This window comes from Lithobates pipiens, unplaced genomic scaffold (genome assembly GCF_037356315.1).
Source record: "Lithobates pipiens isolate NorthernLeopardFrog02 unplaced genomic scaffold, aLitPip1_a1.2 Scaffold_157, whole genome shotgun sequence".
Classification (NCBI taxonomy): domain Eukaryota; kingdom Metazoa; phylum Chordata; class Amphibia; order Anura; family Ranidae; genus Lithobates; species Lithobates pipiens.
In genome coordinates, this window is record NW_027507746.1 from 951,795 (window position 1) to 1,023,529 (window position 71,735).

Below are 71,735 nucleotides of genomic sequence, written 5' to 3' on the forward strand. Positions count from 1 at the left end.
TCCCTTTTCAAATGCAGGCCCACATTAACCTTAAGCTCTCTATGACAAATTACCATGCCCCCTTGCCTAGCCAAAAACCTCCCCACCACCTTATTGACCCATATACATGCATTGTTATTCTGTTCCACGGACCTTGCCATGCGCCGGGTCGTTCTTGCAACAATATCTGACCATAACAGGACTGTATTCGGGAAAGCCGTGCGAAGGTACATAATATCAGCCTTAACGTCTGAGATCAGGACCCTGACAGTACCTACCCCCAAATTATTGCCTCCAGCGTGAATGACCAACACATCCAGCGGTCTATCCAACCACACAAACCTTTTCCCCTCCTGAATCACCCTGCCCCACATCCTTCCTGGTCTTCCCAACCATTTTATGCATGCCTCTTTCCTTGAGATGCCCAACTGCCTCCCCTCTGGCCTCGCATCCCCTCTCCTGGCCCCCCAACAGAAATACGAGTGCCCAAGTATCCAGACGAGGCGTTTAGACCCTTCATCTGAAACGAAAAAACAACAAGGCACAGGTTTTTTTTGTTTGTTTTTTTTAGAGTTTTTATTCCATTACCAGTTGTGGACGAATGTAGGAGCAGAATCTCTTTAAATTCCATCTCCCTATCTTACGCACTGCTGCCTCATCCAACCCGCACCGGCGGCTTCTGTAGCTGCCCCAATGAGGAAGGAGTGTGAAGCGTATGCCGTTCCTCCAACCCGATTTCTTTCAAACATTTTCTGAACACAGCCACAATTTGAAACGTGGATAAGTGTGACCCGTTAGCGTGCCTCAGAAATGACCCATTTCCCCCCGGTCGCACACTCCGAAATTCTTTCACGGCTTTGATGGGACAAACTTTGACACCTGGCAACCCGAACAGCCAAACCTCCACCCCTTTTCCTTTTTGATGTCATCGTAAACCTGCACAACATCCCGCCTTCCTCACGCCTAGATGGGCTAACCAATTCCCCAATACGGAAGGCCCCAAAAAAAAAGCCAGTGAAAACGCGGCCGTGAACAGAAAGCACTCGTAACTCGAGGTACACACTGCCCTTGGTTTTAATGGGCTTACCGTTACCTTCTTCACCTCGGTTTGCGTCTAGGGTTTTCCCATGGTAGATGGCCCAAGAACTATAGAGATTGATGACAGATCCGCTTAAATGGATTTTTATTTGCAAAAACGTAGTTAACAAACAGTCTTTCAGTACAGGATCAGAGAGTTTAGGTGAAAAGTCAAGGTACTCTTAATGTCAAAGACAGTATAGAAGAACGCTCTTACTTTGAATAAATCCAGAGAATAGCCATTCACATTATAAAAGAAATAGTGCAGCGCAAAAAAGTCCTTATAACATTCCTCAACATATGGGAGACGAAATAAAAGTCTTATAGAAAGGAAGCTTGAATAGCAGCGGTAGTAGTGATGGAATCCTCTGTGTTAGTAAAAGCACGCGTGGATATCTTTATAGATATTTATATCTCCACCCTTAACTATGATCCTAGCCCTCCACCCTTAACTATGACCCTAATCCTCCACCCTTAACCATGACCCTAACCCTCTACCCTTAACTATGACCCTAATCCTCCACTCTTAATTATGCCCTAACCCTCCACCCTTAACTAACTCTAACGAACTAACCCAAACTATGACCCTAACCCTCTACCCTTAACCCTCTACCCATAACTATGACCCTAACCATCTACCCTTAGACATGACCCTAACCCTCCACCCTTAACCATGACCCTAATCCTCTGCCCTTAACTATAACCCTAACCCTCCACCCTTAACCACGACCCTAACCCTCCACCTTTAACCATGACCCTAAATTTCTAGCCTTAACTATGACCCTAACCATCTACCCTTAACTATGACCCTAACGCTCCACCCTTAACTATGATCCTAGCCCTCCACCCTTAACTATGACCCTAATCCTCCACCCTTAACCATGACCCTAACCCTCTACCCTTAACTATGACCCTAATCCTCCACCCTTAACTATGACCCTAACCTTCTACCCTTAACTATAACCCTAACCCTCCACCCTTAACCATGACCCTAACCCTCCATGCTTAACCATGACCCTAACCCTCTACCCTTAACTATGACACTAACCCTCCACTCTTAACTATGCCCTAACCCTCCACCCTTAACTATAACCCTAACCAGCTAACCCAAACTATGACCCTAACCCTCTACCCTTAACCCTCTACCCATAACTATGACCCTAACCATCTACCCTTAGACATGACCCTAACCCTCCACCCTTAACCATGACCCTAATCCTCTGCCCTTAACTATAACCCTAGCCCTCCACCCTTAACTATGACCCTAACCCTCTACCCTTAACTATGACGCTAACTCTCCACCCTTAACTATGACCTTAAGCCTCTACCGTTAACTATGACCCTAACCCTACACCCTTAACTATGACCCTAACCCTCCTCCCTTAACCATGACCCTAATCCTCCACCCTTGACCATGACCTTAACTTTCCATCCTTAACCATGACCCTAACCCTCCACTTTTAACCTTGACCCTAACCCTCCACCCTTAACTATGACCCTAACTCTCCACCATTAACTATGATCCTAACCCTCCACCCTTAACTATGACCCTAACCCTCCACCCTTAACTATGACCCTAACCATCTACCCCTAACTATGACCCTAACCCTCCACCCTTAACCATGACCCTAACCCTCCCCCCTTAACCATGACCCTAACCCTCAACCCTTAACTATGACCCTAACCCTCCACCCTTAACCATGACTCTAACCCTCTACCCTTAACTATGACCCTAATCCTACACCCTTAACTATGACCCTAACCTTTTATCCTTAACTATGACCCTAACCCTCCACCCTTAACCATGACCCTAACCCTCCACGCTTAACCATGACCCTAACCCTATACCCTTAATTAAGACCCTAATCCTCCCCCCTTAACTATGCCCTAACCCACCACCCTTAACTATAACCCTAACCAGCTAACCCAAACTATGACCCCAAACCTCTACCCTTAACCCTCTACCCTTAACTATGACCCTAACAATCTACCCTTAACCATGACCCTAATCCTCTGCCCTTAACTATGACGCTAACTCTCCACCCTTAACTATGACCCTAACCGTCTACCGTTAACTATGACCCTAACCCTCCACCCTTATCTATGACCCTAACTCTCCACCCTTAACTATGATCCTAACCCTCCACCCTTAACTATAACTCTAACCTTCCACCCTTGACCATGACCCTAACTCTCCACCTTTAACCATGACCCTAAACCTCCAACCTTAACTATGACCCTAATCCTCCACCCTTAACTATGAGCCTAACCATCTACCCTTAACTATGACCCTAACCATCTACCCTTAACTATGACCCTAACTCCACCCTTAACCGTGACCCTAACCCTCTACCCTTAACTATGACCCTAATCATCCACCCTTAACTATGACCCTAACCCTCCACCCTTAACCATGACCCTAACCCTCCACGCTTAACCATGGCCCTAACCCTCTACCCTTAACTATGACCCTAATCCTCCACCCTTAACTATGCCCTAACCCTCCACCCTTAACTATAACCCTAACCAGCTAAACCAAACTATGACCCTAACCCTCCACCCTTAACCCTCTACCCTTAACCATGACCCTAATCCTCTACCTTTATCTATGACCCTAAGCCTCCACCCCTAACTATGACCCTAACCCTCCACCCTTGTCTATGATGCTAACTCTCCATCCTTAGCTATGACCCTAACCCTCTACCGTTAACTATGACCCTAACCCTACACCATTAACTATGACCCTAACCCTCCACCCTTAACCATGACCCTAACCCTCTACCCTTAACCATGACCCTAATCCTCCACCCTTAACTATGACCCTAACCCTCTACCCTTAACTATGACCCTAACCCTCTACCCTTAACTATGACCCTAACCATCCACCCTTAACCATGACCCTAACCCTCCACCCTTAAGTATGACACTAACCCTTCACCCTTAACTATGACCCTAACACTCCACCCTTAACTATGACCCTAACCCTCCACCCTTAACTATGACCCTAACCCTCCACCCGTAACTATGACCCTAACCCTCCTCCCTTAACCATGACCCTAACTCTCCACCCTTGACCATGACCCTAACCCTCCACCCTTAACCACGACCCTAACCCTCCACCTTTAACCACGACCCTAACTTTCTAGCCTTAACTATGACCCTAACCATCTACCCTTAACTATGACCCTAACGCTCCACCCTTAACTATGATCCTAGCCGTCCACCCTTAACTATGACCCTAATCCTCCACCCTTAACCATGACCCTAACCCTCTACCCTTAACTATGACCCTAATCCTCCACCCTTAACTATGACCCTAACCCTCCTCCCTTAACCATGACCCTAACCCTCCATCCTTAACCATGACCCTAACCCTCCACCTTTTACCATGACCCTAACCCTCTACCCTTAACTATGACCCTAACCATCCACCCTTAACCATGACCCTAACCCTCCACCCTTAAGTATGACACTAACCCTTCACCCTTAACTATGACCCTAACACTCCACCCTTAACTATGACCCTAACCCTCCACCCTTAACTATGACCCTAACCCTCCACCCGTAACTATGACCCTAACCCTCCTCCCTTAACCATGACCCTAACTCTCCACCCTTGACCATGACCCTAACCCTCCACCCTTAACCACGACCCTAACCCTCCACCTTTAACCACGACCCTAACTTTCTAGCCTTAACTATGACCCTAACCATCTACCCTTAACTATGACCCTAACGCTCCACCCTTAACTATGATCCTAGCCGTCCACCCTTAACTATGACCCTAATCCTCCACCCTTAACCATGACCCTAACCCTCTACCCTTAACTATGACCCTAATCCTCCACCCTTAACTATGACCCTAACCCTCCTCCCTTAACCATGACCCTAACCCTCCATCCTTAACCATGACCCTAACCCTCCACCTTTTACCATGACCCTAACCCTCTACCCACAACTATGACCCTAGCCCTCCACCCTTAACTATGACCCTAACCCTCCACCCTTGACCATGACCCTAACCCTCCACCTTTAACCATGACCATAACCCTCCACCCTTAACTATGAACCTAGCCATCTACCCTTAACTATGACCCTAACCATCTACCCTTAACTATGACCCTAACTCCACCCTTAACCGTGACCCTAACCCTCTACCCTTAACTATGACCCTAATCATCCACCCTTAACTATGACCCTAACCCTCCACCCTTAACTATGACTCTAACCCTCTACCCTTATCTATGACCCTAATCCTCCACCCTTAACTATGACCCTAACCTTCTCCCCTTAACCATGACCCTATCCCTCCATGCTTAACCATGGCCCTAACCCTCTACCCTTAACTATGACCCTAATCCTCCACCCTTAACTATGCCCTAACCCTCCACCCTTAACTATAACCCTAACCAGCTAAACCAAACTATGACCCTAACCCTCCACCCTTAACCCTCTACCCTTAACTATGACCCTAACCATCTACCCTTAAACATGACCCTAACCCTCCACCCTTAACCATGACCCTAATCCTCTACCCTTAACTATGACCCTAACCCTCCACCCCTAACTATGACCCTAACCCTCCACCCTTGTCTATGACGCTAACTCTCCATCCTTAGCTATGACCCTAACCCTCTACCGTTAACTATGACCCTAACCCTACACCCTTAACTATGACCCTAACCCTCCACCCTTAACCATGACCCTAACCCTTAACCATGACCCTAACCCTCCACCCTTAACTATGACCCTAACTCTCCACCCTTAACTATGACCCTAACCCTCTACCCTTAACCATGACCCTAACCCTCTACCCTTAACTTTGACTGTGACTCTCCACCCTTAACTATGACCCTAACCCTCTACCCTTAACTATGACCCTAACCATCCACCCTTAACCATGACCCTAACCCTCCACCCTTAAGTATGACACTAACCCTCCTCCCTTAACCATGACCCTAACTCTCCACCCTTGACCATGACCCTAACCCTCCACCCTTAACCACGACCCTAACCCTCCACCTTTAACCATGACCCTAACTTTCTAGCCTTAACTATGACCCTAACCATCTACCCTTAACTATGACCCTAACGCTCCACCCTTAACTATGATCCTAACCCTCCACCCTTAACTATGATCCTAATCTTCCACCCTTAACCATGACCCTAACCCTCTACCCTTAACTATGACCCTAATCCTCCACCCTTAACTATGACCCTAACCCTCCTCCCTTAACCATGACCCTAACCCTCCACCTTTAACCATGACCCTAACCCTCTACCCACAACTATGACCCTAACCCTCCACCCTTAACTAAGACCCTAACCCTCCACCCTTGACCATGACCCTAACCCTCCACCTTTAACCATGACCATAACCCTCCACCCTTAACTATGACCCTAACCATCTACCCTTAACTATGACCCTAACCCTCCACCCTTAACCGTGATCCTAACCCCCTACCCTTAACTATGACCCTATCTTTCCACCCTTAACTATGACCCTAACCCTCCACCTGTAACTATGACTCTAATCCTCCACCCTTAGCTATGCCCCTAACGCTCCACACTTAACTATAACCCTAACCATCTACCCTTAGCTATAAACCTAACTATATAACCCTAACTCTGACTATACCCATCCAACCCTAACTCCTACCCCCTACCCTTAACCATATCCCTAACCAGCTAACCCAGACTATGACCCTAACCCTCTACCCTTAACTATGACCCTAACCATCTACCCTTAACCATTACCCTAACCCTCCGCCCTTAACCATGACCCTAATCCTCCACCCTTAACCATAACCCTAATCCTCCACCCTTAACCATGACCCTAACCCTCCACCCTTAACCATAACCCTATTCCTCCACCCTTAACCATGACCCTAACCCTCTGCCCTTAACTATGATCCTAACCCTCCACACTTAACTATGACCCTAACCATCTACCCTTAACTATTACCCTAACTCTCCACCCTTAACTATGACCCTAACCCTCCACCCTTAACTATGACCCTAACCCTCTACCCTTAACCATGACCCTAACCCTCTACCCTTAACTATGACCCTAACCCCCCATCATTAACTATAAACCTAACTCTATAACCCTAACTCTGACTATACCCATCCAACCCTAACCCTAACCTCCTACCCTTTACTATAACCATAACCATCTAACCCAAACTATGACCCTAAACCCCTATTCTTAAACCTACCCCCCTACCCTTAACTATGACCCTAACACTCTTCCCTTAACTATGAACCTAACTCTCTAACCCTAACTCCATGACCATAATCATCCAACCCTATCCCTAATTAGGGATGGCTAAACTGTTCGCCCGGCGGTCGTTTCGTGGCAAATTTTGCGTGTTAGCGATTTGCGTGATCGGCGGACTATTGCCGCTGTTCACCCGGCGGACATATGTGTTTACAGTGTGAAAGAGCTTTGAACCATGATGACACATCCATCACGGGGTACATTATCAGTGTAGGGACTGAAGTACAGTCTGCAAATCACTAGCTACTTGGTCCACAAAGGTCCTTGTAAGGACTGGTATAGGTGTACAATATATAGGGTTGTGGTGCACTGCTGCAGATTACTGCCCTATTCTGCAGTAGTCCTTTATCAGTGTAGGGACTGAAGTACAGTCTGCAAATCACTAGCTACTTGGTCCAAAAAGGTCCTTGTAAGGACTGGTATAGGTGTACAATATATAGGTTGCTGGTGTCAGTGCTCTATATCACAGTGCTGGTGTCAGTGCACTCTATCACAGTGCTGGTGTCAGTGCTCTATATCACAGTGATGGTGTCAGTGCTCTATATCACAGTGCTGGTGTCAGTGCACTCTATCACGGTGCTGGTGTCAGTGCTCTCTATCATGGTGCTGGTGTCAGTGCTCTCTATCACGGTGCTGGTGTCAGTGCTCTATAACACGGTGCTGGTGATCATCTCCTGCACCCTCTTCATAGCCTACCCTGACCTTTCCTCTCCTCCATTGCCTTCATGCGCTCCTGAGTCCTGAATTGTCAAAATTTCACATATCAAAAAAGAATGCTTGTCGTGGTCGATCCCAGATTCACTTCATACATGTGTTATGTCAGTGGCCATGTTGTGGGACTATGTGTGCACAGCTAGTAAGTATTTTGTGGCTGGAAATATGACCTGTAGGTTTTTAAACTTCGCCTGCCATTGAAGTCAATGGGGCCTGCCGCAAGCTTTGCGGTTTGCAAACTTTCGGCCATATTAGCGGTTCGCGTTCGCGAAACGTCCCGTCGGAAGTTTGTCCATCTCTATCCCTAATCCCCTACCCTTATCTGTGACCCTAACCATCTAACCCAAACCATGACCCTAAACCTCTACCCTTAACTATAACCATAACCCCCTACCCTTAAAGAGGAACTGCAATCTGCTCACACAATTTAAATATAAAAACATCTTTGCCATTCTGAAGCTTCCCTCCAACCACTTTGCATATTATTTTATATATATACTGTGATTCTGTACTTGCCAAATATGCTGCGGAAATCTCCCTCCACTCAGTCTGGCTGCGGCCATTTTAACTCTGGGCAGCCGAAGCTGTGAAGGTAAGGAATAAGGGCAGCATCGCCGTGTGAAACGCGTCTACCTGCACCTGTTTGCCTGTCCTGTGGTGTTATTCATGTTACGGGTTTTACAATACAGAGATTCATCACCACCTCGGTGTGCAGTCATCCATTCCTTTTATCCTGAAGCTGCTGCCTGTTCACTTTCTGGATTTAGACAGACACACAGAGCTCTGCAGCTCTCATTGGTCCTCTTCCTGGCAAACTCTCACGAGAGTGATAGAGAGAGCTGTGTATGATATCATAAGCCTAGGCCAGTGAAGGTGAACCTTGGCACTCCAGATGTTTTGGAACTACATTTCCCATGATGCCCAACTACACTGCAGAGTGCATGAGCATCATGGGAAATGTAGTTCCAAAAAACATCTGGGGTGCCAAGGTTCTCCATCACTGGTCTAGGCTAATAAACCGGACAAGAAACAGGAGATGGAATGTATAAGGGATTTACTGGCAGAAAAAAAAAATATGTTTTACTATCCAAAGATAAAACAACAACAAGAGCAGAAGATTTAATAGATGGAAAAATGAAAAAACTGAAGTTCTGCTTTAACTATAAACTCAACCCTAACCTTCCACCTTTATCACCCTTCCCTTAACCTTGCCCCTTACTGTCAGTGCCTGGACTTGGATCCTGGGACCTCTGCTGTGTCTGGCAATGACTCTTCTCGCTGAGTTACCTGAGATGCTGGACAGCACCCTGTCTGATCCCTTGGACAACCTTGCCTTGTGCTTTGACTTCTGCGGAACCTTGAACTCTTTACTCCTCCCGTGAACTTCCTGATTTAAGCCATGTCTCTGCACTTCCTGTTGACCAGATTATTATGCTCCAGACATTATCCCACCCACTGCCTGAAACTACCTCTATGTCTATAGACCCTGGCTTGTGATCCCCAACTAATAAACTCTTCTTCTGCACCGACCTTGGCTTGTGATCCCCAACTAATAAACTCTTCTTCTGCACCGACCATGGCTTGTGACTTCAACACAATCATCTGTCCAGTGGTTCAGACCATTCGACCTCTTAAGAACTGAGAAATGTGCTTAGCCTGATGTTTTTGGCCATTGGTCTCCACTCACTACAGGTATTCTCCTATCACTAACCCCCTACCTATAACTATGACTCTAACCCCCTACTCCTAACCATAAACCAAACCCCCTTCCCTTAACTATGACCCTAACCCTCTACTGTTATCTATGATCCTAATCCTCTACCCTTAACTATGACCATAACCATATTCCCTTAACTATGACCCAAACCCTACCCTTGACTATGACCCTAACCCTTGACTATGACCCTAACTACCAACCATTAACAATGACCATAACCCTTGACTATGACCCAAACCCCTAGCCTGACTATGACCCTAACCCTCTACCCTTGACTATGATCCTAACCCTTGACTATGACCCTAACCCCCTACCATTAACAATGACCATAACCCTTGACTATGTCCCTAACCCCCTACCCTGACTATGACCCAAACCCCTACCCTTGACTATGATCCTAACCCTTGAATATGACCCTAACCCCCTACCATTAACAATGACCATAACCCTTGACTATGACCCAAACCCCTACCCTTGACTATGATCCTAACCCCTGACTATGACCCTAACCCCCTACCATTAACAATGACCATAACCCTTGACTATGACCCAAACCCCTACCCTGACTATGACCCTAACCCCCTACCCTTGACTATGACCCAAACCCCTACCCTGACTATGACCCTAACCCCCTACCCTTGACTATGACCCAAACCCCTACTCTTGACTATGACCCTAACCCTTGACTACGACCCTAACGCCCTACCATTATCAATGACCATAACCCTTGATTATGACCCAAACCCCTACCCTGACTATGACCCTAAACCCCCTACCCTTGACCATGACCCTAACCCTTGACTAGGACCCTAACCCCCTACCATTAACAATGACCATAACCCTTGACTATGACCCAAACCCCCTACTCTTTCATGTGAACCTAACCCCCTACCATCTTGAGTCAGGGGACAGGGCAGAGTATCAGAATCCATGATGAATGTTAAACTTCAGCTGTGGGTTTTCCACTGGTGACTACTCAGCAAGGGCAAGCAAAAAAGAACATCAACATGCACTTCATCTCCCTTGCTGTGTCTCTGCCCTGCGGTTGGATTTTGTTCTTGCAGAACCGGTTCCCTCTTCTTCAGAAATCAGTGGCATGTTGATGTGATAAGTCAGAATGCGTCCCCCGCCTAGAGGGAGATCTGAGAGGAGGGGCCACATATTTTACTTTACTGGATTCACTATTCGCACCGTGTACAAAGAAAAAAAAAACATCTCTGTAATATACCTAATATAAATAAATCTAATAGAGAAATGTATTAAAAAATATATAATATAGTAATATACAAATAAATATAATATAAATATATATATATAAATATAATATAAATATATATATATATATATATATATATATATATATATATATATATATATATATATATATATATATATACACATACATATATACATATAATATAAAAATAAATGTATTTTTATTTTTTATGTTTGAAAAGGGATAGGGTGTATGAGTATGATAGGGAAAGATAATTAAAAGGGTTACAGATTTAATAAAAGAATAATAAATGGAATCAGGATAATACTGGGTATGGAAGTGTAAACAATATCTAAGTGAAAATAGATTGTAATCCGACAGTATTGTGAAATAGAGAATGTATCGGTAAATGTCAGATGAGAAAAATTGTGAAAAAATGTTTCGTTAGATAAAGATTATAAAAAAATAATAATATAGAAATATATAAATACATATAATATAAAAATATAAAAATACATTTAATATAGAAAAATATAAATACATATAATATAGAAATATAGAAATAAACATAATATAGAAATAAATATAATATGGAAATATCAAAATACATAAAATATAGTAATATAGTGTCAGCTCCACATCCTAAAAAGTCCTATTTTATGGGGTTTTTCCCTTTTTACACATTTTTAGAGATCGGGATGTGGGTGTAGTAGCTGCCCCTAGAACTGGTAACATTGTTCTACTGTCATAGAAATATATAAATAAATATAATATAGTAATATATAAATAAATTTAATATAGAAAATATAAATAAATATATTATAGAAAAAAATATATAATATACAAATATATAAATAAATATACAAAAATATAAATACATATGATATAGACATATATACTCTGTACTGTATATATATATATATATATATATATATATATATATCTAGATAGATAGATAATATTTTTTTTTTTTACTGTATTAGATGTAGGAAATCTTTTTTTTTTTTTTTTGTCCTATTGGGGATATTTCCCTTCACTTCCTGTCCTGGGGACACAAAAGTAAAAAGAAGTAAAACTCTTCAAATATATATATATATATATATATATAAATATATATATATATTTTTGTATCTTTGAATATCTCTAAATATTTCGGGAAAATTAGAAGACGATGTATCAAATATACTATTGCTGATACTGTGTAGAATAGTGATTTGACCTTGGTCAATGTTAGTTTGTTTTTGTTTTGTTTTTTTCCTGCTTTTGCTGTTGTTTATTTGTTATAAAAATCAAAAAAAATCAAATCTGAATTAAAAAAATGAAATTAATCCCTGTTAATTGGAGCCGGTGAAAAAAAAAAAAATCTGAATTAAAAAGTGAAATACATCCCTGTTAATTGGAGCCAGACAAATTGTGTCAGCAATGAGTTCTAAATGATCTCCAGTCCTGATAGGGGATCGCTCTGATGTGAAATCACAGGGAAGACGGAAAACATAAAGACAACGTGTTTCAGGAGATGAATCCCGTCCCTTTCATTTTCAGACTGGATAGTAAGTTAAGCTGGGAGTTTTTTTGTTTTTTTTGTTTTTTTTGTTTAATATGTTATAACACTGCAGTTTAGGTTTTGAATCAGAATACTTTATTAATCCCAAAGGTAAATTATTTATATAGTTTATATAATTGTTTAGTTAGTTACATTCGACAAAGACAGCACAAGATCACAATAACAAATGGAACAAGACACAATAAAATGACCAATAACAGAAATTAGTACCAAATAAAACGAAATGAAAACTATACTCTTATAAGCCATCAATACTATTAAAATACGGCATAGAATAAATAACACAGATTGAAAAATAACAGAAAATCAAACAACCAAAATGCATATAGTACACCACTTTCTACAACATTAGCCAAAATAATAATTAACATAATACCAACATAATAATAATAATAATAATAATAGTAATAATAACCTGCATGATAAAATTAAGCAATAGTAAACTGATAATAATAATAATAATAATAATAATAATAATAATACCAATAAGAATAATCTGCATGAAGAAATGAATAGTAAACTGATATTAATAAATAATAGTAATAATAGTAATAATAATAGTAATAGCAAGAAATATTGTTATCAAATATTATCATCATCATTTTCATTGTTTGCATGATAAGATAAAGTAATAGAAATAAATAAATACATAGATAAATATAATAATCTACAATAATAATAATAATAGTAATATTAATAATAACCTGCATGATAAAATTAAGTAATAGTAAACTGATAATAATAATAATAATAATAATAATACCAATAAGAATAATCTGCATGATAAAATGAATAGTAAGCTGATATTAATAAATAATAATAATAATAATAATAATAATAATAGTAACAACAAGAAATATTATTATCAAATAGTATCATCATCATTTTCATTGTTTGCATGATAAGATAAAGTAATATAAATAAATAAATAGATAAATATAATAATCTACATGATAAACTGAAGTAATAGTAAACTGATAATAATGATGTTAATAACAATAATATTCTGTATGATAAAATGAAGTAATAGTAAACTGATGCTTATAATAATAATAATAATAATAATAATAATAATAATAATAATAATAATAATAATAATAAAAATAATAATAATAATAATATTCTGCATGATAAAATGAAGTAAAAGTAAACTTATATTATTATTATTTTTATTATTATTATTATTATTATTATTAATAATCCTAATAATAATAATATTCATAATAGTAATACAATTATAGGCACCATTAGATGAAGTAATAGTAAATTGATGCTGCTAATAATAATAATAATAATAATAATAATAATAAGCATGATATAATGAAGTGAGAGTAAATTGATATTAATAAACATAATAACAGTAACATTTATCATTTCCATCATCGTCATCATCATTTACATGATGTGATGAAGTAATTACATAGTTAATATATATATATATATATATATATATATATATATACTGTATATGCAATCATATATACACAGTTGAGCCTAAGGAAAAACCCCAGCAGAGCATGATCCAATTTGCTACAGCAGGAGAAAAAATTCCTTCCTGATGCCCCGAGAGGCAATCGGATGTTACTCGGATTAACTTTACCTATAAATATTAGTAGTAGTAAGAAAAAAAATATTAATATAATCATAATTATCACGATAAAAGTATCATTGTTTGCATGATAAAATATATAATATAATATAATAGTAGAAAAAAAAAATATATAATAATAATAATAATAATAATAATAATAAGCATGATGATAGGAAGTAAGAATAAAATGATATTAATAAACATAATAACAGTAACACATATCATTTCCATCACCGTCATTTGCATGAGGAGCTAAAGTAACAGTAGGAAAAAATTATTAATCTAATCATCATCATCATCATCTGCATGATAAAACTAGTAATTTGACATGAATGATGATGATAATAATAGGAGTAATAATCATCATCAGCTGCATGATAAGAATAAAGTGATAATAACAAAAAAAGAACAAACTAACAAATAACAGTATCAATTATCATTATTGCCTTTTGCATGATATGCTAAAGTAACAGTATAAAAATAAATATTATTAATAATTATCAACAATTATCAACATTTGCATTATGGTCTACTGTATAAAAATAATATTCTGCATGTGCTTAAACAAAAAAAAAAAGAAGAAAAATCCCATTGGAATCCATGCGTCCGGCACCCGGCATGTAGACTAGGGGGGCGGCACATGGGTTAGGGGGATCCCATGAGGATCGGCCGCCACTGATTGTAAGAAGAAGAATCTGCATGATAAAATGAAGAGTAAATTGAGATTAATAAGAAATAATAGTAACAATTACTGTATTATTATAATTGTCCTTGTATAATAAAATAATAGCAGAAAAAAAAAAAATCCTAATATTAATAATATGTATGAGAAGATGAAGTAAGAATAAATAGGTGGTGATAATAATATTCATCTTCTCATCATCATCATTATCTTCATTATGTGCATGATAATAGTAAAGTGACAGAACACATGTTCTCATCCCCCCCCATAACAAACCCCCTCCCAATGACAATCCCCCCATGACAATCCCCCCCTGTATGACAATGCCCCCCCCTCCCAATGACAATCCCCTGTATGACAATGTCCCCCCATGACAATCCCCCTGTATGATAATGTCCCCCCATGACAATCCCCCCCTGTATGACAATGCCCCCCCCTCCCAATGACAATCCCCCCTGTATGACAATGTCCCCCCATGACAATCCCCCTGTATGATAATGTCCCCCCCATGACAATCCCCCCCTGTATGACAATGCCCCCCCCCTCCCAATGACAATCCCCCCTGTATGACAATGTCCCCCCATGACAATCCCCCTGTATGATAATGTCCCCCCCATGACAATCCCCCCTGTATGACAATGTCCCCCCATGTCATGACAATCCCCCCTGTATGACAATGTCCCCCCCATGACAATCCCCCCTGTATGACAATGTCCCCCCCATGACAATCCCCCCCTGTATGACAATGTCCCCCCTCCCAATGACAATCCCCCCCTCTATGACAATGTCCCCCCATGACAATCCCCCTGTATGATAATGTCCCCCCTCCCAATGACAATCCCCCCCTGTATGACAATGCCCCCCCCCCCCCATGACAATGTCCTGCCCCCCCCCCCCACCCCCAGTATGACAAGGTCCTCATCCTCTTCTCTCCTGTATATGTAGGAATCCCTCCTGGGCAGGAGATGATTAGTGATTGTGTAGAGAAGGTTGTGATCGGATCTCCATGAATGTGAATAATGAAAAGTCTCCAGGAGGAACGAAGACAATTCTACAGAAAATAGAAGAATGAGGATATACCGAGGAGGTGTGTGGGCTGGGGGGAGAGGGGGCTGGGGGGTCTGGTCTATAATAATAATAATAATAATCTGCATTATAAAATAGTAATTTGATATTAAGGATGATAATAATAATAATAATAATAATACCAATAAGAATAATCTGCATGATAAACTGAAAAGTAAATTGATATGAATAAATAATAATAGCAGCAATTATTATAATTATCATCATCATTGTTTGCATCATAATATAAAGCAGTAGTAATAAATACATGAATTGATAAATATAATAATCTGCATGATAAAATTATGTAATAATAAACTGATAACAATAATATTAAAAGTAATAATAATAATAATAATAATAATCTGCATGAATAAATGACATAATAGTAAACGGATAACAATAATGTTAATAATAATAATAATAATAATAGTAGTAGTAATAACAATAATAATCTGCATGAAAAAATGACGTAATAGTAAACTGATAACAATAATGATAATAATAATAATAATAATAATAATAATAATAATAATAATAATAACAATAATAATCTGCATGATATAATGACATAATAGTAAACCGATAACAATAATGATAATAATAATAATAATAATAATAATAATAATCTGCATGATAAGGGGAAGTAATAGTAAACTGATAATAATAATAAAACCAATAAGAACAATCTGTATGATAAAATGAAGAGTAAATTGATATTAATAAATAACAATAACACTTATTATCATCATCATCTTTGTTTGCATGATAAGATAAATTAATAGAAATAAATTATTAAATAGATAAATATAATAATATACATGATAAAATGAAGTAATAGTAAACTGATAATAATAATCATCATCATAATAATAATTATAATAATAATAATAATAATAATAATATTCTGCAGCAAAAATGTCGTTATAGTAAACTGATAATAATAATAATAATAATAATAATAATAATAATAATAATAGTAGTAATAATAATAATAATAATAATAATAATAATAAAATAAACCTGTGGCACACTGTGTATAACTTTGTGCAAATATTAATATCCAATGTGCCAATACATAAAGTGCAGATGCTAGATAAAATATATATATATATAAAGTAACTGTGAATTAAAGTCACTTATCAGAGCACATTCTGTTTTGGAGCACTGGATTTATATTATACGTATATGGAATTTATTTACACCTATGATATTAGCACTAATTATGTACATTTATTTCTGGTTTATATAACACTGTACAACTGTCTTCTAGTAGCACTTACATTGTAGATTGTGTATTGCGGTGGAGTGCAGAGCACAATGTATAAGATCATTTGATGTGAGTACAAGATAAGGTGCGTTGGCTTGGACCATAGGGTGAGTACATGGATTGAAAACTGGCTACAAGAGTAAGTTCAGAGGGTGGTGATAAATGGGGAGTACTCGGAATAGTCAGGGGTGGGTAGTGGGGTCCTCATAAATGACCTGGAGGATGGGGATGGGGGAAACAGTCCAATCTCTGTATTTGCGGACGATACTAAGCTAAGCAGGGCAATAATTTCTCTGCAGGATGTGGAAACCTTGCAAAAATTCTGAACAGATTAATGGGGGGAGGGGCAACTACATGGCAAATTAGGTTCAATGTAGAAAAATGTAAAATAATGCATTTGGGTGGCAAAAATCTGAATGCAATCTATAGACTGGGGGGAGAACCTCTGGGGGGGATCTAGGATGGAGAAGGACTTGGGGGTCCTAGTAGATGATGGGCTCAGCAATGCCAAGCTGCTGCTAACAAAGTAAACAGAATATTGGCATTAAAAAGGATCAACTCCAGAGCTAAAACGATAATTCTCCCCTCTACAAGACTCTGGTCCGGCCGCACCTGGAGTATACTGTCCAGTTCTGGGCACCAGTCCTCAGGAAGGATGTACTGGAAATGGAGCGACTACAAAGAAGGGCAACAAAGCTAATAAAGGGTCTGGAGGATATTAGTTATGAGGAAAGGTTGTGAGCTCTGAACTTATTCTCTCTGGAGAAGAGACGCCTGAGAGGGGATATGATTTCATTATATAAATACCGGACTGGTGACAGAACATGATCATCACCCCATGACAATGTCCTCCCTGCCCCCCTGTGACAATGTCCTCCCTGCCCCCTGTGACAATGTCCTCCCTGCCCCCCTATGACATTGCCCCCCTGCCCCCCTGTGACAATGTCCTCCCTGCCCCCCTGTGACAATGTCCTCCCTGCCCCCCTATGACATTGTCCTCCCTGCCCCCCTGTGACAATGTCCTCCCTGCCCCCCTATGACATTGTCCTCCCTGCCCCCCTGTTACAATGTCCTCCCTGCCCCCCTGTGACAATGTCCTCCCTGCCCCCCTATGACATTGTCCTCCCTGCCCCCCTGTGACAATGTGACAGTGTCCTCCCTGCCCCCCTGTGACATTGTCCTCCCTGCCCCCCTGTGACAGTGTCCTCCCTGCCCCCCTGTGACAATGTGACAGTGTTCTCCCTGCCCCCCCCCATGACAATGTGACAATGTCCTCCCTGCCCCCCTGCAACAATGTGACAATGTCCTCCCTGCCCCCCTGTGACAATGTGACAATGTCCTCCCTGTCCCCCTGCAACAATGAGACAATGTCCTCCCTGCCCCCCTGTGACAATGTGACAATGTCCTCCCTGTCCCCCTGCAACAATGAGACAATGTCCTCCCTGCCCCCTGTGACAATGTAACAATGTCCTCCCTGCCCCCCTGTGACAATGTGACAATGCCCTCCCTGCCCCCCATGACATTGTCCTCCCTGCCCCCCTGTGACAATGCCCTCCCTGCCCCTCTGTGACAATGTCCTCCCTGCCCCCCTGCCCCCTGCAACAATGTGACAATGTCCTCTCTCCCCTCCGTCACAATGTGAAAATGTCCTCCCTTCCCCCCCTCTATGACAATGTCCTCCATTATTCTGTACATGTAAGACCCCTTTCCAATGTGGGAGATGATTGCAGAGATGGTCCTGGGTGCGTTCGGACCTCAGTGAAGGTATATATACCGTATACTGTATATGTCTGTATGATGTAGAAGAGCCTCTCGGAGAAAGAAGGAATTTCTACAGAAGCTCTAAGAATGAGGATGTGATGAGGAGAAGCGGTGGCCCCGGGGGGGGTTCTATTATCTTATACAGGTGTGGGGCGTCCTCACCACTCAGCACATTCCTCCCATATCACTCACTCATTACCAGAGAATCTAAAGTGGAACTCCGGCCTGGATTTTCTCTCTTTATCATTGGGACTCCCATTGCTGCTTATGGCCCCCTCAGGGAGATTTCTTCTGCCCCCCCCCACACATCCCCCTAGGGAAGATTTGCCCCCCCCCCCCGTTCCGGTGACAACGTTTCCATGTTGAATACCTCTTCACTCACTGTGGCCGGGGTCACCAGGACAATCAGTGAGGGAAAGATAACGTTTAATCTTCCTATAGTCTGCCTCCACTTGTCCCTCTCCCCTCCCCCCTTCCCCCCTTGTCAACATAAAACCTTATCATTGTCACTGGGATGGCATCACCGGGTCTCTGTGCTTCTCTAAGCAGCGTAGGCAGATTGTGGCGGATGGGAGGGGTCGGCAGTGTTCTGTACATAGCTTCCTATGAACCTCACAGCACCCGACCTCCGTACTCTACTCAAGAGCCCTCAGTCCCGATGGAAGCAGTGGGAGGAGCTATACAAATATCAAAATTCCCTGGTGGGTGGGGTCATTCTGGAAGAATGGGTATTTCTAGGCACGCTGTATTTGATGCTGAGTCTCCATGGTTGAAAGAACTGATATCCAATGAGTGAAAAAGGGGCGGGCCGTTTCAGTCCAGATGAGCTGGTACACCCGTACACCCGAGCAAGACTGAATAAAGGGGGGGGGGTTGAAGTCTCCCCAGCAGGGACATGGACAGGTTCTCATTACTCCCCCCACAACTTAACAAAAATATTTATGCTTTATATCAATTAGTGATGAGCCGAACACCCCCCGGTTCGGTTCGCACCAGAACTTTCGAACGGACCGAAAATTCATACGAAATTTAGAACTCCATTGAAGTCTATGGGACTTGAACGTTCAAAATCAAAAGTGCTAATTTTAATGGCTAATAAGCAAGATACTGTCCTAAAAAGTGTTTGGGGACCTGGCTCCTGCCCCAAGGGACATGGGTCAATGCAAACTTTTTTTTTTAAAACTGCCGTTTTTTCGGGAGCACTGATTTTAATGACGATTAAAGTGAAAAAAAGTGAAATATTCCTTTAAATATCGTGCCTGGGGGGTGTCTATAGTATGCCTGAGAAGTGCCACATGTTTCCCGTGTTTAGAACAGTCCCTGCACAAAATGACATTTCTAACGGAAAAAACGTCATTTAAAACTGCTTGCGTTTTTAATGTAATATCTGGTTCCGGCAATATGGATGAAAATCATTGAGAAAAAAATGCCATGGGTAGCCCCCCTGCCCATTACCAGCCCCTTTGGGTCTTGTACGGATATTAAGGGGAACCCCCATAGCCAAATTAAAAAAAGGAAATACGTGTGGCCCCCAGGCCCTATATACTCAGAACAGCAGTATACAGGCGGTGCAAACAAGACAGGGACTGTGTAGGTTTGTTGTGTTAAGTAGAATCTGTTTGTAATTTTGAACTGGTACATTTTTAAAGTGTAGCTCCAGTCCAAAAATCTATTTTTAAGCTTTTAAGAAAAAATAGGGAAAGGTTATCACCCCTGTATAATTTTTTTTGCTGTCCGTCTTTTTTCATCTCACTTCCTGTTGTCTCCTTCCGTTTGCAAGTAGCAGACGTTTGTAAGCTGGATGTTTGAAAGTAGGGGCCTGCCCTATATGCTCTGCAGAAATGTGGGCCTAAGGTGTTGGTGTTGCCACAAAGCTGTAAGCCCTCAAAGTGACTCTTGGTGGACGCTGGAGCGCCCTGCTGTGAACGATTTAATCAAGAATTGTAATTACATGCCATTGTTGAACAGTGATAGAAAAATTGGGCCTTTGGTGGTTGTGGTGGTGGTCATGGTGCCACAACACTATAAGTCCTCACAGTTACTCTCGGTGGGCACAGGAACTGGCCCCGCTGTGAAATATTATATCAAAAATTGTAATTACATGCCCCTGTTAAACAGGGGCTGAAAAATTGGGCCTTAGGCACTTGTGCTGGTGCCACAATACTGCAACCTCTCCCATATACTCTAGTTGGAGTGCAGGAATGAGCCCTGCTGCAAAGCATTGCATCAAAAATTGTAATTACATGCCCCTGTTAAACAGGGGTTGAAAAATTGGGCCTTAGTCACTGGTGGCGTCACCCAGAACCAAAAATGTTCTTCCAAGCTATCAGCAGGATCATTGAGGAGGAGGAAGAGGATAGTCAATCAACATAACAGGACAGTCACTCAGCATCAGCATAGGCAGTCTTGAAGGGATGTGACATTTCAAAAAAAATTATTCGGTTACATCAGCTTCAGGTGCTTGGTAGCTGGTGATGATCCAAGACTGATTCATCTTTATGAAGGTCAGTCGATCAACCGAGTCGGTGGACAGGTGCACCCTGTGATCGGTAACAAAGCCTCCAGCAGCACTGAAGGTGTGTTCTGGATGCAGGACAGGCCGGTAGCTCAATTGCATACTGTGCAAGCTCTGGCCAGTGATCCATCCTCAAGACCCAGTAAGTCAGAGATTTTCGGTGGGAAAGGTGTCCAAGTCTGACCTTGCCCCTAGGTATTTCTGCACCATGTAAATCACACGCTGGTGATGGTTGCTGGAACCGATCATACCTTGGGGCTGTGGACTAAAAAATAGTCTGAATGCATTGGTCAGATGGCCACCTTCTCCTCCACTCCTTCTGTGACTGACTAAAGCCTCAGCAACTCGTTGTACAGGACCAGGAGTTTGTAATCTCCCAGTCTCTGGGAACACGTTGCACAAACCTTTCTGCAAGGCCTCCCGGAGATGTCTCATCCTCTGCTCCCTCTGCGATGGCAAGATAAGGTCCACAACTTTACCCTTGTACCATGGATCAAGGAGAGTGGCCAGCCAGTAATGGTCCCTATCCTTGATCCGAAGAATACGAGGATCTTTCCACAGGTTTTGCAGGATCAGGGAGGCTATGTGGCATAGGTTAGCTGAGGCATTCGGTCCGGAATCCTCTGGGTCACTAAGGACAACATGATCCGCAGCCACCTCCTCCCAGCCACGTACAAGTCCACAGGTTTCTTGGGACTGTAAATCATCCCAAAAAAACGCTGATGCTGATTCTGAGTGCCAGGCTCCACCTCCATGCTGACACAATCCTCCTCCCCCTCCTCCTCTTCCTGTGTGATGGGTGGGACAGCAGGAACACTGCCTCGATAAAGGGGGCCTTGAGAGGCAAGGAAGTCCTCCTCTTCCTGCCTCTGTTCTGCCTCAAGTGCCCTGTCCATTATTCCATGCAGCGTATGCTCCAACAGGTGGACAAGAGGTACAGTGTCACTGATGAATGCACTGTCACTGCTCACCATCCTCGTGGCCTCCTCAAATAGTGACAGGACAGTACATGCATCCCTGATCATGCCCCACTGGCATGGTGAAAAAAAAAACCGAGCTCCCCTGACCCTGTCCTTGTGCCGTAGCCGCACAGGTACTCATTGATGGCCCTCTGCTGCGTGTGCAGCCGATGCAGCATGGCCAACGTTGAGTTCCACCTGGTGGACATGTCACATATAAGCCGGTTCTTGGGCAGGTTCAACTCCTTTTGGAGCTCAGCTAGCCGAGCACTGGCATTAAATGAGGGAAATGCACACAGACTTCCTGGCCTGCCTCAGGACATCCTGTAAGCCCGGGTACCTGCCCAAGAACCGCTGCACTACCAGGTTAAGGACATGAGCCACACAGGGCACATGGGTCAGTTGTCCCTGTTGGAGGGCGGAGAGGAGGTTGGTGCCATTGTCGCAAACCACCATTACTGGCTTAAGCTGGCATGGCATCAACCACCTCTCAGCCTGCCCCTGCAGAGCTGACAAAATATCTGCCCCATTGTGGCTCCTGTCCCCCAAACAAACCAGCGCAAGCACGGCATGGCATCTTTTTGCCTTACTTGCATAGCCCCTTGAACGCCTACGGAGCACCTCTGGTTCGGAGGACAAAGCACTGGAAGAGGCCATGGAGGAAGACGAAGAGTAGGGGTTGGAGGAGAGAGGTGTGTCACAACCAGTAGTAGCATTTTGGAGGCGTGGTGGCGGAACAACCTCCAACACTACTGCACCTTGTCCTGCATCCTTCCCAGCTGCCAGAAGAGTGACCCAATGGACTGTGAAAAATAGGTAACGTCCCTGTCCATGCCTGCTGCACCATGAGTCGGCGGCGATATGCACCTTACCGCTGACCGCCCTGTCCATCGAGGCAAGGACATTGCCTTCCATATGCCGGTAGAGAGCCGGAATCACCTTCCGTGGGGGGCCGAGTCTACCAACTGAAAAGGTAGCAGTTGAAGTGCTAGCAATTTAGCCAAGCTAGCATTCAACTGCTGGGCATGTGGATGGCTGGGAGTGAACTTCTTTCGACGGTCCAGCAGCTGGGGCAGGGACATTTGCCTGCTACTATCAGACGTGGGTGTACTGCTAGCAGAGTGCCCGGAAACACTTGGCTGTGACACACCTAATTCTACACCTTCATTCCTCTCAGAGCAGGTTTCAGAGAGGACTGAAGGTCTAGTGGGGTTGGAGATGCCAGCTGATGAGGAATAAGGAGAGGTCCACTTTGTTCTTTGGTGTGGGTCTTTGAGGTACGCTTGCCAACGAGCTGCATGGCAGGTCAACATATGTCTGGTCAACCATGTGGTGCCCAAGCGGCTGATGTTTTGGCCACGCGAGATACGCTTGAGACATATGTTGCAAATAGCAGTGGTGCGATCTGATGCACTCATCTCAAAAAAGGCCCACACCAAAAACTTTAGGCATAACGCGCAGAGGCAGCGCCCTGCACAGGCGGAGTTCTGCGGTGTGATTTAGTCAGTGTGCTGCCCTTAACCTGGCCCCCGGAGGGCATCCTGCCTCGTTGGAGATGTGCCGCCTCCTCTTCCTCCTCCTCTCTCCTATCAGGCACCCACATCGAGTCAGTGACCTCATCATCCCTTCCCTCTTTATCACTGGAGCAAACTTGGCAGTAAGCTGCAGCTGGTGGAACATGACTGCCAGATTGCTGTCCTTCTTGAGCATCCCCTCTCTCTGCGCTCACGCTACTGCCTTCCTCTAGCTGGGTATCATCATCAGAGCCTTCAAAACGCTGGGCATCCTCCTGGAGCATGTACCCAACACTGTGCTCAAATAGTTCAGGGGACTCTTCAGGAGGTCTAGGGAAGGAGTGACTGATGACATTGAGACAAGGGAAGATGACGCGTTGGCAGCTGCTTTGCTAGTACCCTGAGCCTGGGTGAGAGAGGATGAGGAGGATGAGGAGGGCTTGGTCATCCACTCTACCAAGTCTTTGGCATGATGCGGCTCAACACGTCCAGCTGCCGAAAATAAGGGCAATCGCGCTGATGACGATGCACCACGTCCACGACCAGCACTGTTGTCTCTAGACACAGAGCCTGCTTACCCTCTTTTATTGGCTTGTGACTGTCTGCCTCTCCTTGTTGGCCTTCCAGACATACTAATGGCCCTCAGGGTGATGGGAAAACCAGCAATTGGGGTACCTTTAGGTGCACACTGAGCAGATGACACAGTACACCGACTGTAATTACTGCAGCTGCCTGCCTGTGTTACAGAAACAGAACAACACCAGCAATAAGGGGTATCTTCAGGTGTATACTGTGCAGGAGGCACACAACACCCACTGTAAATGCTGCAGATGCCTGTATTACAGAAACACAACAACAATAAGGGGTAGCTTCAGGTGTATACTGTGCAGGAGGCACACGACACCCACTCTAACTGCTGCAGATGCCTGTATTACAGAAACAGAACAACACCAGCAATAAGGGGTAGCTTCAGGTGTATACTGTGCAGGAGGCACACAACCCCCACTGTAAATGCTCCAGTGCCTGTATTAGGGAAACAGAACACCAGCAATAAGGGGTAGCTTCAGGTGTATACTGTGCAGGAGGCACACAACACCCACTGCAACAGCACTAGATTCCCAAGCAACAAAGACACTGCCCCTGCCTATCCTTCTGTCTATGAACGCCGCAATACACTACACAAGGCCACCGCTCTGGCGTGTACTAAATCCCCCTGAGCTATAATTGGCCACAGGCATCTCCTCACTGACGGCGTGTGATTGGCCAAGCATGTGGGGTCACAGTGCATGTTTGGCCAATCATAAGCCAGCAATGCACTGCGATGGCGCAGTGCAATGTGGGCCGTGAGCGCCATATATGGCGCGAACGGCTCACAGGGTTCTGGATTCCCTGAACAGGTGAACAGCCGGTGTTCAAGTCGAACATGCGTTCGACTCAAACACAGAGCTCATCCCTATGGAGTTGGAGTAAGGAAGATGGACAGCTCCCACCTCATCCAATGACCTATGGAGTTGGAGGATGTGGATGGACATCTCTCATCTCATCCAATAACCTATGGAGTAGGAGAATAAAGAGATCCAATCCCATCCAATGACCTAAGGAGTAGGAGGATGGACAGTTCCAATATCATCCAGTGACCTCTGGAGTAGGAGGATGGATGATGGGAAGCTCCAATCTCATCCAATGACCTATGGAGTAGGAGGATGGAGAATGGACAGATCCCATCTCATCCAATGACCTATGGAGTAGGAGGATGGACTGCTCTCATCTCATCCAATGACCTATGGATTTGGAGGATGGAGAATGGACAGCTTCAATCCCATCCAATGACCTATGGAGTAGGAAATGGAGTATGAACAGCTCCCACCTCATTCAATGACCTATGGAGTTGGAGGATCGACAGCTCCCATCGCATCCAATGAACTATGGAGTAGGAAGATGGCGCATAGACTAGTCTATCCCATCCTATGACCTGTGGAGTAAGAGTATGGAGGATGGACAGCTTCCACCTCATCCAATGACCTATGGAGTAGGAGGATAGAGGATGGACAGCTCCCATCTTATCCAATGACCTATGAAGTAGGAGGATGGAGGATGGACAGCTCCAATATCATCCAGTGACCTATGGAGTAAGCTGATGGAGTATGAAAAACTTCCACCTCATTCAATGACCTATGGAGTTGGAGGATCAACAGCTCCCATCGCATCCAATGACCTATGGAGTAAGAAGATGGCGCATGGACTAGTCTATCCCATCCTATGACCTATGGAGTAAGAATATGGAGGATGGACAGCTTCCACTTCATCCAATGACCTATGGAGGAGGAGGATAGAGGATTGACAGCGCCCATCTTATTCAATGACCTATGGAGTAGGAGGATGGACAGCTCCAATATTATCAGTGATTTATGGATTAGGAGGATGGAGGATGGGCAGCTCCAATCTCGTCCAATGACCTATGGAGTATGAGTATGAAGGATGGACTGCTCTCATCTCATTCAATGACCTATGGAGTATGAAGATGGAGGATGGACAGCTCCCATCTCATTCAATGACCTATGGAGTAGGAGGGAGGAGGATGGACAGCTCCCACCACATCCAATGACCTATGGAGTAGGAGGATGGATGGTCCCCTACCTGGAAGGTTCTACACGGCAGGAAATCTGCTTGAATCATTAATGTAATGGAATTGGAACAATGCCATGCCTGACCCTGTTGAGTATCCTGTGTACCCAAGGCTCATTCAGGGAGACTGCTTAAAGCCCACACAGACTGCGGCCAGAAAAGCCATAGAGTGGATAACAAATGTCTTATTTTGGAAGCCCACCTCTATGGGTGGAGTACTTACTCCAGTCTGCTCAGGTGTGACACAGTTTATAGAGAGGGGTGGAAGTAAGGTCGCCACTTGGGCAGTATTTTACTGCCCATGTTGATGCAGTTCTCCAGTGTGAGCGTGATTTGCAATATATGGGAGCCAGGAATCCCTCTATACATGCAAAGCTTTGCTAGTAATATATTGCATGTGAACACCGGTGACGTGCTACTGACAATCAGTATGTAAACCTTAAACCAAAACAAACATAATAAAAAAATGTGTGTCGGTTGTTTTATGAATTCCAATACAATGATATAATGTATTCACATGAAGTGCACACATCCAAATTCCATAGAAAGCAATATCTGTCACACGTGTGTTGAATAGTCCCATCTAGTATTCATGTTCTAATCTAGATTGTTATTTATCTGTCTGCCACCATCTAGTGTCCATGATGTAGATTGTCATCTGTCTGCTACCATCTAGTGTCCATGATGTAGATTGTCATCTGTCTGCTACCATCTAGTGTCCATGTTGTAGATTGTCATGTCTGCTACCATCTAGTGTCCATGTTGTAGATTGTCATCTGTCTGTCGCCATCTACTGTCCATGTTGTAGATTGTCATTTATCTGTCTGCCGCCACCTAGTGATCATGTTGTATATTGGTATCTGCCTGCAATAGGGATGAGCTCGGTGTTCGACTCGAACACGGGCCGTTCGACTGTTCGGCGAATTCAGAACTTTGTGGGCCGTTCGCACCATATTCGGGTGGCGCTCATGGCCCACAATGGACTCCGCCATCGCAGTGCATTGCTGGCTCATGATTGGCCAAGCATGCACTGTGACCCTGCATGCTTGGCCAATCACAGCGCCGGCAGCGAGGAGAGCCATAATTGGCCACAGACAGGGTGCCTGTGGCCAATTATAGCTCAGGGGGGTTTAGTACATGCCCCACACTATATAAGGCCGCCAGCGCGGCGGCCTTGTGTAGTGTGCTGGCATGCAGGGAGAGAGCAAGATAGGCAGGGACAGTGTCTTTTTGCTTGGGAACCTAGCGCTGTTACAGTGGGTGTTGTGTGCCTCCTGCACAGTATACACCTGAAGATACCCCTTATTGCTGGTGTTGTTCTGTTTCTGTAATACAGGCATCTGCAGCATTTACAGTGGGTGTTGTGTGCCTCCTGCACAGTATACACCTGAAGCTACCCTTTATTACCGGTGTTCTGTTTCTGTAATACAGGCATCTGCAGAAGTTAGAGTGGGTGTTGTGTGCCTCCTGCACATTATACACCTGAAGATACCCCTTATTGCTTTTTTTTCCGTTATTATATAATTTTGTGCAGGGACTGTTCTAAACACGGGAAACACGGGACACTTCACAGGCATACTATAGACACCCCCCAGGTATGATATTTAAAGGAATATATCACTATTTTCACTTTAATCTTCATTAAAATCACTGCTCCCAAAAAAAAAAAACATCAGTTTTTAAACATATTGTTGCATTGACCCATGTCCCCTGGGGCAGAGCCACGTCCCCAAACCCTTTTTAGGACAATATCTTGCATATTAGCCTGTAAAATTAGCACTTTTGATTTCGAACGTTCGAGTCGCATAGACTTCAATGGGGTTCTAAAGTTCGCACAAAGGTTCTGGTGTGAACCAAACCGGGGGGTGTTCGGCTCATCCCTAGTCTGCAATAAGTTTCACACTCCTAACATACAGAGAGAGGTGAGGTGCACTTAAAGTGGAACTATAGTTTCCCCCCTACCAGGTTCTATGCAGAATGACGTTTCAAACAATATCCAGCAATGGTGTGTATGCAGCAACGTGTGTCAGGAAGTGGCCTCCTGGTGTTATTTGAGGTTTCCCTACAATTCAAAGCCACTTGTCCATGAGGAAAGCCTGATCTATGTGGAGAGGCTTCTACCAGTGGCAGCTGGAGCTCAATGTTTTGGGAGGGGCGGCAAACCAACGACCAACACCCCCTCCCCCCCCAGAGAAACAGGATGGGAATGCGGCGATCCTAAGACTCCCCGGCCAATCTGGTGTCAGGAACTGCTGCCTGATTGGCCAGGAGGAGAATCGGGAAGACAAACAATAGCGAATCTTCTGGATTCTCCGCTATTGTCTTCCTGGTATTGCCACTACCCTTCTTATAAGCCTATTAGAGCCTAAGGCTCTAATCACATGCTTCAAAAAAAAAATTGGACACTAATGCATCTGGTGCCCCATATGTAGATTAGGAGAAGAGAGGGAAGAGAAGAATTGATGAAAGAAGGGGGGAGGGAGAGGGGAGAGGAGAAGAGAGGGAAGAGGAGAGGGCAGAGGAGTGATGGAAGAGCGGAGGGGAGAGGAGAGGGGAGTAAGGAGAGATAGAATAGAGGATAGGGATAGAGATGAGAGGAGAGAGGAGAGGGGCAAGGAGAGGGGCAAGGAGAGGGAAGAGGAGAGAAGAGGAGGGAGAGAAGAGTCTTAGTCTTGCTAATAAACATTTTCCTGCAGCTGGTCAAGTTTTCACTTCTTTATCATGTGTGGATCTCTTGTCATAAAACACTTGCCTGTGCTCTACCCAGTCTAGTTCAGTACTGTCCTGCTGTTGAATAGTTTTACATTGCTGTATCATCTTCGGTCTCCTAATTCTTGTAGTAAAGCCCTAATCTCTGCTCCTTGTCGCTAGTACATGTCGGCATAGTCTTGCACATTATAGCTGTCTGGCAACTGACCAATTTTACCTTGCTGGAAAGCGTCCTTCAGTGAGAAATGGGAAAACTGCCACCCATATTCCACTAGTCAAAGAAGGTTAAAGCTCTCCAAAAAAGGCCTTTTTAAAGCCCAAATTACTCTTATTTGAGTGCTGAAGCTGTATGTTAGCCAAGTATAGCACTAACCCCCGAAGGAGCTGCTGTTTTTTTTTTTGGGCTTACCGTTAACTTTCGTTCTCCTTGTTGCACGTCTAGGGGTGTCCCGTGGTAGATGGCCCAGTAACTTGAGACTGACAAAAGATCCACTTGAATGGATTTTATTTGCAAAACTCAGACAATTGAACAGTCTTTCAACTTGGGATCAGAGGGTTGGAAAGGAAGCTCAAGTACTCTTATGCCGTGTACACACGATCGGACTGTCCGAACGAGCGTACCTGCTCACACACGGTACTTTTGCGGCAGACTATCTGCCGTACTTTTGAAATGAACGGACTTGCCCACACACACGGAGGAAAGTCTGTTCATTTTGAGCGTGGCTCCAGGTAGCTGGGGCCAGCGAAGGAAGCTCCTACTCCTACTCCGAAAAAAAGGCGTGGGGGTGTCCCCCTAGGTCCATATCAGACCCTTTTCTGAGCACGCTACCCGGCCGGTCAGGAAAGGGGGTGGGGACGAGCGAGAGCCCCCCCTCCTGAGCTGTACCAGGCAGCATGCCCTCAACATGGGGGGGTGCTTTGGGGAAGGGGGGGCTGCGTGCCCCCCCACCCCAAAGCACCTTGTCCCCATGTTAATGAGGACAAGGGCCTCTTCCCAACAACCCTGGCCGTTGGTTGTCGGTGGGTCTGCGGGCGGCTTATCAGAATCTGGGAGCCCCCTTTAATAAGGGGGTCCCCGGATCCCAGCCCCCCCCCCTATGTGAATGAGTATGGGGTACAATGTACCCCTACTCATTCACCTGTGAAATAAAAAAAATAAAAAACACAACACACAAGGCTTAAAATAGTTTATTGCACAGCTCTGGGGGTCTTCTTCCGTCTTGGGGGGTCTTTTCGCCGGACTCCTCCGCTATCTTCTGCTCTTTTACTAGCGGAGGAGCCCCGCTTTCTTCTTCGTGGCCGCCCGGTGGTCTTCTTCCGACTTCGGGGGTCTTGTCCTTCTCTTCAGTTCTTCTTGCCAGGCCTCCGCGCCTTCTTCTAGCTCTTTTACAAGTGGTGGCCCAGCCTTCTGTCGCCGCTGTCTTCATTGCCGCCTTCTGTACTTCTCTCCTTGAGCTGTTGACTCGTCGCTGTCTCTGGCCACAATGACAGGGACGCGGCGTACGGCGACTTATATAGGGACATCGCCGGGTGATGTCCCCGCCCATTATGACGTCACAGTCCCAGCATCCTCTGTCCCTTCAGGACTCAGAACCATCCTAAAGCCTGGGAAAGGAGGAAGCACTCGCTAGTGCCCCTAGAGGCGAGCTGAGGCTGTTGCTTAACGCAAGTGTGGCAGCACTTTTTCTTAAAAGCAACACTTCACACAGACATAATTATCTCCTAGTAATCCATGGCCCAACTTCTGTAACTCTTTACATTGCACACAAGGAACACAGTCCTTCATTCCACTTCTCTTGTTTGTGTAGCATTCCTGAGCTGGCGCATTGAACTTCACCAGCCCAGGTGCCCATCACAACACCTCAGTGACATTGATTTGAATGTTACTCTTGAATACTAGGAAGCTCAACTGTGTACATAACCCGTACTTATTCTTCCCTGAGGCCTCACTCCATTTTCAGTGTCTTCTAGACTGGGTCCCTAGGATACCCCGTGCCGTGAGTCGGACCCAGTATTGGGGTTCCAGTCACTAGGGAAGAAGTCTATGCATGCAAGTTCATTCACTACCAGGGTCTTCTATTACCTATGTCAAGTCGCCACCCTTCCCGACTGGCTGGTTGCTTATGCATGCAATACTAGTATTGTAGTCAATAGCAATAAAGCATCCTTGGAATAGTTTCAGTGCATGTTAGACATGTGTACTTCATCTTTCCTAACTTATTTTGTCCCCAGACGTAAACCCTGTTCTGTGATATACCAAACATACATGCACCCCTTTACAGGTGTCCTGAAGTCACTTCAGACCAGGCAAAGTTGCATAAAAACAAAGTTCTTTATTAAAAAAAAGAAAAAGAAATTGTTTAAGTATAACAAAATATACAGGCATTTCTTTTCCTACTACAAAGCACCTCTTTTGTGCCCCTTAGATGTTTCCTGGTGCTCTATGAGGTGGCCATGCCTTAGATGGGCGAGACAGTCCTTTTAAAGTCCATTTAGCTGTGGCACAAGTCCATATCCCTGGAAACCCTGATTGTAATCTCCCAAGGGGGGGGGCGGGTTCAGAAGAAAAAGCCATTACATCCTGGCACAGCTCCTATTCCCTTCCCATCCTGGAGCAGAACCAAAACACAGCCCCTGCCCATAGAGGCAGTTCCTCTTTTAACTCCCCCCCCCCCCCCAGCAAAGGATGGTACATCCCAAAAAAGCCTGGGAAAACCAGGCCAGCAGTGTTAACCCTTGCTTTTCAGCACTTACCGACTCTACAGGGCAATTTAAGGAAACAGTGCAATTAACTCACATAGCAATATACAATTTTACAAAGAAATGCAAAGTATTCAGAACAACAACAGTCAAAAATATATACAAAAAATATACATAATACCGTAAACCCTTTGGAAGCACCTGCTTGCATGCCTTAGCTGAACCGCCGTTTTAAACTGCCGATACACTTATGTAGAAATTACACTTTGGTAGACATTCTTATGGCCAAGTGCCTCAGCCCCCTATATCACCAACCACAGTATGTGTCAATCCCACATTAGTGAAAGACCTGGACGTCATCTGCTGAACCTATGCCTTGGACATGGATTTATTTCTTAATTCCCATTTCATGTCACCCTACCCCAAGCCATTGTCATAAAACTCGCTTTGTTTACCACACACGAAAAGTTTGTAAAAAAAAAAATTCTTGATAATTTTCCAGATTTTAAAACGGAGTCACACCCCTTGCCTTGAGAGGTGAACTGTGTCCAAAGGGATGGAACATTTCCAAAAATGGTGGCCTCCATGAGTCTCAGTGCCTAGCCACTGATTATACAGCCTACAACAGCCTTTTTTACCCCCTAAAATATTTTTCAGGTCACTAAAACCAATTCTTTGGGGGTCAATGGAAAGAAAATGCCTCCTACATTATTGATTAGCAGAAAGAACAAAACCTTTATAGTGGTGCTCAGAATGTCACCATTATAGAAAGCTAAAAAAGATCAATGGAGATGTCAGGAGACAAATACAGCTGATGCTCATTTTCCTACAACGAATGCTCATGCACAAGTGCCAGCATACAGATGAGCTCTGGTGTATATGTTGTCGTGCATCAGCGCACCCGTGCACGGCCTATCCCAGGTATGGTACAGAGCTGCCCATTTAAAGGAGACCCAGATGTGTGCTAATCCCTGAATCCTGAAATCTGTGTTCCTCTGTTCCTGCTTTTCCTGACTGACCTCCCATTGCTAACCTGGCTTGCTCCCGACCTTGTCTGTGGTACTGACCTTGACCATGCTACTGGAGCTCGCTCTGCCTGCTTTTGAAGTACCAGTTGATCTATGAGCAATAAAGCAATCTACGATATAGTGGAAGCTGACCATCGACAATTCCTCAGTGATGTCCTAACACAAGAGGATCACCAATAAATGTGACGCCATTCTGAAATGTAGCACATGCCATTTCCAAGTCGGACGCCTGAAAGCACACTCTGGTTCCTCTTGATTAGTATACGTCTTTCAGATGAAGCAGAGGCAAAACATTTTGCATGGTGCTGCCCAACTTTACTAAACTGTTCAGCCAAAGCAATTCCTTCAATGAAATTCCTTCGTTACCGGAATCTGAATGTGCTGGGATGTTAGGAGTGATAAAAATGGCAGAAAACATGCCAAGCTCAGAATTCAAAAGAAAAGCCAACCAATGTATCCAGAAGTTTTGTGTGTAGAGCCAGTACAGTCAGAGCTGCGATAGTAAATCCCAATACATAGAGACATGACCTTCGACACCTTTCTAGGTCATCAGGAATTTTGAATTGCTCTGCGTAAAGGGAGGGAAGAAACTTCAGTCAGTCCCATTATTGAGGGTTCTTATGCCGCAGGACATAGCTTGAAGCCGCTTCTAGGTTCCAATTGAAGTTCTCCAGGATTCTGCGGCATTCCTCCTTACTGTATCGGCTCATGTTGTACACATGAACCACCTGAAGAGAAAGAAATTCTATGATACAAAGAACCTCACATTGTAAATTCATGTAAATTCTACCGATTTCAAGAACTTTATTTTACAAAAACGAAATCCACTTCACCATTTGTCATATAACAACCCATCATCCATTAAAATGTGACAGATCTGTCATATTAAAAACTGTACCAGGGTGCCCCCACATTCACCATACACAATGTTGCATAAATTGCATAAATCCTAAATCCATGAAATAGTCATAATAATTCAAAGTGCAAAGGATTTCTCCTGTAGTGAATATGGAACCGGAAGTTTACACCTCTTTTCTCCATTAATGGGGGGTTGAAAATTCCTTCCAACTTGTTCCATCAGTCCCACAAGGGTTGTAATTCAAGATGTCTCCAAGTTGAGTTGCTATGACAACCCAACCTTTTGACATGTTTAACAACCAAACCCTCTGACTATCTAACTTCTGAAAACCCTACCTCATTATACCCTCAATTTTGGGCCACCCTACCTTCTGGCCACCCCACCTTCTGGCCACCCAAAAATGCAGACCACAAAACCTTCTGACAACTCCACTCCCTGACCACCCTAACTTCTGGAAACTACCTTTGCGATCCCCCCACCTTCTGACAACCCTCACCTACTTTCTGACCTTCCCCCCTTTTGACAACCCAACCTCCAGACAACCAAACCGTCTGACAACCCCACCTCTTGACCACCCTAACTTCTGAAAACCCTACCTTATTATCCCCCCACCGTTTGACCACGCCACCTGCTGACAACCCTCACCTGACCGCCATTACCATCTGACAGCCCTCACCTTAAGATTCACCGTACCTTCTTACTGCCCCTGCAATTTGACAGCACCCCCTTCTGACTATCCCACATTCTAGCCACCCCATCTTCTGACAATCCCCACCTTCTGATGACCATAACTCCTGACAATCCAGCCTTTTTTATCCCCCCCCCCACCCGCTGATCACCTCACCTTATGACAGCTTCCACCTTCTGACTACCTGATTGCCTGATCACAACCCCTTCTGACAATGCCCACTTTCTGACCACAACACCTTCTGACAACCCTACCTCCTGACAACCCCACCTTCCATTTCCTCCACCTTTCAATCACCCTACCATCTGACCACACCACCTTCTGACAACCCCCACCTTCTGGTGAAAGCTTCTCTTCTACCCCTAAATGTGTATTGATTCTTCTTTCTTGTTTCTTAACAATATAGTTGCAATTCTTTATAGTAACTTCAGATCTTAGTATGGAATCTGATTTTGAAATGTCTTTATATTATAGATTTATATAAAAGATTTAAACTTGAAGTTCATGGTGGTGGTGCTGCGGGCCCATGACATCTTGTGTCCAAGCCACAAAGTATGGTAGAGGGCTGTAGCAGCCAGCAAGAAGCTTCTCTAGGAAACTGATAAGTGTCAAACTCCAACCCAAATTAATTATTATCACCTATGGATCTTCTGTTCCCTTTTGGTATATTTTCCAATAGTTTCCATTGATAATGGTACCTTCAGGGATATTATGCCGATCCACTGGTTTCATAGATTAACCTGGACCAAGACTTTCCTGATCTCCACACTTGTTCTAGGTCAGTAATACAGAAAGTATTATAGCCAACTTGGCGAACTAGCATTCATAGAAGGTCCTCAATGGCCACCAGGAAAAACTCACAAGATTGTACTCAACCCTCCAAACTATTCCAGCCTTTACCAGTTCCAATCTTTGGATAGTTACCCAAAATGAGGGTCTACTAAATATTGGGTGTGATTTTGTATAGATATTTGGGTAATTCTAATGCTATGTATGATGTGAAACTCACTCCCATTCCTCTGTAATGAATAAAATGCTTTTACACTCCATGAAGAAACTTTGTTCCAAGCACCAAGACATTTGTCAGTGACTTCCAATCTATATTCACCAGTGAGTTGAATAGTTTGCTTATTAGGAAATTGTCACCTTTAAGTGCTGGACGGCCCGCATCACATCCCCTCCAAAGAAACGCAGGGCTTCATGGCACTTCCCTGGTGTCACGCTATGAATCTGATCCTCCACCTGCAGAAAAGTAGATCATTGACATTATACAATATGTCCGCATCAGCCAGAATTTCAGCTACGCCTGTATAATGCACCACTTACATTAAAGTGTACATGTCATGAAAGGAACATGGAGGCTACTGTTTTGGGTCAGTGTCTGAGGAGCAGCCACAAATAAATTCTCTTTACTGTTGAGCCAATGACTCTGCATATTTTATTGGACGTATCATTTATGGATTTGTCAGCATCAAAGTGATCTGGTGAAGGAGCCCTGTATGGGCCCTAAAAGGGATCTACTGTATATCTTTATGAGACATCATACTCATGTGGCCATGCCACTAGGAAAACATCTATTCCCTCATTCAAAAGGAATCAGAGGACCATTCTAGAAGCTTAAGCTATTCTGACTGTGGACCAGCAAATGAAGAGGAACATCAATAGATAAGAACAATCTGGGGCAAATCTTTTCTTCTATACAACATTCAGCTCATCACTACCAAGTACAAAGTACTGAAGTGCAAAGTACTGAAGGCTCACCAAGACACCCAATCATCTAGATGAAGAATATCAAGGATGGTGTTGCATCTAAAATGGAAGTCAAAATACCTGAAAGTCTACATCAGGGATCCTCAAACTACAGCCCTCCAGCTGTTGCGAAACTACACATCCCATGAGGCATTGTAAAACTCTGACATTCATAGACATGACTGGGCATGATGGGAACTGTAGTTCCTGAACAACTGGAGGGCCATAGTTTGAAGACCCATGGTCTACATCATGTAGATTGGCTAAGGAGAGGCAGAGGTGCCCATCTGATCCATCTCTTTTTCATCTTTCCTCTAATCTGACACTTTTTAGGTCCTACACATTGAATTTCCTGGTTTTGAGCTCCTCCTGTCACTCTTTGCATTAGACTGAAGACTATGGGGAATCATGGGAGCCAGAGGGTGACAAAGGGTCACCAGGAGAGAGAGAGAGGAGTGCTTGCCTCCAGGGCTGCAAAGCTAATTTATTGTTATTCCCTTCAACAGCACCCCTCCTCCTGTCCACCCAAAATGCTTGCAAATGTTTTTAATAATGCGTAGATTCCTCTGTGTCCTCACCTCTCTGATCTTTCTCAGCAGTTCGCTGTGAGTCATTTTGCTGCTGCATCTTCGAGATTTGCATTCTTGTGTCACTTGAGTGACAATCGGGGACTCTCCTCGACCCAAATTTGGGTTAGATGGAAATTTATCTTTCTTATTGGAGCTTGAGAACTGACTGGGGCAATGCATGGTCGGCACAGCCAGAAACTTGTCCTTGGAGGATGTTTTAGGAGGCGTTAGATTTTCCACCAAATTCCGTGGGGGCTGGTCGCTCAGTCTTCTTGCAGACAATACACGGGGCGGAGCTGCTGTAGAATTCATATCTGGTCTACAGGGCTTAGGCGAGGGCTGGTTATGAGGCTTGTCCTTTGCCTTCCAGTCATGGATGTTCTCCAGACTTCTAGAAATACCTGTGGGTGCAATTCAGATAAATGTAAGAAGGACATAAGAATGGAAGAAACTGACCAAAATAAACAGCACTAATGACAGAGGTTGGAAGGTAAAAGTGTATTATAACTGATGAAGGTAAGGCAAGGAGAAAGGAAAGAAGGGAAGACATGGAAAGGAGAAGGGAGGAGATGAGAAGGGCCAATGTTCACCACACAGACACTTACATCGATGCAGTTTTGTATGCCTAGGACCACATCTTTGATCTTCCTTTGCTTTGGCTCTCATGCTGAAAGAAGCAAGAACTCATGAGTATGGGAGAAGTACCGTTACTTCCTTTTGTCAGGGGTGGTAAGAGACTTACTCTTTCTGTGAGTCAACATTCCTAAGAGAAAGCTTTTCCAGACTGTTAGGCAAGTGCAAAGAGTTACAGGCATTGTTAAAGTCCTCTGAACAGATGACACCAGCGGGAAAAGGTCCAATTTTAAGAGTCCTCTTATTCTGTCCCCTCCAGAGCTTAGGTTCAAACCTTTGGGAAGGAATTTACAAAATTCTTATCTAACAATACAAGGAATGTAAATGTACTAGTGCAAATAAAAAAAAATCATTTTGTTAGAAAATAACACCTACAGTATCTGGGTTTATATATAGTATAGTTGCCACCAGAGAATCTAAAGCTTGAACAGTCTCAGGCATCTTAAACATGGAGGAGGCACCCCAAAGGTAAGCCCAAGGCCCAGAGTAAATCTCCCACAGGTGGCCTCTGAAAAAATCCCACAAGCAAAACTTGAGTCTATAGCACAATAAATGAAAGCTTTGGCCAATTAGTCTACTGCCACCGTGACCTTCTCCGGATCAAGCAGACGGATCATGAATAGTTGACCACTAGGGATGAGCTTCGTGTTCGAGTCGAACATACGTTCGACTCGAACATTGGCTGTTCGCCCGTTCGGTGAATACCGAATGTTGTGGGCCATTCGCGCCAAATTCGTGTGGCGCTCACGGCCCACAATGCACTGCGCCATCGCAGTGCATTGCTGGCTCATGATTGGCCAAGCATGCACTGTGACCCCGCATGCTTGGCCAATCACAGCGCTGGCAGCAAGGAGAGCCATGATTGGCCACAGGCAGGATGCCTGTGTCCAATCATAGCTCAAGCTGTGTAGTACACGCCCCACACTATATAAGGCTGCCAGCGCGGCGGCCTTGTGTAGTGTGTTGGCATCTGTAGGAGTTAGTGGGTGTTCTCTGTGTACCTTCAACACAGTATATACCGTTTGTTATCGGCCGATTAAGCGTTCTTGCTCTTCTGTAATTGAGCTTTTAGCAATCTGCAGGAGTTTGTGGGTGCTGTCTGCGTGCTCTGAGCGCAGTATACACCATTATATCCACCTATATAGCTAGCTATATTGCTCTTCTGTAATAGAGCTTGCAGTCAGTTGTAGGAGATTGTGGGTGTTGTCTGCGTGCCCTGACCGCACTATACACCATTATATCTACCTATATAGCTAGCTATATTGCTCTTCTGTAATAGAGCTTGCAGTCAGTTGTAGGAGATTGTGCGTGTTGTCTGCGTGCCTTGACCGCACTATACACCATTATATCCACCTATATAGCTAGCTATATTGCTCTTCTGTAATAGAGCTTGCAGTCAGTTGTAGGAGATTGTGCGTGTTGTCTGCGTGCCTTGACCGCACTATACACCATTATATCCACCTATATAGCTAGCTATATTGCTCTTCTGTAATAGAGCTTGCAGTCAGCTGTAGGAGATTGTGGGTGTTGTCTGTGTTCCCTTGACCGCAGTATACATCATTATCCACCTATATAGCTCTTCTCTAATTGAGCCATCAGCCATCTGCAGGAGTTAGTTGGTGTTGTATGCCTCCAGCACAGCACAGTATACATCAGTATCTACCCTTTAATTCCTGTTCTATAATAAAGGCATCTGCAGGAGTTAGTGGGTGTTGTGTGCCTCCAGCACAATATACACTACCCAATTGCTGGTTTTCCCATCTCCCTTCAGGCCATTACCATGTCTGAAAGGCCAACAAGGAGAGGCAGACAGGCGCGAGCCGATAAAAGAGGGCAAGCAGGCTCTGTGTCTAGAGACAACAGTGCTGGTCGTGGATGCAGTGCATCGCCATCATCAGCACGTGGCCATGAAACACGCTTGTCCTTTTTGGCAGCTGGACGTGTTGAGCCGCATCATGCCGAAGACTTGGTAGAGTGGATGACCAAGCCCTCTTCATCCTCCTCATCCTCTCTAACCCAGGCTCAGGGTACTAGCAAAGCAGCTGCCAACGCATCGTCTTCCCTCGTCTCAATGTCATCATCAGTGACTCCTTCCCTAGACCCACCACGTCCTCCTGAGGAGTCCCCTGAACTCTTTGAGCACAGTGTTGGGTACATACTCCAGGAGGATGCCCAGTGTTTTGTAGGCTCTGATGATGATACTCAGCTAGAGGAAGGCAGTAGCGTGAGCGCAGAGAGAGGAGATGCTCAAGAAGGACAGCAATCTGGCAGTCATGTTCCACAAGCTGCAGCATACTGCCAGGTTTGCTACAGCGATGAAGAGGGAGGGGATGATGAGGGCACTGACTCCACGTGGGTGCCTGGTAGGAGAGAGGAGGAGGAGGCACATGTCCAATAAGGCAGGATGCCCTCCGGGGGCCAGCTTAGGGGCAGCACACCGACTGAATCACAACGCAGAGCTCCGCCTGTGCAGGGCGCGGCCTCTGCGCGTTATTCTAAAAGTTCTTTGGTGTGGGCCTTTTTTGAGACAAGTTCATCAGATCGCACCGCTGCTATTTGCAACATATGTCTCAAGCATATCTCGCGTGGCCAAAACATCAGCCGCTTGGGCACCACATGCTTGACCAGACATATGTTGACCTGCCATGCAGCTCATTGGCAAGCGTACCTCAAAGACCCACACCAAAGAACAAAGCGGACCTCTCCTTGCTCCTCATCAGCTGGGATCTCCAACCCCACTAGACCTTTAGTCCTCTCTAAAACCTGCTCTGAGAGGAATGAAGGTGTAGAATTAGGTGTGTCACAGCCAAGTGCTTCCGGGCACTCTGCTAGCAGAACACCCACGTCCGATTATAGCAGGCAAATGTCCCTGCCCCAGCTGCTGGACCGTCGAAAGAAGTTCACTCCCAGCCATCCACATGCCCAGAGGTTGAATGCTAGCTTGGCTAAATTGCTAGCACTTCAACTGCTGCCTTTTCAGTTGGTAGACTCGGCCCCCTTCCGTGAGTTTGTACAATGTGCGGTTCCTCAGTGGCAGGTCCCCAAACGCCACTTTTTCTCACAGAAGGTGATTCCGGCTCTCTACCGGCATGTGGAAGGCAATGTCCTTGCCTCGCTGGACAGGGCGGTCAGCGGTAAGGTGCATATTACCACTGACTCATGGTCCAGCAGGCATGGACAGGGACGTTACCTGTCTTTCACGGCCCATTGGGTCACTCTTCTGGCAGCTGGGAAGGATGCAGGACAAGGTGCAGTAGTGTTGGAGGTTGTTCCGCCACCACGCCTACAAAATGCTACTACTGGTTGTGACACACCTCTCTCCTCCACCCCCTCCTCTTCTTCTTCCTCCATGGCCTCTTCCAGTGCTCTGTCCTCAGAACCAGCGGTGCTCCATAGGCGTTCAAGGGGCTATGCAAGTACGCAGGCAAAACTATGGCATGCCGTGCTTGCGCTGGTTTGTTTGGGGGACAGGAGCCACACTGGGGCAGATATTTTGTCAGCTCTGCAGGGGCAGGCCGAGAGGTGGTTGACACCACGCCAGCTTAAGCCGGGAATAGTGGTTTGCGACAATGGCACCAACCTCCTCTCCGCCCTCCAACAGGGACAACTGACCCATGTGCCCTGTGTGGCTCACGTCCTTAAACCGTGGTGCAGTGGTTCTTGGGCAGGTACCCGGGCTTACAGGATGTCCTGAAGCAGGCCAGGAAAGTCTGTGTGCATTTCTGCCGATCATTTAATGCCTGTGCTCGGCTGGCCGAGCTCCAAAAGGAGTTGAACCTGCCCAAGAACCGCCTTATATGTGACATGCCCACCAGGTGGATCTCAACGTTGGCCATGCTGCAGCGGCTGCACGCGCAGCAGAGGGCCATCAATGAGTACCTGTGCGACTACGGCACCAGGACAGGGTCAGGGGAGTTTAGTTTTGTCTCACCACACCAGTGGGGCATGATCAGGGATGCATGCACTGTCCTGTCACCGTTTGAGGAGGCCACAAGTATGGTGAGCAGTGACAGTGCATGCATCAGTGACACTGTACCTCTTGTCCACCTGTTGGAGCATACGCTGCATGGAATAATGTACAGGGCACTTGAGGCAGAACAGAGGCAGGAAGAGGAGGACTTCCTTGCCTCTCAAGGCCCCCTTCATCGAGGCAGTGTTCCTGCTGTCCCACCCATCACACAGGAAGAGGACAAGGATGAGGAGGAGGAGGAGGATGATTGTGTCAGCATGGAGGTGGAGGCTGGCACTCAGCATCAGCAGCAGTCTAGTAGGGATGATTTACAGTCCCAAGAAACCCGTGGACTTGTACGTGGCTGGGAGGAGGTAGCTGCGGATCATGTTGCCCTTAGTGACCCAGAGGACTTCGGACCGAATGCCTCAGCTAACCTACGCTGCATGGCCACCCTGATCCTGCAAAGCCTGTGGAAGGATCCTCGTATTCTTCGGATCAAGGAGAGGGACCATTAATGACTGGCCACTCTCCTTGATCCACGGTACAAGGGTAAGGTTGACGACCTTATCTTGCCATCGCAGAGGGAGCAGAGGATGAGACATCTCCAGGAGGCCTTGCAGAAAGGTCTGTGCAACGCGTTCCCAGAGACTGGGAGGTTACAAACTCCTGGTCCTGGACAATGTGTTGCTGAGGCATCGGTCAGAAGGAGCGGTGGAGAAGGTGGCCATCTGCCCGATGCGTTCAGACAATTTTTTAGTCCCTAGCCCCAAGGTATGATGGGTTCCAGCAACCATCGCCAGCGTCTGATTTACATGGTGCAGGAATACCTAGGAGCAAGGTCAGACTTGGACACCTTTCCCACCGAAAATCCTCTGGCTTACTGGGTCTTGAGGATGGATCACTGGCCAGAGCTTGCACAGTATGGAATTGAGCTACTGGCCTGTCCTGCATCCAGCGTTCTTTCGGAACGCACCTTCAGTGCTGCTGGTGGCTTTGTTACCGATCACAGGGTGCGCCTGTCCACCGACTCGGTTGATCGACTGACCTTCATAAAGATGAATCAGTCTTGGATCACCCACAGCTACCAAGCACCTGAAGCTGATGTAACCGAAATAATTTTTTTTTTTTAAATATCACATCCCTTCAAGACTGCCTATGCTGATGCTGAGTGACTGTCCTGTTATGTTGATTGTCTATCCTCTTCCTCCTCGGCTGATATGTTGGAAGAACATTTTTGGTTCTGGGTGATGCCACCAGCCCAATTTTTCAGCCCTTGTTTAACAGGGGCATTTAATTACAATTTTTGATGCAATGCTTTGCAGCAGGGCTCATTCCTGCACCACAACTAGAGTATATGGGAGAGGTTGCAGTGTCGTGGCACCAGCACCAGTGACTAAGGCCCAATTTTTCAGCCCCTGTTTAACAGGGGCGTTTAATTAAAATTTTTGATGCAATGCTTTGTAGCAGGGCTTATTTCTGCACCACAACTAGAGTGTATGGGAGAGGTTGCAGTGTCGTGGCACCAGCTCCAGTGCCTAAGGCCCAATTTTTCAGCCCCTGTTTAACAGGGGCGTTCAATTACAATTTTTGATGCAATGCTTTGCAGCCGGGCTCATTCCTGCACTACAACTAGAGTATATGGGAGAGGTTGCAGTGTCGTGGCACCAGCACCAGTGCCTAAGGCCCAATTTTTAGCCCCTGTTTAACAGGGACATGTAATTACAATTCTTGATATAATATTTCACAGCAGGGCCCGTTCCTGTGCCCACTGAGAGTAACTGTGAGGACTTATAGTGTTGTGGCACCAGCACCACAAACACCAAAGGCCCAATTTTTCTACCACTGTTCAACAATGGCATGTAATTACAATTCTTGATATAATCGTTCACAGCAGGGCGCTTCAGCGCCCACCAAGAGTCACTTTAAGGGTTTACAATGTTGTGGCAACACCAACACCTTGTTCTGCCATTTCTGCAGAGCATATAGGGCAGTCCCCTACTTTCAAACATCCAACTTACAAACGTCTCCTACTTGAAAATGGAAGGAGACAACAGGAAGTGAGATGAAAAAAGCTTAAAAATAGATTTTTTGACTGGAGCTACACTTTAAAAATGTACCAGTTCAAAATTACAAACATATTCTACTTAACAGAACAAACCTACACAGTCCCTGTCTTGTTTGCACCGCCTGTATACTGCTGTTCTGAGTATATAGGGCCTGGGGGCCCCACGTCTTTCCTTTTTTTAATATGGGTACGGGGTTCCCCTTAATATCCGTACAAGACCCAAAGGGGCTGGTAATGGGTAGCCATGCCATTTTTCTCAATGATTTTCATCCATATTGCCGGAACCAGACATTACATAAAAAACGCAAGCAGTTTTAAATGACTTTTTTTCCGTTAAATGTCATTTTGTGCAGGGACTGTTCTAAACACGGGAAACACGTGGCACTTCACAGGCATACTACAGACACCCCCCAGGCACCATATTTAAAGGAATTTTTCACTTTTTTTGTTTTCACTTTAATCGTCATTAAAATCAGTGCTCCCACCAAAACGGCCATTTTTAAAAACATTTTAGGCATTGACTCATGTCCCCTGGGGCAGGAGCCAGGTCCCCAAACCCTGTTTAGGACAGTATCTTGCATATTAGCCATTAAGATTAGCACTTTTTATTTCGAACGTTCGAGTCCCATAGACTTCAATGGGGTTCTAAAGTTTGTACGAATTTGCGGTCCGTTCGAAAGTTCTGATGCGAACCGAACCAGGGGGTGTTCGGCTCATCCCTATTGACCACACATGGAAGATAGTGAACGATGGATGGATCAGGAATGTTCAGCAAGGAAATATTGATAATGTATGTTAATAGTGGGAAGACAGATAATTGTTAGAAGATGACTGATGACCAGTTATTAGCTGTGTACAGGCATGTACTGGCCATTGGGACTACTGGGAGTTTCCCGGTGGGCCGATGGCTCAGTGGGCCACTCTGATGTAAGGGGATGCTGATGGGCCACTCTGATGTAAGGGGGCTGCTCATGAGACACTCTGACATAAGGGGGCTCGTAATGGAACACTCTGATGTAGGGGGGTGCTGATGGGACACTCTGATGTAAGGGGGCTCGTAATAGAACACTCTGATGTAAGGGGGCTGCTGATGGGACACTCTGTTGTAAGGGGGTTGGTGATGGGACACTCTGTTGTAAGGGATGCTGATGGGACACTCAAAATGTAAGTGGGCCGGTCTGGTTGAAGTCCAGGGCCAAATTTCTGTCCCAGTCCAGCCCTGGCTGTGTATAGTAGGAGATGAGCGGTGGATGGAGATACATGGGTACAGAGAACAAATATTTTTCCTTACCCAACTTCAATGACAGTGACGGCATCCCCAGCATCCAAGGGCAGACAGGAGGAATTGTTAACTTCCTGCACAACTCGTACCTCAAGAGGTTTCGCCTGTGGAATTAAGAAGATTTCTGTTAAACAAAGAACTATCAAGAGAGGTCATATAATGAGTAAGGAGTCGTATTGGAGAACAGCACTAAGGAAATTACAGAAATTGAGACTTATATTAAATTATTGAGACTTTATATTAACACCTCACATCAGGCAGGCAGATGCACTCCACTTTCTCCACTGCAGATGGCGCTCAACTGCAGCAGCAGTGTAGAGTGGGAGAAAGTCAAGAGGAATGCTCCTCTATGGTTTCCTGGGTCACTGGGAAAGCTATCCGGTTGGATGTCGTCATCCCATGTGACCCTGGTGCCCATCTTGGGTCAGGCAGAGTCTATTTAAGGGTTTGGTGCGAATTTTGGGAGTGGGTAGTGTAGGAAACAGGTCACCCATCTGTCAGGAAATAGCGGTAGTTAAAGTTTGTAGACGAGTAGGGACAAGATTGTGATGCACCATCTTCCCTGGGATCCTCCCATTTAAATAAAGACCAGCCAGGCCGCATTCTGCCCACCGAGACAGATGCTGGCGGCTCTCCCAAGACCTGCTGTGTTCCACATTGCCGTTACAACCTATGATTGTCCCTGGTCAGGCGCCTTCCCGCCAGGCTGTTTGTAAAGTTGAACTTTGACTTTAATACAAGTTTTGTTTGCTGCAACTGGACCCTGTGTATTTTCTACCACCGCACCAAGCTGCACCTCCCAACGGGTAGAAGCCCTCAGGTGATAGACCTCCTGAAGTGATTATTGTATAAAGCATAATATTGGAGATATCAGATCAGAGTAGGGAAGGCTACAAATCCCAGACTTACTGTATTCTGTAGATTGGTTTATGGAAACATCAGAGATAGATCCCCTGGAAGCATTTTAAAGAAGAAAGACTACCAGCAGAGGTAAAAGCAAAGGTCAATCACTTCCTAGATCTATTGCAGACCAAAGCACAAGGCGATAACAGAGACAGATGATCCAGATGTATTTGTATGAGAGAGGAGGCCAAAGTTGAAGACAGACCCCCGCCCCAGGACCCATGAAAGATAAGAGTAGGTCTAAAATGGTGATAGTCTTCTGAGTCCATTGCATGTTGGGGTAGAAGGAAATATCAGAGATGGATCTCCTGTATGAAAAAAGAGGCTCCCCTGGATCCAGCAGAGGGTACTACAGGGCAATATTGCAGACAGTTCATGGGCAGTCCTTTCAGAATTAGAAGATGATGTTTAAAACAGATCTCCTTGATATAATTGTCAGGTCACTCACCTCTTGCAGAAGGCTGATGATGGAGGTAAAATTTGGCCTCTCTTTCGGTATGTACGCCCAACATTTCATCATCACATTGTACAAAGCAAGAGGACAATCTTCAGGGCACTCCAGCCGCTCAGAATCTCTTTCAATTGCAGCTAAAATCTGGAGAAATGGAGACAACCAAATGGTTACCAACTTCAGGACTGGGAAGGTGATTGGTGGTACTTTACAGCATAATGCTCCAAACTTTCTAAACCAGGGGGGCAGTTTACTGTCCTTTCAGATTTTAGGGGGACCAGATTCAGACCAGTGGGAGTAAGCAATGCCTCAGGCTTGGTAGTCAGTGGGACTATAAAAAATTATATACAAGGATGAGCCGAACAGCCCCCCGGGTTCGCTTCGTACCAGGACTTGAGGCAAAAAACAGGCAAAAAACTTGGACGAACACCGTTAAAGTCTATGGGACACGAACATGAAAAATGTGAAGTGCTAATTTTAAAGGCTTATATGCAAGTTAAAAGTGTTTAGGGACCCGGGTCCTTCCCCAGGGGACATGTATCAATGCAAAATAAAGTTTTAACCACTTATGAACCGCCCGCCGCAGGTTCACGTCGCTACTTTGAAGAGGAATACCGTTGTTATGGTAGCAGCTAGCTACCATAACCCCGGTATCCTCTTCAGTGGGCGGTCCGCTTTTTGATATAAGTGGGCTCTGCGGCAGATTCGCTGTGAGACGGACCGAAAAAAGAAAATGCAACAGCTCCGCCTCCATGGGAGGCTCCCACCGAGTGATGCTTTTTCTCGTTGACAGCTGTTATATAGCTGAGGGCAGGGCCACTCGGTGACGTAAACGGGTGACCCCACCTTCCTCTGACGTCATGTGGCATCAGAAGGGATGGGGGTCATCCATTTACGTCACCGGCCTTCAGTTATACAACAGCCGTCAACGAGAAGAAGTGTCACTCGGCGGGAGCCTCCCATGGAGGCAGAGCTGTTGTGGGTTTTTTTTCAGTCCGTCGGGCGGTGTGAGATGGAGCTACATCGCAAGACAGCCTGGGATCTGAGGGTCCCCTTGTTAAAGGGGGCTTTCAGTTTCTGATAAGCCCCCCGCCCGCAGACACCGGGTAAGGATTGTGGGGTTGAGGCCCTTGTCCCCATTAACATGGGGACAAGGTGCTTTTGGGGGTAACTCCAAAGAACCTCCCCATGTTGAGGGCATGTGGCCTGGTACGGTTCAGGAGGTTCATTAAATTTGGCACAGGGTTCCCCTTAATATCCATACCAGACCTGAAGGGCCTGGTAATGGACTGGGGGGGGGGGGTCATGCTGTTTTTTTTTTATGAGTTATCTATATTACAGAGACCTGACAATTCATTATAGCCACGATCAGTATTAAATTCGTGTTTTTTTTTCCTTTAGAAATGTAATTTTGCTGCGGTATTGTTCTAAACAGGGGAAAACTGTGCCACTTTACAGGCATACTATAGACACCACCCAGGCACAATATTTAAAGCAAAATTTCATTTTTAAAGCGGAGGTCCACCCTAAAATGGACCTCCGCTCATCGGAATCCCCCCCCCCCCCTCCGGCGCAACAATCGGCACCTTTCAGGGGGGAGGGGGGTGCAGTTACCTGGATAATCCAGGTAACTGCACCCACTTCCGGGCTAGCTCTCTGCGGAACGGGGCGTACGTTACGCCCCGTTCCGCAAGCGCCCGCCCCCTTCAGCAAGTGCCCCGCTGCCTGCTGGGAAACACACAGCTCCCAGAGGCAGCGGGGACTGTCCGGATTGCACCGCGCGGCTCGCGCATGCGCAGTAGGGAACCGGGAAATGAAGCCGAAAGGCTCCATTTCCTGATTCCCATACCCAAGATGGCGACGGGACCCGGCAGCCGAGCGAGCGATCGGCTTCGGGTGCCGACATCGCGGGCGCGCTGGACAGGTAAGTGTCACTATTTAAAAGTCAGCAGCTGCAGTATTTGTAGCTGCTGGCTTTTAAAAAAAAAAAAAAAAACGCGGAGTCCCGGTGGACTCCCGCTTTAATGTTTCACTTTAAGCATCATTAAAATCACTGCTCCCGAAAAAACCCGAGTCCCCAAACACTTTATGGCAATAAATTGCATATAAGCCTTTAAAATTAGCACTTTTGGTTCTTCGCGTCCCATAGACATTTTCGAATTTCCAGTGAACACCACATAATGTCTGGTGAACATTGGGCTCATCCCTAATTATATAGCACCGGAGGTCAGTAGCAGGAGAAATAGAGCCCTATCAATGGCACTAATGGGAGGAATAGTACCCTACTGCTGGATGAATTATGTCCCACTGTTGGTGTCAGTAGCAGGAATAGTGCCCCAAGGGTCAGGCGAAGGCAAATGGCCACAATATGCAGACTACTGCTCCACAGAATCGATGCATTACCTGTCTCCCATTCAGGCCAAGCCACGGGTCCTGTCCATAGGTGAACATCTCCCACATGGTGACCCCGAACATCCAGACATCACTTGAGTGTGAAAACTTGCCAAACTTCAGGCTCTCCGGAGCACACCTATAACACAAAGGGAAAATAATGGACTCATCAGTGATTAAGACTTTCCAAACATAACACAACCTTAGAGTTGGTTAGCATCTTACTCCTCACAATAGAGAACAGATCCTTCAGTCGATTCTACCACCCAACTATGTGCTGAACTCCATCCTCACCATGCAAAGGGAATTTTTCGTCGAGGAGACGTGGTGTAATGGTCATCATTTGCCGCCAAGATCCTCGTCAATCCAAAATCTCCGATCTTTACCTTCTTTTCACTGACCACCAATACATTCCGAGTTGCCAGGTCCCTGTGGATAAACTTGCACGTCTCAAGGTATCTCATCCCAGAGGCAATTTGGATGGAATATAACCACAAGAGCTGCAGAGAATACACGCCATCAAAAGAGTGCAGATGATCGAGTAAGGATCCGAGCGGTGCCAACTCTGTAACCTGAGACACAAAGATAGAAAAAAGGTCCAAATTATACAGAGACAGTATATACATAATACCTCTGTGACCATTCAGAAGGAAACACGGGACTCATGTTCATTTTCTGTGTCACCCTACAGGAGGAGGTCATTATGATGATAGGGGGGGACTGATGTTCTTTCTATATGTGTGCCTCTCTTGTGTAAATGACATTTAGGGCTCACTTACACTTCCTTCAACTTTAACACACATTAAAGCTCCTACCGTTTCAATATGCTTCTAAGATACATAGTTACAAAGGTTGAATAAAGACACCAGTCCATCCTGTACAACCCGAGTGTCTACAATTGTCCCTATACATTGCACACGCACATTGGTCCCTATCCTCGAGTTGTCCATAATCCAAGGTCACCATTCATATACTAGGGCCAATTTTGGACAGAAGCCAATTAACCTACCAGCATGTCTTTGGGAGGAAAACGGAGGAAACCCACACAGGCACAGTGAGAACATGCAAACTCCAGGCAGGTGGTGTCGTGGTTGGGATTCAAACCAGCAACGCTTTTTACTGCTAGGCGAGAGTACTACCCACTACACCACTGTGCCGCCCAACACAAGATGTGTTTGTGATACTTCGGTGGTGCTTTTTTGAAGCTTTAATGAAGCTTAGCATATGCCCTATATGTGTTGATTTTCGATTTGTTTTAAAGGGGCTCAGTAGAGCCAACAACTCAGTATTACCCCCACTCAGCAGATCTCCAGCTCATTAGTACCCCTGTTCAGCAAATCCCCAGCTCATTGGCACCTTTGTTCAACAGATGCCCTGTTTAGTAGTACTCCCAGCTCTGCTGATGCCCCATTCAGTTGTGCCCCCAGCTATGTTGATCTCCCACTCAGTAGCATCCTGCAGCTCTGCTGATCTAGCGCTTAGTAGCCCCCAGCTTTGCTGATCCCTACTCAATAGTAGCCCCCAACTCTACTCATCCCCCACGAAGTCGTAACCCCCAGCTCTGCTGATCCCCTGGTTTGCTGATCCTCCCGTCTCTATGGTAGCGGCTCTCCTCCCTCTATATTTCTCCCACGATGCATACCACAGGCGACATTGCTAGTTTCAGCCAGCTCTCTCCCTGTCCTGAAGGGGCTTTTTGTCCCAAAACATGTAGTCTTTGCAGCTGGCTCTTCACATTTCTTGGGCACAGTGGTTTCGGCTTGGCTCTCCTTCCCAGCATTGCCCATAGCTTGTGGCCTTCAGGCTCCACTTCTGCCCAGTTTGTGACATCCTCCCTGAGCGATGGATCAACGCAACATGGCACCAGGCCCTGCCAGTTCTACCTGCCTTGGTATCCTTAGGTGGTCGGTCCATACACCCATGAGCCAACCTCACCAACAGCTACTCCCCCCCCCCCCCAGTGGGCCATTGTGCTGGGACACAGACCTCCCTTCCATCCCCAGGAGTTTGGCTGTGAACACCTTTCATCTCACAGTCCAAGCTGACTGATCATAATACCAGGAGCCACCCTGTCACTCTTGCAGCTTCCGCCTCCAGGTATTTCCTCTGGGTTGGCACCATCCCTTGCCTCTGCATGCCCTTGTTTTAAAGCGCCTCCAATTCCACATTTTGAAGCAAGTGTAAACCAGCCCTAATTCTCTCCCGGTTACCCCAGTAGGTTGAGTCGCTCACCATTTTCATTGGTTGTGTAAGAACCACTCCATAGAGTCGGATGAGATGTGGGTGTTCCAAGGCGTACATCGCATTCACTTCCTGCAGAAAATCCTGAAGAGCTTCAGGGTCACAGTTGGCATCCGCCCGGAGGGTTTTCACAGCAACACTCACCTATAAAGATGTAGTAGATGATTGAGACAGAACATGATAGGGGGGCAGAGACCTCAGAGAACTAGTAAAGATAAAGGAAGGGAATACTCACTGTTCTTCCATTGGAAATCCTCCATTCCCCTTTCTTGACCACTCCAAAGCAACCGCCCCCCAGACGCTCCAATAGGTTCAGGTCTCGGTCATTGATCAGACAGCCAGTGTTTTCCCAGGGGGTTTTGGGTGGTATAAAAGCAGGAGATGGGGCAGAGGGCAATGGGCAAATAGGTGAACTAGAGCGGGATGTGATAAGAGGGGTTGTGAGAAAAGGTGAGAAAGTAGAGGTTAATACAAAAGTCGGAGTCTGGAAAGATGGTGGGGTATTCATTGCATCCTGATTAAATGGTGGAGGGATATCTTGTCTTCTTGCTGCAAACATCTGAAGAAACAGAAAAAGCAGAAAATATGACAATGTTTAGTCTCTTGTGTTGCTTTTAGCTACGACTCATCAATTTCATGGTGTGGAATATGGTGGCTTTCCCTTGGTAGACCTGTATAGATAGAACTGATGGCTCAGTGAATCCTTGGATTTGCCCACTGGGTTGGTAGTCAAGAACAGAGACATTAGTGGAAGGTGTGAGTTAGGGGGTCCAACAAACGTCAATGAGTGGCATTGCTGAAGTGTGGAGTAGGTCATGTGTTGTAGGTTGTGTGATTCAGGTCTTTGTAGAAAAGACCATGTGGTGCAGGTCATTTGGTGGGATACATATAGGGGACACCATAGTGTTTTCCGATAGATGTGCTGGAACTTAACCTAGAAGAAATGGGACTCAACCGCCTAAGCCCAGGTTGGGGAAAGGTATGAAAGAGAACCAGTCACAATTAGGCTCATTAAACAAGAATTTCAGTTAAGCATTATTACTACCGGTACTTATTCATTAAATGTTTGTATTTGCCATGCTATTGAGCCGTACTTTGTCTATTCGGCTTGAGAGTCAAAGTCCCATCAGATCCTTATAGGATTTAGGAATAAGACCCTCATTGGCCATCGAGTTTCACAAAAAATGGCTCAACGTGTGACATTAGGAGCTGCAACATTGGCTAAATGGAAGCCAACTATGAAGCAGGTTTTGGCTGGAGTACTCTGGGAACACGAGAACTTTAGATAACAGCACAGCTGTAGGGTAGGGGCACAAAGGTGCCCGGTGTAAGTTCCTCAAGTTGTCCACTAAATGTCACCATTGTTAGAATCGGTAACCCTCATAGTGAGAGTAGACAATGTAACGACAGCTAGAAGTTTTGAGAATGACACAAATATTTTCACAAAGACTGCTTCTTCAGTGTTTAGAGCTTTTTGTCAGATGTTACTATGGGATGCTGAAGTATACTGAAGTATAATTACAAGCATTCCATAAGTGTCAAAGGCTTTTATTGACAATGACATGACGTTTATATAAAGTCAATATTTGCAGTGTTGACGCTTCTTTTTCAATTCCTCTGAAATTTGCCCCGGCATGCTGTCAATCAACTTCTGGGCAACATCCTGACTGATGGCCGCCCCCCCCATTCTTCCATAATTACTTGGAGTTTTTCGGAATTTGTGTTTTTTTTTTTTTTTGTTCACCCACCACTTGAGGATTGACCACAAGTTCTGAATGGAATTAAGGTCTGGGGAGTTTCCTGGCCAAGGACCCAAAATGTTCATGTTTTGGTCCCCAAGCCACTTAAATAGCACTTCTGCCTCATGGCAAGGTGCTCCATCATGCTGGAAAAGGCATTGATCACCAAACTGTTCTTGGATGGTTGGAAGTTAGAAGTTGCTCTCGGGGGATGTTTTTGCACCATTCTTTATGGTGGTGTTCTTAGGCAAAATTGTGAGTGAACCCACTCCCTTGGCTGAGAAGCCCCCCCACACATGAATGGTCTCCGAATGCATGACACAGGACTAATGGTAGCGCTCACCTTTCCTTCCCTCGACAAGGTTTTTCCGGATGGCTCTTTCCCCCAGTCCTCAACAGTCCAATCCCTGTACCTTATGCAGAATATCGATCTGCCCCTAAAGTTTTTCCTGGAGAGAAGTAGCTTCTTTGCTGCCCTTCTTGACACTAGACCATCCTCCAAAAGTCGTCTCACTATGTGTGCCGATGCGCTCATGCCTGCCTACTGCCATTCCTAAGCAAGCTCTGCACTGGTGGTGCCCCGATCCCGCAGCTCAATCATCTGTAGGACACGGTCTTGGCACTTGCTGGACTTTCTGAACCCTGAAGCTTTTTTTTTTTAAGGGATTAAGTTCATTTTCATGGCAAAGAGGGACTTCGCAATTAATTGCAATTCATCTGATCACATAACATTCTAGAGGAAACGTAAATGCCATCATACAAACTGAGGCAGCTGACTTTGAGAAAATGTAATATTTGGGTCATTCTCAAAACTTTTGGCCAAGGCTGTAGAGGCCCCCAGAGTAGTGAGTGAGGGTGTGACTATAGATGTGAATGTGGGGTGCCAGTTCTGCTGCTGCCAGTGCGGGAAAAATGGCTCAATATAAATTGTTCTGGTGGCAACCTGCTTGGAGGTTGGTCATCATGGGAAGCAATGGGAGGATCAATAGGAAAAGTAGTATTGATTGCGCTTAGTGTAAAAAAAAAAAGGATAATTTAAAACCAACTAACATCAACTTATGCTGCGTACACACGATCGGAAATTCGGCCAGCAAAATACAGATGAGAGCTTTTGGTCGGAAAATGCGACCGTGTGTATGCTTCATCGGGCTTTTGCTGGCCGAATTCCGACCAGCACAGCAGGTTCTCAATTTTTCGGTCGGAAAAAGTTTCGATCAGAAATTCCAATCGTCTGTACCAATTCCTACGCATGCTCAGAAACGATTCGACGCATGCTCGGAAGCACTGAACTTCATTTTCTCGGCTCGCCGTAGTGTTGTACGTCACCGTGATCTTGACAGTCTAAAGTTCAGCGAACTTTTGTGTGACCCATGTGTATGCAAGCCAAGCTTGAGCGGAATTCCGTCTGAAAAACCTTCCAAGATTTTCCCGACGGAAAATCCGCTCGTGTGTACGGGGCATAAGATTATGACGGCAGCACCCACTAAACTCCCACATACAGATCAAAGCAATAAACAAAATTGTGTTGCGCTACCAAAGAAAGTGCTAATACATTAATAATTGAACCATCAGCATAGGGATATTGCATAAAAATCATTATGTGAATATCAATTCATCCAAAGACGATAAATCAATAAAGTTCACGGTGCAAAATCAGTCCAAGTAAAATGTGAACAGTGCAAGAAAATTCTTGAAGTAAACGTGTACACAGTATACCGCCCCAATCTTCTTCAGGTGCCCACCCAACTCACAAACTGCCTATCGATAGGTAAGACCTCAGATATGGAGGCCTACTTGCACTTTTTAGGAGAGATCCTTGCTGGGGTGAATGGATGGCACACTTCAGGATACAGAATAAGGGCTCTGTAAATGTTTGGAAAATGTTTGTATATCACATGAACCTGCTTAGCTGGAATGCAGGAAGTGTGGCACAGGAACGAGAAGAACTGGAAATAACTGGTGTCTGATTTGCATGGGTTCTCCTGACGTTTGGGAAATGTTGTGAGTCATATCCAGTAAGTGAACTTGGTAATTTGGGTTCTCTGTTCTCCAAGAACACCCATTAGCCCCTCTGACACACCTCGTAGAGTGAAAGATTGTGCAATCACTAATAAGAACGTGAATATAGATACCTTTAATTCAGCTGTTATTTAATACCAGGAAATAGACACAAGACAGTTCAGTGGTAAATTAACTCAATGTATTGGTTCGGGTTAGAAAAAAATGGTGGTTTGAGCATAAATATACACACAGAAGGTAGGCTCAGATACACTCCTCTAGAGAGTATAATCTCTAGGCCAAGGTAAATTAGAATAGATTTCTGTACCACTAGACTGGGATCAACTCATGAATCAGTAAAGTCAGCAATAAACACATATAAGCATTAAAGTGGAAGTAAACCCATGGATTTAAACAGTTAAAAAAAAAGGCATGCCGGGAATGCTAACTGCACATTGGCTGTGCTCTCAGCCAAACTATCAAACCATCCAATGGCTGGTGTCATAACGAATCACATGTGCAGCACCATAGCAGTTGAAGATTAAACAGAGGCAAAGATGGCAGCTTCCTTGGCTGAAAACGATAGGGGAGTTTACTTCCACTTTAACTGCAATGAATAACACTATAACTAGTCTAGATTGCACTCTAGGACAATAGCTAGCATAATGTCCCCTGAGAGGTAGCATTTAGCATAAGCATTAGGTGAAGGTCTCTGTGTAGCAGCTATAAAGGGATGCCCTTTAGTCCTCACTCTTCAGCCGGCTAGCATTGGGGCCCAGTTTTACAGTTGGTACACCTGGCAATAGTCACAGTAAAGCCTGCAGGCAGCAGTGCGGCCTACTTAATGGCTTTAGAGTCAGTTCCCAGAGGGCTCAATCTCTCTAGGACAAGATAGTAAATCCCCACAGCAGCTCACCAGTCCCAGTGATATTGGAGCTCACCATCCAGTCACATTTGTGATCAGTCCACTCTCTGCTCTGCACCCAGGTGACTGTTTGCACACCTGAATTCATCCCTCCAGATCCCACTCAGGCCACCGATATGCAGCAATGATGGTGCACACTGGACATGATGTGTACTTTTCGGTCTCCCTCACAGCAAAAGGAAGAAGATGTGTCCTTTACAGCCTGATCAAATGCAGCACTTTTTCTCCTGGCAATCTCCATCTGGGAAATGCAGTTTAAAAGCTCTTGATTACAATAGAGTCCCTCCTCTGGACTACAGCTCCCACAGTGCAGTGCTCCCTGCCTCATTCTATTGAACTCATTAGATTGTAAGCTCTTCTGAGCAAGGCCCTCTTAATCCTCTTGTATTTTATTGTAATATAACTGTATGGTCTCCCTTTTATATTGTAAAGCGTAAACTGTTGGCGCTATATAAATTCTGTACAATTGTATGGAAACCAGTGGAAATCACCTAGCGCGCACACTTATGGGTGACTGCAAATGCCCGTGCGCACTTATGTGCATGCACAATGAGCTGCGTGCACGCGCAGGAGCGTGCCCCTAGTGTTCACCTGCAATAGTAAAAGGATGCTTTAGCCGACTTCCATGGCACCAGCCTTTCTACCTTTTTTTTTGCATCAATGTTTGGGAAAGGTTGGCGTCACTTAGCCAGAATGCCAGGTTCATGGCATTTGGCAATTTGTCCATGGCAAACATGTTTCACTTTAAGCATCAGTAAATCACTCTTCATTTAATTTTTTTTTTTTTTTTACAAACTTTTTACAAACTTTTTTCATTGATACACGTCCCTCAGGGCATGCTTACCTGCATTTAAACCTTCAAAATGGGTACTTTTCCAGATCGGGGTGGCATAGACTTCAATGGGGTTCCTTATTTGGTTCCTAACGTTTTTGATGTTCTGGAACGATGTTCTGAAAGTTCCGAACAGGGGATCGTTCGGCCCATCTTTATTTATGAAGTGGTTTATTTTTTATTTTTTATATTTTGTAAAGTTTATGTATTTTATTAAACTGAATTATCTGGAATGAGGGGCCCATGGAGCAGGGTTGGGATATTATTGGCGTCTGAATTGTTGATGTTTGGAATGGTGACGTAACATATACTGTAAATAGAATTCGTTGGAAGCTTTACGTCTGACCCGCACCCCTCTGTGTTTTGGTAAAATTCCAAGATGGCAACAAGACCAGGAAGGTTTGTTCTGCGCCTGGTTTCCAGAGAAGTTCTGCCTTTGTTTATAGAGTGACGACAATATAAGATTTATGACCCTTTCACCAAAGTTTACAATCTGCCACCAGGCACTGATGTGGCCTCTGCTCCTTCCACCCTCATGGCCTTACAATCACAGCCATGACACTATGAAATCTGTACTCTTGTTTACATGATATACAATAGCATATGCACGCAATCCAAAGTGAGTGACAGTATGTGAAGGAGCTCCACTACCATTCTGCATGGAGGGTAAGTAGTAGCCTCAGTCTCCTCCTGCCCTAAGGGGTCTCCAATGGTGGATCCAGCAGCTGCTGGTGTTAATATTGGTTTTGGTGTTGCTTTTTTAGAAACAGTAATTTCCAGTGTTTAATTAAACATTTTAGGTATAATTTTGGCTTTGTGAAAAACACTATACGAGTGCCATGGTCATAATTGAATGAAAAAATATGTTGCTCTAAATAAAATAAGGCATCAGGTGAGTCCAAAGAGTCACAACCGTGACATAAATAAGTGAGTTTTTGACCGTTGTATCACCAACTTCCTCCATCTTGTGAGACCACCACCAGTAATCAAGATGTGCCCTTACCAGAAAGCATTGACCGCCTATTACGGGAGGTCAACATAGGCTTGTGCATCTGGGATACTCCAAACCTGCAGTGAGGACCACCCAGCAAAAACTCCAAACAGCCAGCGAGGGAGATATCGGGTTCTCTCAATCCAACCGTGACATCAGATCGTGTACCCCAAATAAGAGATGAACGCCAAAATAGTGTAAAACCTTTTTTTTTCCACCAGGATTTAACGAAAAATGGGTAAAAAAAAAAACAGTATAGGCCAAACACGTTGGTTTCCAAGCGTGTATCCTCCAATCACGATGACAGGAAATGACGCTATCGCCCGAACCGCTTTTGTCACTACAAGGACTTCATCCGGGCGCATGGTCATACCATGGTTGTACATCAGGTTAAGTAATTAATTGCCGTATTTTTCATTCTATAATGGCCACTTTTTGCAACGCAGCATATCAAAGTGCAGTTTTTTTTAATAAACTGCATTTTGTCAAGGTCTTTTCTATTTACCTTTTAGGTGTTTCCCAAACAGAAACATGTTTAATCGAGCAGAAAGAAAAAAAATAGGACAGGTAGAGTTTGAAGAGCATGCTAAAATCAACAAATGATAGTGACATTGAACGTCGTTGTTCTACAGGTTTTAGCTAAGCTCGCAATATCATCTTTTCTAAGTAAATGCGATTATACTAAATGAAATGGCTAAATACTAATCCATATACTATTTAATCATTACTAAGAAGACATATAGTAATATGTAATTATTCTTAATTATGACATCTCTTAGCCCTTGTACACACGGTCGGAGATTCCGTCGGAATGCGCCTTATCGGACCGTGTCATCAGATAACCCGACTGTGTGTGGTATGCATCGGACTGATTCCGTCCGAATCTCCGTCCGACCCAATTTTCCAACATGTTGGAAATATTTCCCGACCAACTGGGCCGGTCGGACATACTCCGATCATGTGTAGAGAATTTTGATCGGACCAAGTGCCACGCATGCTCAGATCAAATTCCTACATCAAAGCTATTGGCTACTAGCCTGAATGTAGTCCCATCGTAACAAAATTACATCATCACGTTCTGAAAGATCGGATTTTTCGCCAACTTGGCCCGACCGTGTGTATGCAACATTTTCGGACAAGATCCGACGGACAAAATCCGCCGGGCAAAATCCGACGGATTTGGTTGCGGAAATCTCCGACCGTGTGTACAGGGGCTAACACTGGAGGAAGTGTCTTCTCTGAACCAAGACTATAACAATCTCCAGATCCTACTGGGTCAATGATGGCCAACTGTATTATTGTCTTCTCCATGACTCCAGAGAGCATTGCCCCACTCGCAGTCTGGACCGTTCTGTTCCTCCACCTCCAGACTGATTGCCCTCCAAGTCAGCATTACCCCCAACCACTCCAAAGCTATCCCTTCTACTAGGAAAATCCTAGAAGATTTGGGAAGATCCTGTACCCCACCATATGGAACTAAAGGGCTGTCATGAACAAAACAAAATGCTACAAAGCAGCAATGAACAGATCAGGAGAGCCAAAGGATTTGAAAAGGATTTTCCTTGGTAGGTGTGTCACACAATGTACAACAACAATGACAATGAGGAATTGAAGTTGCTGCATATTGGAAAGATTCTAGGGCAGCGTTCAGTTTCAGGAGCAAAAGGGGAAGGACAGAAGAAAGTGAGCAATGAACGTTTCTAAAAAGTATTATGATGTAAGGAGTGAGCTGGTGTTATTTATTCCTCACATTTCCATAGAACTCACATGTTCTGTAACACTTTATAGCGCCACAAAGTGTTGGTGGTGCTGATGTACAATATGGGAATGGTATTAACACAAGGAACCTCTGTGGCTTGATGGCTCAACATTTATTATGTTCCAGAGACAATAAGACAAGCAAAATGTGAAGGACTGGACCCGGCAATGACTGGCTTGGTACCAATGGATGTTAACATCCGTGTTGCCTATAGCTACAGCTCTACAAGTGTAACTTCTGTTATAGAGGAGATAATGGAGGGAATGCAAAGAGACCACATACACATAGAATATGCTAGACTAAAATACCATATGTGATGGCCAAAAATGATTCACGAAAGATGAAAGTGAGGAAGCAATGCTTCCTATCTATGAGGACGTAAGCTGAGATTTACACAAAGGGCTGGCTGGGGAAATCGTGTATCTGAATATTGTTGAAGCATTTGCTACACTTCCCTATGGGTGACTAATGCCTCAGTTATGATAAGGAAAGACCACATAGTATGGAAAAAATAAACAAAATAGGTGAAATGCTGAATATGAAGCTCCACAACGGACAGTCTATAGTAAATTGAAATAACTTTTGCTAAATGCAAACTTACCATTCAGAAGGCGAAGCTTCAAAGAGACGACAGAAGGTGTCCTGGTTTTCATTCAGCCCCCCCAAGGTTACATGAGCTCTTCTCGGTGCCTCGGTACCTGATATGATCTATGTCCTCTCTATCCAGGGAAATCTTGTGAGACTGATGCCCTGCGGGTACAGGTGAGAGCAGTGTGAGTAGGGATGTAGAAGCTGCAGGTAGGACAGGTGTCATATGACTGCTGGCTGACACAACTCCTCTTTTTATGGAAGGGAGGGGAGAGCAGTGAGGGAGGCAGAATTTGGGCTCTACATACAGCATACTACACTAATATATGTCTGCTATCATTACCTACCATCCCTGTCTACTATCATTGTACCCTTAGCCACTATTTCTGTCCACTGTCATTGTACACTTACCTACTATCGTGGTGTACCATTGTACCCTGACCTTTTATCTCTGTCTACTATCATTGTACCCTTACCTACTATCTCTGTCCACCATCATTGTACCCTTACCTACTATCTCTGTCCACTATCATTGTACCCTTAGCTACTATTGCTGCCTACTATCATTGTACCCTTACCCACTATCTCTGTCCACTATCATTGTACCCTTACCCACTATCTCTGTCCACTATCATTGTACCCTTACCAACTATCTGTCCACCATAATTGTACCCTTACCTACTATCTCTGTCTACTATCATTGTACCCTTACCCACTATCTCTGTCCACTATCATTGTACCCTTACCCACTATCTCTGTCCACTATCATTGTACCCTTACCTACTATCTCTGTCCACCATCATTGTACCCTTACCTACTATCTGTTCACCATCATTGTACCCTTACCTACTATCTCTGTCTACTATCATTGTACCCTTACCCACTATCTCTGTCCACTATCATTGTACCCTTACCTACTATCTCTGTCCACCATCATTGTACCCTTACCTACTATCTCTGTCCACTATCATTGTACCCTTAGCTACTATTGCTGCCTACTATCATTGTACCCTTACCTACTATCTGTCCACCATCATTGTACCCTTACCTACTATCTCCGTCTACTATCATTGTACCCTTACCCACTATCTCTGTCCACTATCATTGTACCCTTACCAACTATCTCTGTCCACCATCATTGTACCCTTACCTACTATCTGTCCACCATAATTGTACCCTTACCTACTATCTCTGTCTACTATCATTGTACCCTTACCCACTATCTCTATCCACTATCATTGTACCCTTACCCACTATCTCTGTCCACTATCATTGTAACCTTAGCTACTATTGCTGCCTACTATCATTGTACCCTTACCCACTATCTCTGTCCACTATCATTATACCCTTACCCACTATCTCTGTCCACTATCATTGTACCCTTACCAACTATCTGTCCACCATAATTGTACCCTTACCTACTATCTCTGTCTACTATCATTGTACCCTTACCCACTATCTCTGTCCACTATCATTGTACCCTTACCCACTATCTCTGTCCACTATCATTGTACCCTTACCTACTATCTCTGTCCACCATCATTGTACCCTTACCTACTATCTGTTCACCATCATTGTACCCTTACCTACTATCTCTGTCTACTATCATTGTACCCTTACCCACTATCTCTGTCCACTATCATTGTACCCTTACCTACTATCTCTGTCCACCATCATTGTACCCTTACCTACTATCTCTGTCCACTATCATTGTACCCTTAGCTACTATTGCTGCCTACTATCATTGTACCCTTACCTACTATCTGTCCACCATCATTGTACCCTTACCTACTATCTCCGTCTACTATCATTGTACCCTTACCCACTATCTCTATCCACTATCATTGTACCCTTACCCACTATCTCTGTCCACTATCATTGTAACCTTAGCTACTATTGCTGCCTACTATCATTGTACCCTTACCCACTATCTCTGTCCACTATCATTATACCCTTACCCACTATCTCTGTCCACTATCATTGTACCCTTACCAACTATCTGTCCACCATAATTGTACCCTTACCTACTATCTCTGTCTACTATCATTGTACCCTTACCCACTATCTCTGTCCACTATCATTGTACCCTTACCCACTATCTCTGTCCACTATCATTGTACCCTTACCTACTATCTCTGTCCACCATCATTGTACCCTTACCTACTATCTGTTCACCATCATTGTACCCTTACCTACTATCTCTGTCTACTATCATTGTACCCTTACCCACTATCTCTGTCCACTATCATTGTACCCTTACCTACTATCTCTGTCCACCATCATTGTACCCTTACCTACTATCTCTGTCCACTATCATTGTACCCTTAGCTACTATTGCTGCCTACTATCATTGTACCCTTACCTACTATCTGTCCACCATCATTGTACCCTTACCTACTATCTCCGTCTACTATCATTGCACCCTTACCCACTATCTCTGTCCACTATCATTGTACCCTTACCCACTATCTCTGTCCACTATCATTGTACCCTTACCAACTATCTCTGTCCACCATCATTGTACCCTTACCTACTATCTGTCCACCATAATTGTACCCTTACCTACTATCTCTGTCTACTATCATTGTACCCTTACCCACTATCTCTGTCCACTATCATTGTACCCTTACCCACTATCTCTGTCCACTATCATTGTACCCTTACCAACTATCTCTGTCCACCATCATTGTACCCTTACCTACTATCTGTCCACCATAATTGTACCCTTACCTACTATCTCTGTCTACTATCATTGTACCCTTACCCACTATCTCTGTCCACTATCATTGTACCCTTACCCACTATCTCTGTCCACTATCATTGTAACCTTACCTACTATCTCTGTCCACCATCATTGTACCCTTACCTACTATCTGTTCAACATCATTGTACCTTTACCTACTATCTCTGTCTACTATCATTGTACCCTTACCCACTATCTCTGTCCACTATCATTGTACCCTTACCTACTATCTCTGTCCACCATCATTGTACCCTTACCTACTATCTCTGTCCCCCATCATTGTACCCTTATCTACTATCGCTGCCTATCATTGTACCCTTACCTACTATCTGTCCACCATCATTGTACCCTTACCTACCTCTGTCCACCATCATTGTACCCTTACCTACTATCTCTGTCCACCATCATTGTACCCTTACCTACTATCTCTATCCCCTATCATTGTACCCTTATCTACTATTGCTGCCTACTATCATTGTACCCTTACCTGCTATCTCTGTCCACTATCATTGTACCCTTACCTACTATCTCTCGCCACTATCATTGTACCCTTACCTACTATCTCTCGCCACTATTATTGTAACCTTACCTACTATCTCTGTTCACTATCATTGTACCCTTATTATTCAGGATTTATATAGCGCCAACAGTTTACGCAGCACTTTACAATGTAGAGGGGGGACAGGATAATTACAGTACAATACAGAAGAGACAGGAGGGCCCTGCTCATAGAGCTTACATTCTAAAGGGAGGTGGTGGTGGTACAAAAGGTAATAGATGCGGGGGAATGATTTGATGGGGTTGTTAGGTGTGTGTGGGATCGGCTTCCCAGAATAAGCGAGTTGCGTTTTCAGGGATCTCCTAAAGGTGGACAGGTTAGGGGCTGATCGGATATACTAGGTCAGGGAATTCCAGAGGATGGGAGAGGCTCTGGAGAAGTCCTGAAGATGAGCATGAGAGGAGGTAACAAGGGAGCTAGAGAGCAGGAGGTCCTGGGAGGAGCAGAGGGGACAATTTGGGCGATATCTGCAGATGAGGTTGGTGATGTAGATGGGGGCAATATTGTGGATGGCCTTGTATGTTGTGGTTAGCATTTTGAATTTTACACGGTGGGGGAGGGGAAGCCAGTGAAGGGATTGGCAGAGAGGGGCAGCAGTCACAGATCGATTAGTGAGGTGTATTAGTCTAGCAGCAGCATTCATAATAGACTGAAGGGGGAAAGCCTGCGTAAGTGTAGAGCAGTAAGGAGAGGGTTGCAGTAGTCAAGGCGGGAAATAATCAAGGAGTGAATAAGTTGCTTTGTGGTGTCAGTCAGGAAGGTGGAATTCTGCAGATGTTGCGGAGGTGAAGGCGGCAGGATTTAGCCAGTGATTGGATATGGGGGATGAAAGAGAGGTCAGAGTCAAGGATTACACCCAGGACCCTGGCATGTGCAGAGGGACTAATGGTTGTGCTGTTGATCTTAATGGTAAAGTCATGCAGGGGACGGACCGGGAAGGAGGAAATATTACAAGCTCAAGATTGAGTTTGAGAAAGTGGTGTGACATCCATACCGATATGTCATTCAGTAAGTTTGAGATCCGTGAGTGGAGAGATAGATCTGGGTGTCGTCGGTGTAGAGATGGTATTGGAATCCATGGGAGGTTATCAACTGGCCCAGGGAAGAGGTATAGAGTGAGAATAGGAGGGGCCCAGGGATGGAGCCTTGGGGTACCCCAACAGAAAGAGTAAGAGGAGCGGAGGAGATGGGGTTGTAAGTGACACTGAAAGTGCGCTGAGATAGGTAGGAGGAGAACCAGGATAAAGCAGAATCACAGAGGCCAAAGGAGTGTAGTTTGCTGAGGAGGAGCAGGTGGTCAAATGTGTCGAAGGCTGCAGAAAGGTCTAAGAGTATAAGTATGGCGTAATGGTCATTGGTTTTAACAGTTAGTAGGTCATTGAGTTTTAGTAGGGTAGTTTCAGTAGAATGTTGTGGATGGAACCCTGACTGTAGGGGAGTGGTTGTCCGTGAGGTAGCGACTCATTCAGTCATGGACAAGGCATTCGATGAGCTTGGAGGCAAACAGGAGCAGGAAGATGGGTCTTAAGTTATTCAAACAGGTGGGTTCTAGTGAAGGTTTTTTAAGTATGGGGGTAACCAGTGCATGTTTTAGCAGGGAAGGACAGGTGCTGGGAGAGAGGGAGAGGTTGAAGATGTGGGTTAGGGAGTTTAGGATAGAGCGGGAAGATGGTCGCAGTAATTGTGAAGGGACAGGGTCCAGGGGACAGGTGGTGAGGTGGGTCATGGAGAGGAGTTTATCAACTTCATCAGTTTTAACTGGGCAGAAGGAGGAGAGTAATGAGTGTGGTGTTGGACCTGATGGGTAGGGGAGTGTCATTGCTGGCTTAGCCCTTCCTTCTCTGGGCTGGCTGCTCAGCTGTCGGCTAATTGCCGGCTCTCATCTCTCTCCACAGTTACCAGCTGTTCCTGATCATGCTCGTCTGACCTGCCTACTTAAAGCTGTCCAGCTCACTTCACCTCTGTCTTTGCCTTGGTCACATCACAAGAAACCATCTCTTGCGGTTCTGTTTAAAGACAGCTGACATCCCCTCTGGCTCTATATCCTGCTTGCTGTTGCTCTACTTGGATCCCTCACTTCTGGCCTGGCTGACTACCCGATCTGATCATTGAACTCTGGCCTGGCTGACTACTCTATCCTGTTACTGGACTCTGGCTATGCTTTGACTACGCTTTTTCTATTTACCTTTTTATTTTTATTTAATAAACAAGTGTGCTTTAATTGTACTTCTGTCTCGGTCTGATTCATGGTTTCTGACAGGGAGCAAGTTGAATGCTGGAAATCTCCATGTGAATGGTGTCAGTTTTGCTTATGAAATGGGGTAGAAAAGAGTTGACGAGGTTTGGACGAGAGGATTTTGATGAGAGTGTTGTAGTAGGTTTGTTTAGCAGTATGGAGGCAGAAGATGTATGTGAGAAGGGCAGATTTGAAGAGGGTAATGTCTTGCAGGGACTTAGATTTACACCATGCTTGCTCAAGAGCACGGCTGCGTCTCTTGAAACTTCTGGTGTCGTCTATTTGCCAGGGTTGTGGCAGATGGGGCCTGGTTCTGCGTGTAGAAAGAGGAGCAATTATGTAGTAGGGAGGATGACAACGTGGTGTTGTAGATGGAAGTGGTTAGTCCTGGGCAGGACAGGGGTGCGATTTTGTCATAAAGGCCATCAGTAGCAGAATGAAGAGGGGAAGGGTTGAGGTTGTGAAGGTTTCTGTGGGTAGTGGTTTTTGGGTTGGCAGCATGGGAGGTAGGAGACAAGGAGAGTGTGAAACTGATAAGGTTGTGATCAGAGAGAGGAAAGGGGGTGTTAGAGAGGTTGTGGGGAGTGCAGCAATGGGAAAATACGAGGTTGAGAGTATTGCCGTTTGAGTGAGTGGTGGTTTGTGTCCATTGTGTTAGATTAAAAAAGGAGGTTAGGAGAACCCAGTGCAACCCAGCTGGACTGGTACTGAAACCAGAAATTTGGAGAAATAGTCCCGAAGCCCAACTGTGGCTTCAGGCAACTTAACTTTTCAAAAATCATAGCGCCTGCTCGTCAGGAGCCAGTGCTATATACTCCCCCCTCCCATTTAGATGATGTCCTCATTGTCTGGGAAGGAAAAAATAAGGACTTTCAGTCCTGAAAGTCGGGTACCTGAACTCGAAATTAGGATGAGGGATGGAAAGGAAAAGGAGAGATTGAACATACAATACGTTGAACAGTTGACATAAAACAAGTCACATCATACACAAACCCCAATACCTGACTATCTACACCACCCACTCTCCGGCAGCTTGATAGGGGATCTCTGTGATTCCTGAAAAGAAAATACACAAAAACAACAAAAACACATACTAAGTGTACAGTTATAGGAGGCAAAGTCCCATTCCCAACAAAAAAATTTGACTCTCTCCAGTGTATCTGACCTACATGTCTGCGTGCAATTGTCCAACTGTTTGTGCAAACTGCCACCATCTAGTGGCAAGAGCGACAAAATGCAAGTCCTTCATACAAGCGCTGTGGCTGGTAGATGACCTTAACATGGAACTTTTCTCTGATAAACCTGACACTATCTAACTAGCCCCACAGTCCTTGTTCTTTTTGCAGAAGAAAAAAACTTTTTCCAAGCAGAGGAAAAACAGTCTCGATAATTACTTTACCAATAAAAGCGAGGGTCTGGCAAAGTTAATGTTTTCCCCTTGGCATCCACGGTGGTAATAAACTATATTACATTGTATGTAAACAGGGAGTTTTGGGACTTTAAATGAAGCACTTGGATAGTGGATTTGTTCTATTATTATAACTTATGGTTTTCCACTGAACAATTAATAAACATCTAAATATGGTTAAAACTCACCTCCACTATCCAAGTGCTTCATTTAAAGTCCCAAACCCCCCCCCCCCCCCTCTACTTGCATATATATCGGGATGGAAGCATTTGGATATTTGGGATTGGTAGTGCTCCCCTACCCCCCCAGTGTGAGGTATATCTAAATATTTATTGTTGATACTTTCAGAATTTCATTTCTGTGTTTTCATAAATCTTTATTTAATTCTGTTGATTGCCAGCATTTTTCCGACACTGCACAAGTGCCCCACATGGATGTTTAGCTACTAGGGCCTATTGTACGCTCACTGGCCGGCCGGTGGTGTTCTGTGGGGGGCGATTGGGTGCCTGGGCGCTGCTGGGCTCTCTTGCTTCCTTATGGGAACTGCGATGCACCAGCGGATCCTCCCCTCCTCCCCTTTCACCTTTGATCGGGATGCTCGGGAGGATTCCGCTCTGCGCATCGGCGCCACGCATCCTACGTCGTGCGTGTGACGTCATACTGGCGTCATTGCGCCGACGCTTTGGCATTTTCCATCTCCGTGTTTCCATTGGGAGGGCATGGCACACCTGTCTCTGGTTGTTAATCCAGGCTAGGTGTGGTCCCTCCCCCTACGTCTCACGTGCGTGGCGTTGGCGGCACACTTAAACCCCATTCGGAGCCAGCTGTGGGTTGTTGCTGGTCTCCGCATGGGGTCTGTACACACCAGCCTATTGGTCTGCTGGTGTTGTCTTTGAGGCGATATGTAGGTAAAAAAACTCTTTCCCTTTTCTGATTCACCCCATTGTTCTTGGGCAATTCCACTACTTCCTCCTGTTTATCACTATTTCACACACACTATATTCTTAACTTTTTTCACTTACTTTAACCCGTGCACCTATATTCCTATGGATACAGTTATGATTATTCTCTCTCTTCTGCACACTATACCAGATTATATTTATTTCCATACACTCATCACGCAGCACTTTTTGTTTACTAGTTCATCACTTTCATGGATTCTCTGGGGTTAAATTTTTAATTTTTCTGACACCTCACATTTTCATTAATTACACCTACAATCCACATTATGCCCTTAGATATTTTGGTTTCAACAATCACTACATTTCCCACTTTAGGGTACACTCTCCTATGCTGGTGCATTTCTCAGGTTTGCCTGATATCGCATTCATCTTCATGCCGCCTCAGTTCCCGTGGAGGAGGTGTGTCCCTGGCCCGCCCAGCATCCACCGTCACGCACTGCACTTGTCGTCCTGACTGGTGAGTCCGCTCGGGTCAAACCATATATATGTATTAAATTTTTATCAATATAGGTAATACACTATTTATATGTTCTTTATTTCATAGGAATTCTGTGGTAGCATCAGCTCCTGATGAGTGGGGAGTCACCCACGAAACGCGTCGAGATTTTGATTTGATGTCCCAGTTATACTTTATACGGAATCATATTTATTTCATTATGAATTGTATATTCCATTAAATATTAACTATTTTTAGTGGAGGCTTGCCTACCATGTGGGCACACTTGTCGATGCCGGGCTTGCTGTCATGGGCACCACCATGCCATTTCATTTACCTGCTGCATTTATCATTGTCGAATGTTGTTATGTGGGTACTATATATTGTGTTTTCATTGCATTGACCCTTATATATATTATGAATTTGTTCTATTATTATAACTTATGGTTTTCCACTGAACAATTAATAAACATCTAAATATGGTTAAAACTCACCTCCACTATCCAAGTGCTTCATTTAAAGTCCCAAAACTCCCTGTTTACATGTATCGAATTACGGTATGGAGGCACGAATCCATGCTTCATTTAAAGTCCCAAAAAAAACCCCCTCTACTTGCATATATTACATTGTCTTTTCCCGGCCGACAAATTACAACTTTCTCGGAGTATATTTGTAATCGTAGTCTTCAAGTGGGAAATGCGATATACCTAAGAAACAAGGCCTGTGCCATGGCCTAGCTGGTCAGTATGCCTGAAAAGAGGGCATACTCTGAATTGTAAGAATAAGAAAATGCTATGAGTATGTATGACAAAACTGGGGGAAACGGGTGGGTGGGAACCCAGAAGACGCCAACCCTGGCCCTGACAGAGGAGGAGGGTTAAATAGTCTCTGACTCCTCCCACAAATACAGGCTGGCCTCCGACCAGCCTTCCTACTTGTAATCGGAGTCTTCAAGTGGGAAATGCGATATACCTAAGAAACAAGGCCTGAGGTGTGTCATGGCCTAGCTGGTCAGTATGCCTGAAAAGAGGGCAAAAAGACAAGTTTGAGGTGGAAAAGGGAAGGTAATGATCCAACCCATAGAATAACGCCTGCCCGGATGGCAACAGTAAGTAACTGGTAAGTATCCGCTGTGACAGGAGAACCCACCAACTCCTGACTTGGTGATGAGAAGGAACCCCCTTTTTAGAGCCCGTGAAGCTACGCAGAACCGAACTGAACGTGCCGTGAGGGATGGATTGAGCCTGACGCCCAAGGCAACCCAGACATGAGAATGAACTGCTTGTGAATGAAAGGATACGTGGGGCAAAGGGAGCAAGGGCTGACCCGAGGAACCCCTGCAAGAAGATGGCCGAGAAGACTGAAATACTTCAACGGACACCAGTGAAGTGCACAGTGAAAAGCCCCCCAACCCCTGGCCTACACATACTTGGTATGAGGAAGTGAGAGGGTGAGTGCCAAAAAGACCACTGAAAGGAGTGAAAAAAGCTGTCTGCCTGATGGATGTGATGGAGTAGGCATCATGGCAATGAGCATCGTCAAACATGGAGACACCATGCCAGACACAGGACACTGGTCCCACCGGATAAGAACAGGACATGCTACAGCCTTAGACCTACCAACTGAGACCTAATCCTGAACTGAAGAAGGAGAGACAGACTCCAACCCAGGGAAAGAAGTCCCATGGCATGATCCAGCCATACCCAAAGTGACTGAAGCCCCCCCCCCCCCAACCTGGAACAGACCGGGGATCAGCAAAGATGACTGGACCGACGTCCCTGAGCAGTATTCCAGGCAACCTCCTAGACAAGAGATCAGAGCTGAGAGTGGAATCCAGAATCATGACGACGTCGCCCAACCTACCACCTAAAGACCGTGGCTTAGGACACACCCTGAGAGAGTATAAATCCCCGGGGCGGTAACCAGGGCCTCTATGCAGGATGTCAACTGAATAAAAGTGACGTCTGCTTCCGTCCCAAGGGTGAGCCCAGTGGCGAAACAACATCTGGAAGTGAGTGCAGGCATGGCTGATATCGGTATGGATGCGGAGACGGCCCAACCTGATAACGCAACTAGAAGAAAAGACAGACAACCAGGCATGAGAACAACAACGCCCCTCTGCCTACCTAAGAATGAGAACATTAGCAGAAATCTCAAGACTACAGCTCGTAAATGAACTAGATGACGAACCCCCCACCCCCCCGTGTGAGTAGTGAGTGAGCCCGAGTAACCAGCAGCACAGAGACAGGTAATTAACAGAAAACTCAGGGCTAGAGTACCCACAGACCGTGGTGGGTAGACGTACAGGTGTGGTGAATGAACATGCATCGTATGACGTATGGTATACGGGCGAGAAGATTGTGGTCAACAATCATTAATAACGAAACCTCAGCCCGTATGGATCTGTAGACGTGACAGATCCTGACGTGTGAGCCCTAGCTAACTGCCCCAGGTACAAACATGAACACAGGCACGATGAGACATGACAACCAACAAATATGAAAACAGGTACCGTAGTATGCCATGAGTGATAGAAAAGCTGGGCCAGAAATGCAAGGACAGCAACCCTATGACAGAACGTTGTGACAGAAATGCTGAGACTGAATGCTGAGGCAGAAACGAAATGACATAAATCCTGGTGCAGAAATGCCGTGACAGAAGACAACACCAAGACAGAAGGTAACACCAAGACAGAAGGCAACGCCATGACAGAAGGCAACACCATGACAGAAATGCTGAAACTGAATGCTGAGGCAGAAACAAAACAGAAACCCAGGGGCAAAATGCAATGACAGAATGCTGAGGCAGAAATGAAATGACAAATCCTGGCAGAAACGCTGAGACAGAAATGCCATGACAGAAATCCTGGGGCAGAAACGCTATGACAAAAAATGCTGAGACTGAAAGCTGAGCCAGAAATGCTGGGCAGAACACTGACAGAAATGCTGGGGCAGGAAATGCTATGACAGAAACGCAGAGACTGTACGCCGAGACAAAATCCAGGGGCAGAGACTGTACGCCGAGACAAAATCCAGGGGCAGAGACTGTACGCCGAGACAAAATCCAGGGGCAGAACCACTACGACAGAAATCCAGGGGCAGAACCACTACGACAGAAATCCAGGGGCAGAACCACTACGACAGAAATCCAGGGGCAGAACCACTACGACAGAAATCCAGGGGCAGAACCACTACGACAGAAATCCAGGGGCAGAACCACTACGACAGAAATCCAGGGGCAGAACCACTACGACAAAAATCCAAGGGCAGAACCACTGCGACAGAAATCCAGGGCCGAACCACTACGACAGAAATCCAGGAGCAGAACCACTACGACAGAAATCCAGGGGCAGAACCACTATGACAGAAATACAGGGGCAGAACCACTATGACAGAAATACAGGGGCAGAACCACTACGACATAAAAAAAGGGGCAGAACCACTACGACAGAAATCCAGGGGCAGAACCACTATAACAGAAATCCAGGGCTGAACCACTATGATAGAAATCCAGGGGCAGAACCACTACGACAGAAATCCAGGGGCAGAACCACTACGACAGAAATCCAGGGGCAGAACCACTATAACAGAAATCCAGGGCCGAACCACTATGATAGAAATCCAGGGGCAGAACCACTACGACAGAAATCCAGGGGCAGAACCACTACGACAGAAATCCAGGGGCAGAACCACTATAACAGAAATCCAGGGGCAGAACCACTACGACAGAAATCCAGGGGCAGAACCACTACGACAAAAATCCAGGGGCAGAACCACTGCAACAGAAATCCAGGGCTGAACCACTACGACA

At 45.1% G+C, this 71,735-nt stretch overlaps 1 protein-coding gene across 1 annotated transcript; it reads right to left on the reverse strand.

Annotated features, from left to right (window-relative positions):
* Positions 1–31,551: 31,551 nt before the first annotated feature.
* On the reverse strand, positions 31,552–59,797 carry LOC143981436 (activated CDC42 kinase 1-like). Its single transcript, XM_077479275.1, has 12 exons — positions 59,595–59,797; positions 50,985–51,308; positions 50,741–50,893; positions 48,803–49,080; positions 48,521–48,647; positions 46,115–46,261; positions 44,773–44,867; positions 37,574–37,738; positions 37,437–37,498; positions 36,841–37,232; positions 35,660–35,755; positions 31,552–33,694 (listed from the first exon to the last, which is right to left on the reverse strand). Exons 1-12 carry the CDS (start codon positions 59,595–59,597, stop codon positions 33,572–33,574), a joined length of 1,965 nt encoding a protein of 654 aa, XP_077335401.1. The 5' UTR covers positions 59,598–59,797; the 3' UTR covers positions 31,552–33,571.
* Positions 59,798–71,735: the final 11,938 nt, after the last annotated feature.

Excerpts from the sequence above, each read along its gene's own strand:
- LOC143981436 (XM_077479275.1), bottom strand. Across the intron at positions 46,262-48,520 it reads TTGGCCTGAATGGGAGACAG|ATTTTAGCTGCAATTGAAAG; the intron begins GTAATGCATCGA and ends CCATTTCTCCAG. Across the intron at positions 37,739-44,772 it reads GTCACTGTCATTGAAGTTGG|GTTTGAACCTAAGCTCTGGA; the intron begins GTAAGGAAAAAT and ends TCCTTCCCAAAG.